The 72,089-nt window shown below is 36.4% G+C and overlaps 5 protein-coding genes and 2 long non-coding RNA genes across 13 annotated transcripts in view; 4 read left to right on the top strand and 3 right to left on the bottom strand.

Moving 5' to 3' along the window:
* Positions 1-2,592, bottom strand: part of LOC130467394 (uncharacterized) — a 2,701-nt gene extending 109 nt beyond the window's left edge. Inside the window, exons 1-3 of the long non-coding RNA XR_008927358.1 lie at positions 2,047-2,592; positions 1,738-1,954; positions 1,013-1,077 (exon numbers count right to left, since the gene is read on the bottom strand). This is a non-coding gene — a long non-coding RNA (uncharacterized lncRNA). The remainder of the gene's footprint in view (positions 1-1,012; positions 1,078-1,737; positions 1,955-2,046) is intronic.
* Positions 2,593-6,756: 4,164 nt separating this feature from the next.
* Positions 6,757-10,355, bottom strand: LOC130467389 (uncharacterized). 2 transcript variants are annotated; one of them, XR_008927357.1, is made up of 4 exons: positions 10,165-10,355; positions 9,856-10,072; positions 9,131-9,195; positions 6,757-7,005 (listed from the first exon to the last, which is right to left on the bottom strand). It is a non-coding gene; the product is annotated as an uncharacterized lncRNA (long non-coding RNA). The 2 variants fall into 2 exon arrangements; XR_008927356.1 differs by lacking the exon at positions 6,757-7,005 and adding an exon at positions 7,852-8,112.
* A 4,689-nt stretch (positions 10,356-15,044) lies between these two features.
* LOC110778605 (uncharacterized) lies at positions 15,045-16,101 on the bottom strand. The gene is made up of 2 exons (XM_021983146.2): positions 15,622-16,101; positions 15,045-15,542 (listed from the first exon to the last, which is right to left on the bottom strand). The coding sequence occupies exons 1-2, from the start codon at positions 16,099-16,101 to the stop codon at positions 15,045-15,047; spliced, it is 978 nt and encodes a 325-aa protein (XP_021838838.2).
* Positions 16,102-17,785: 1,684 nt separating this feature from the next.
* LOC110778602 (ubiquitin-like) lies at positions 17,786-19,404 on the top strand. Its single transcript, XM_021983145.2, has 4 exons — positions 17,786-18,043; positions 18,666-18,752; positions 18,878-19,001; positions 19,119-19,404. Exons 1-4 carry the CDS (start codon positions 17,941-17,943, stop codon positions 19,231-19,233), a joined length of 429 nt encoding a protein of 142 aa, XP_021838837.1. The 5' UTR covers positions 17,786-17,940; the 3' UTR covers positions 19,234-19,404.
* A 5,809-nt stretch (positions 19,405-25,213) lies between these two features.
* On the top strand, positions 25,214-27,063 carry LOC130465504 (replication protein A 70 kDa DNA-binding subunit B-like). Its single transcript, XM_056834287.1, has 8 exons — positions 25,214-25,312; positions 25,442-25,709; positions 25,801-25,897; positions 25,978-26,102; positions 26,210-26,294; positions 26,389-26,521; positions 26,669-26,829; positions 26,928-27,063. Exons 1-8 carry the CDS (start codon positions 25,214-25,216, stop codon positions 27,061-27,063), a joined length of 1,104 nt encoding a protein of 367 aa, XP_056690265.1.
* A 20,120-nt stretch (positions 27,064-47,183) lies between these two features.
* Positions 47,184-52,594, top strand: LOC110778608 (F-box/FBD/LRR-repeat protein At5g56420). Of its 6 annotated transcripts, none has more exons than XR_008927353.1 (5): positions 47,184-47,388; positions 47,788-48,799; positions 48,875-49,030; positions 51,125-51,422; positions 52,118-52,256. XR_008927353.1 is itself a non-coding variant. In XM_021983148.2 (4 exons), the coding sequence occupies exons 1-4, from the start codon at positions 47,375-47,377 to the stop codon at positions 52,418-52,420; spliced, it is 1,485 nt and encodes a 494-aa protein (XP_021838840.2). In that variant the 5' UTR covers positions 47,184-47,374; the 3' UTR covers positions 52,421-52,594. The 6 variants fall into 6 exon arrangements, 2 of the variants coding, with proteins under 2 accessions (XP_021838840.2, XP_056691859.1); XR_008927354.1 differs by lacking the exon at positions 52,118-52,256 and adding an exon at positions 51,673-51,898; XR_008927352.1 differs by lacking the exon at positions 52,118-52,256 and adding an exon at positions 51,512-51,898.
* Positions 52,595-53,506: 912 nt separating this feature from the next.
* On the top strand, positions 53,507-58,772 carry LOC130467372 (uncharacterized). Its single transcript, XM_056835875.1, has 5 exons — positions 53,507-53,764; positions 54,170-54,286; positions 55,821-55,918; positions 57,544-57,960; positions 58,035-58,772. The coding sequence occupies exons 4-5, from the start codon at positions 57,607-57,609 to the stop codon at positions 58,692-58,694; spliced, it is 1,014 nt and encodes a 337-aa protein (XP_056691853.1). The 5' UTR covers positions 53,507-53,764; positions 54,170-54,286; positions 55,821-55,918; positions 57,544-57,606; the 3' UTR covers positions 58,695-58,772.
* The last annotated feature ends 13,317 nt before the right edge of the window (positions 58,773-72,089 follow it).

The raw sequence follows: 72,089 nt of genomic DNA, 5'->3' as shown, positions 1-72,089 counted from the left end.
ACCAAAGATGGGTCATCACAGGATCAATAAGGCATAGCCATGATCAACACACACAAACAAGCACGTAATCAGCAAAGCTGAGTACTACATACTAAAACAACAACAATCCTAGCATGATACTATCAAACCAACAACCCTAACATGATACTAATAAGTATAAGTAAGGACAGACAAAACATAATAAATTGACGATTATACTTGACTAGACTAAGCTAGGCTTAATAACCATAATATTATTTTAGTTGAAATAGACAATGGACCGAGTTGACCATCCAGAAGTCTTCACTAAGGAAGACGAGGTACGGGCGCGACTCCGTAACCTCAGTGACCTGCGATATCGAGGAACGTTTAAATAAAAATAGGACACGGTGATCAATCCGGTCCGAATTAAAGGCCATGGGCTACCACCATGAACCCCAACTCCTGTTTGTCCGTCACTTCAGACGTGCACAGTCTAAAGCTATTGCTATTCAGTTTCACTTTACATGATTTACAAATTGAGATTCCGTTATGACTCAACCATTACATAAGACAGACAATTCACATTTGTTCACAACTGTTTTTATCTTGGAATTAAGTAAGTGATCATAAAAGCATCAATCAAGACTCATTCCAACTTAACCAACCTTTCCTTTAACCATGAGCAACCCTGTATATGGGCATAAAGTTTCAACTTACTAAACAAGGTCCTCCGCCCTCATAAAGTAGTGAAAAGATAGAAAGGGAACAACAACCAATTGATCCAACCCAATCATATAGAATAATCTAGTGTTCCCAACCAACATGTTTGTATCAAACATCCATACTAACATGTTACAGTTCTTATAGTGCAAAATAAGTTCAATAAGTTTGTCCAACAGTATTAAACATGCACATTCAATATAACCCAGTTCGTCCATAATATCAACATCACCAAGTTCAACAATAGTATCAACATAACCAAGTTCAACAACAAGATTCAACATGGTTTCAACCATTAGCACACATTCCAAGCACACAGGTATGTACGTACCTTGTGTAAACAAACTAATAGGCCACTTTAACACTTTCAAAAGTCGCCTAACGAGAATTCTCCACCTAAAAACAACCAATATAGATTCATATCAACTCACATTGAATTTTCTGCAACATTAGGGTGCTTCAAACCCTTCCTAAGCATAATTAGAACATTCCCCAATGACAACACTTAGCTACTAAACCTCCTAGCATAGTGATTCCTACACTAATGATCACCAATTATCATAAACTCCAATAAAGCATCCCTTTCTAAAATTCCAGCAATATAAAATAGTTTAAAACTTCACCAAACCATAATTAATATGCTTAAAATCATAAAAACAATAACTTTAATAATTCATAAACATCATACTATGATTTTCTAACTATTAAAGCATTAAAATTCATTCTTTAAATAATTCAAATCCTCATTTGACAAAATTATATAATCTGAAAATTAATAACTTCATTATATAGTACATATAATTTGAAATCTATATTTAAACCATAAAAACTATAAATTTACTTCAAGAAAACATAATTTAAATTGACAAAATATAATTAAAATCCTAACTTAAACATGATTAATAAATCTGAAATAAACTAAATTATAATATCAACATATAATCTGAATTCTAAATACATCATCAAAACTTAATAAGTTAAATCATGAAAATTAACATTAATTAATTTATTAAAAGACAAATAATAATTTAAATAAATTGGAGGGGGAGAAATAACCAAAATTAAGGAGGAGAGAAAGGCTGCTGGCCGGCGGCAATGGCGGTGCGGCAGCAGGTGGCTTGCTGGGTGGTGGTTGCGTGCGCCTACGGTGGTAACCCGCGAAAGAAGAAAGGGAGAAGAAGTTGGCGGGGCAAGGCGCGACGGTGAGACAGGACGGCGAACTGGCAACGCGGCTGGGCTTGCGTGGTGGCGAGCACTGGTGGCAGCGGCGGTTCTAACCGGCCGGAGTTGAAAAGAAGAAACAAATAGACATTAGGGGATAAGAAGAAAGAACGAGAGAGAGTAAGAGAGGGAGAAGGAGAGTACCGGACGGAGGGATCGGCGGTGCGACAACGCGGCGGCGGTCCGGCGAGTGTACGGTGGCTGCGGCTGGGGCAGAGAGTACCAAGGTTTGAGGGTTTTCTGGTTTACGTGAAAGAATAGGAGGGAAGGAGGGTTTGACTTCTCTTGTTTTTGCTTTTACGTGAATTGAAGGAGAGTAGAGGTATGGGTAATTTTGTTTGGGTTTCTTTATTGGGCTTTGCAAACTTGGGCTAGGATTGGAATTGATGTTGTTTGAATCCAAAAATAGTTAGGATTGTTTATCCAAATTCAATCGGACGCGTTTTCATAATTCGAATTCTTTTCAACGTAAAATTCTAAAATTACTTTTAATTTTCTAATTCGTTGAAATATTTAAAACGTAAATAAAATAAATAAAATAAATATACGTTAATTATATATTTATTACTAAAATTCATAAATTCTATTTAAATATAAATAATATATGTTAAAATATATTTAATAAAATTTATAAATTTACGGGGGATTACAATCTACCCCTCTTAAAAGAAGTTTCGTCCCGAAACTTGACACGAAAGTTCCCACATTTTCCCAAAAGATTTTAACTTTCTTACTGGAGAGGTACTTGTGCCCCTCATGTGCACATTTTGCCAACTTAAAAGTTGCTTGTGTTACTCATGAACACGTTTTTCTTATGCGGAGAATCTATTTACTTTGAACCAACATGTATAATTTGCTAAAATAAGCATAAAAATGCATGAAAACACCATAAAATTAGGTAAAAAGCGCGAATTTATATCGCATTCTACCCCTCTTAAAGAAAACGAGTTACGCCCTCGTAACTCCTCTCACGGAATAACTTTGGGTATTTCTTTCTCAATGAATTATGTCCTCAATACAATATTTTCACTCAAATATTTTCACTCAAATACAATATTATGTCCTCAATACAATATTTTCACTCAAATCATTCTAGCAATGGACTTCTACACTTTTCCCTCACAATGCCTCAACATGTGACATCGTAATGCTCGCATGGTAACTATTGGTGCAAGGAATTCAATCACTCTAGTTGGTCTTCCCAATTACCCTTAAAGTCAATTAACACAAAATTTCAACATATATTTCATAGTAATCTCAGTCTGTCTATCGGTTGCAGGGTGGAAAGAAATACTCATTTCAATGTTGTCCCCAAGCTTCAACTGGACCTTATTGCCAAAATTTCAGACTTTTGTGCTCGGTAAGGATCTTACATGTTGCCCTATAAAGGTAATGTCTCCGAATATTCGCATATAACACAATAACAGCTAGCTTTAGTTCATGAGTAGGTTAATTAGCCTCGTAAGGTTTCAACTGACGTGACAACGAGTGCGGGGGTCAAATGCTCTTTTACAATCTGGAAAGTTTTCACAAATTTCTCCCTTCACTCAAGCATTGATTCCTTTTTCATCAGATTGGTCATTGGTCTTGCTATCTTCGAAAATTTCTCGGAAACCTCCTATAATAGTCAAATAGGCCTAGGAAACTTCAAACATTAGACACGTTCTTTGGAGTAGGTCACTCACTCACAGCTTGAACCTTAGCAGGATCTACAGACACTCCTTCTGCTCCACTTTCCTTTTCTACTGAACCTCATTACGCCTTTCCTGGATGTATAACTCTTGAGCTTAACTCTTAGCACTTTCACCAATTCATACATTCCTCTTTTCAAGACAACAATTGATTTCAAACGATCCTGGACCACTCAAATCTTCTCTTAAATTTATTCCCTTACGTAACGTAGTTTTCAATCAATTTAATCTTTCACTTTTCCGTCGGTGTCACTTATACACACATAACTTCAAGATTTGTATACTTCATTTAATAAAACTAGATTCTTTCTAAGCGTCTCCAAATAATCATCAAGATTTCATTATGCTCTTTTTGCATTCTTTGAATAAATCAGGATACCATCAGTGATATAATAACGAACTTAATTCGGAATTCGTGGGAAATCTCATTCATCAATTTCATATTTATGGCAGGTGCATTGGTTAACCCAAAAGACATTACTTTAAACCCATAATGACAATAACGAGTCCTAATGAGGTCTAGGCCCCTATCATCTATCCTCAATTGGTGGTACTTCAACACAAATCAGACTTTGAGAACACACTCGCCCAATTCAATTGATCAAATATGTCATCTATCCTAGGCAAAGGATACTCGTTCTTGATGGTGTTTAGCTCCCTAAAATCGATGCATGATTCCATACTCTTATCTTTCTCCTTAACAAACAACTCTTGCAATTGTGTCTTAATTCGCTCATTTCAGGAGGTGCCATGCTATAAGGTGCCTTGGATATAGGTGTCGTTTCAGGATCTAAGTCTATAGTGAACTCAAAAGCTCTAATAGGTAACATACTTGTAATTTCACTCGAAAACACATCAATGAATCCACTCACAATGGCAACATCCTCGATTGTCACTAACTTCTTTAATCACCTCTGACACACTACAGAAAATAGTTCGTACTCCCTATTCATCGATTTCCTCACTTGCATTACGGAAATAAGTAAAGGTTCTTGGACTTTTCAAAACATCCAAATGAGGTCAATTTCCCAATAAGGTTCCTTAAACTTACTTTCTGAACTTCACAATCTACCTTAGCCTTGTACACACTTAGCTAGTCCATCCCCGAAATTACATCTAGGTCCCTCAGACTAAACTTTATCAAATCAGAAGGAAAAACACAATCTTTTGTCTTCAAAGACAAGTTCTTAAACAACTTGGTACACTTTATAGTTACACCAGTAGGTAGACTAACAGGTAAATCAATCGCCTCAAAATCTACTAACTTCAACTTTTAACAATAGAGGACGAAATAAAAGAGCAAGTTGCCCCTGAATCGAACAATGTTTTAACTGGCACGGAGTTAATAGAAAAGTACCATAAACTACATCTGCAAAACGTTCAGCTTCACTTCTACTCATAACGAATAGTTTATCCGGAGCCTTATTATGGTTGTTATTCTCATTAGCAGACTTATGGAAGTTCTCTTAGTTGTTCTACGCCCCTAAAGGCTTCGACCCTAATTTCCTGACTGATTAAATCCCTTCTTCACCTGGTTACCACTCCCATTACCATTTTCATTCATATTTCTCTTGAAATTTCCTTGGTTTTCCCCAGCATTAAACTCTTTTCTTTTCTCCCCAACAACAATATTTTTCTTGTCCATTCTAGACTGCAACCCATAAATATGAGCAACTCCCCCATACACAAAATCCAAAGATGTAGAGGTTTCCCCACCTAATCCTAAGGTGGTCATGCTATAAATCTGCAATAGTATTCATCGATGATCATGCTCCTCATACTAATGTTTATGAATTCCTAAACTTTCTGCTTTCTCATATAAGGTAGGGTAAACCTTTCCCTTAAGGCAGTAACAATTGAATCCTAATTGAATTTCTCAGCAGCGCTAATTCTAACCCTATTTCTCTCCACTGTAAATCGGCTTCATCTTTCAAATACATGACAACTTGACCCACTCTCATATTCTTAAGATAATTCAAATCCCCAAACAATTTCTCAAACTCTCCAACCCGGTTTTCTAAAAAGGTAGGGTCAGCTTTTCCGCCAAGAGGCGAATAGCAACAACTAAGTCATTATTGTTGGCCATTCTAGAACGCGACCTGCAATTAGTATATTCTACTTTAGGTTTGAAACATCACCTATACGTTATCCCATACAATTTAATACTTGAATTGACCATAAGGTTCGCCTCAACCAACAATGTTCACATTAATACACATCATTTATGAAGGCACGACAATCGTTTATGAAGGTGCAACGATCGTCTACAAGATGCAATAATCATTGAAAAATAATCATCCTCAATAATTCACGAAAGACATTCACACACTGCATATAAGGCATAACATTTTGAGTCATATTGGTCATGAGGGTCTAGGTTGGCCCCCACTTCCTTTATGTACTCAAATCATTTAATATTATTGTGGCAATTAAATTGATCCACAATTCACACTAAGTATGCAACCAATGGAAAATTAATCCATGACGTGTTACCTAAAGGTTGGGGTATTATGGAATCCTCATAATAGAATAAAGAACAATTCCTTGAAAACTTTAACTTTTATTGCTAACTCCATAAATATTTATTACATCCTTCAAAATAATAAAGAACATTTCAAACTTCACTAAACTTTAACCTTAAACTGTTGTAGCTTTGCTACTTATTCTTTAAAACATAAAAGAGCTAATTAACTATTTATGACTTCAAAATATTTGTGGCCTCTTGCCTATCCATTGCTCCTGAAACTTGCGGAGTGACATTTAGATCTCAAGATCATCGAACTCTTCTTCAGGGTCTTCATCGGGGTCTTCCTCAGGGTTCGCATCTTCTCCCATGTCTTCATCTTGATTATGCTCACTTGCAATCTCCTGTTCACTTTCGAGCTCTGCATCTGAGTCACTAGAAATTTCGATGGTTGGCTCATGGGCCACTAGGTTAGGATTCTCTGCCTCAACACCTACATTCTCATTCTCCACAGCTACATCATTTTCCTCTAGGTCATTATTTACACCTATTCCCATAGGTTCTTCTGTAACTGAATCCCCAACATGACTCCCTACGATTTTACCGTCTCTAAACCCACTTTCTGCCGCTTCAATAATGGTGGTCAGGATTTCTGAATCATATTTCCATCTACCATCCCAAGCCCCATACTTAGTCAAGTTTGGAGTTCCATTATCAGAATGCATGTCTTTAAACTTTTCCTTGAGTTCTAGATATGGAAATTTGTTAGGTAAGCAATTAATGATAGTGGCTGCTATGATATCCTTTCTCATTAAGATAGGTTGCCCTTGAACTTTAGCATAATATTCACATCCAAACATGATTTTCTTCACGTAAATATCAGGGGTTTCTATATCAAGTTTCTCGAAGGATCCTATGTTGGTATACTTGGAAAGAAACATTTTATTCCTGAAATAAACAATTCAAGGTCTCACTAACGATTTTCCAGCCAAAACATAAACAAGGTTCAATGATCAATAAGTTTGGTGGAATCAAACAATTTCTATGCACATTTACATGCAACACTTAAACATTTAACAAATGCACATAGCAATTAACTTCTTATGCTAGCAATTAACTACTAATGCACATATAATTCTATCCTATATGCCCTTCTTATACTACCCATCTCTCATAAACTAAAGCATTGAAATAATTTAAATAACAAAGTAAAAGGACGATAATATAAGAAAATTATAACATAGAATAATAACATAAATAAAAATATATAATAAATAAAGTAGAATAAATTAAGAAAATGCGTAGAGAATAAATTCGAAAATAAAGTTAAAAAAAAAATTGAAAAGATTTATATTTTGCTAATTAACGAATTCTAACTCTTGAAACAACTAAAAAAAAAAATTGAACTCCTTTTTAAGAAAAATGTATTCATATTATTTTTATTTATTTGTTTGAATAATAACTAATAAGAAAAATAAAAATGTCGAAAGTATCACTTTAATTTGGAAAAATAATTTGATTTCGAACGTAAATAAGGAATATCGTATACTTCAAACAAGGTAAAAGGAAATCGGCCCCCCAAAAAAAAATACCAATTTTTTTATCACTATAATGCGTAGAATCTCGATTTTTAAGGAATTTATTTTAAATAACTAGATAGTTAGGCGCCTAAACTTTATTAAAGTAAAACCTTAGCTTCTAGATACCACTTTGTAACACCCCGACAATTCTCTCTTTTCTAAAATAACCTTTTAATATAAAACGTAGAGAATTATCAAGGCATTATCGCCCGTGTGAAAACGTATCGGCTTATTCAGAATTTTGCAGCGGAAAACATAAAACTAACTTTTAGGTTCATAAATAATCTATTACATATTAGGTCCAAACCCATTTAACTGAATTAAGGAAATACGAATAGTACGACAAATTTCAAATCCAAGTTAACAAATTAAATCACTTAATTAAACGAATAGAACTACAAGCTCTCTAATCCCGATCCCAATGATGCATCATCTTCAAACCTGTAGATGGTCAACGCTTATTGATCCTTAAAGACTGCTCACCAAAGATGGGTCATCACAGGATCAATAAGGCATAGCCATGATCAACACACACAAACAAGCACGTAATCAGCAAAGCTGAGTACTACATACTAAAACAACAACAATCCTAGCATGATACTATCAAACCAACAACCCTAACATGATACTAATAAGTATAAGTAAGGACAGACAAAACATAATAAATTGACGATTATACTTGACTAGACTAAGCTAGGCTTAATAACCATAATATTATTTTAGTTGAAATAGACAATGGACCGAGTTGACCATCCAGAAGTCTTCACTAAGGAAGACGAGGTACGGGCGCGACTCCGTAACCTCAGTGACCTGCGATATCGAGGAACGTTTAAATAAAAATAGGACACGGTGATCAATCCGGTCCGAATTAAAGGCCATGGGCTACCACCATGAACCCCAACTCCTGTTTGTCCGTCACTTCAGACGTGCACAGTCTAAAGCTATTGCTATTCAGTTTCACTTTACATGATTTACAAATTGAGATTCCGTTATGACTCAACCATTACATAAGACAGACAATTCACATTTGTTCACAACTGTTTTTATCTTGGAATTAAGTAAGTGATCATAAAAGCATCAATCAAGACTCATTCCAACTTAACCAACCTTTCCTTTAACCATGAGCAACCCTGTATATGGGCATAAAGTTTCAACTTACTAAACAAGGTCCTCCGCCCTCATAAAGTAGTGAAAAGATAGAAAGGGAACAACAACCAATTGATCCAACCCAATCATATAGAATAATCTAGTGTTCCCAACCAACATGTTTGTATCAAACATCCATACTAACATGTTACAGTTCTTATAGTGCAAAATAAGTTCAATAAGTTTGTCCAACAGTATTAAACATGCACATTCAATATAACCCAGTTCGTCCATAATATCAACATCACCAAGTTCAACAATAGTATCAACATAACCAAGTTCAACAACAAGATTCAACATGGTTTCAACCATTAGCACACATTCCAAGCACACAGGTATGTACGTACCTTGTGTAAACAAACTAATAGGCCACTTTAACACTTTCAAAAGTCGCCTAACGAGAATTCTCCACCTAAAAACAACCAATATAGATTCATATCAACTCACATTGAATTTTCTGCAACATTAGGGTGCTTCAAACCCTTCCTAAGCATAATTAGAACATTCCCCAATGACAACACTTAGCTACTAAACCTCCTAGCATAGTGATTCCTACACTAATGATCACCAATTATCATAAACTCCAATAAAGCATCCCTTTCTAAAATTCCAGCAATATAAAATAGTTTAAAACTTCACCAAACCATAATTAATATGCTTAAAATCATAAAAACAATAACTTTAATAATTCATAAACATCATACTATGATTTTCTAACTATTAAAGCATTAAAATTCATTCTTTAAATAATTCAAATCCTCATTTGACAAAATTATATAATCTGAAAATTAATAACTTCATTATATAGTACATATAATTTGAAATCTATATTTAAACCATAAAAACTATAAATTTACTTCAAGAAAACATAATTTAAATTGACAAAATATAATTAAAATCCTAACTTAAACATGATTAATAAATCTGAAATAAACTAAATTATAATATCAACATATAATCTGAATTCTAAATACATCATCAAAACTTAATAAGTTAAATCATGAAAATTAACATTAATTAATTTATTAAAAGACAAATAATAATTTAAATAAATTGGAGGGGGAGAAATAACCAAAATTAAGGAGGAGAGAAAGGCTGCTGGCCGGCGGCAATGGCGGTGCGGCAGCAGGTGGCTTGCTGGGTGGTGGTTGCGTGCGCCTACGGTGGTAACCCGCGAAAGAAGAAAGGGAGAAGAAGTTGGCGGGGCAAGGCGCGACGGTGAGACAGGACGGCGAACTGGCAACGCGGCTGGGCTTGCGTGGTGGCGAGCACTGGTGGCAGCGGCGGTTCTAACCGGCCGGAGTTGAAAAGAAGAAACAAATAGACATTAGGGGATAAGAAGAAAGAACGAGAGAGAGTAAGAGAGGGAGAAGGAGAGTACCGGACGGAGGGATCGGCGGTGCGACAACGCGGCGGCGGTCCGGCGAGTGTACGGTGGCTGCGGCTGGGGCAGAGAGTACCAAGGTTTGAGGGTTTTCTGGTTTACGTGAAAGAATAGGAGGGAAGGAGGGTTTGACTTCTCTTGTTTTTGCTTTTACGTGAATTGAAGGAGAGTAGAGGTATGGGTAATTTTGTTTGGGTTTCTTTATTGGGCTTTGCAAACTTGGGCTAGGATTGGAATTGATGTTGTTTGAATCCAAAAATAGTTAGGATTGTTTGTCCAAATTCAATCGGACGCGTTTTCATAATTCGAATTCTTTTCAACGTAAAATTCTAAAATTACTTTTAATTTTCTAATTCGTTGAAATATTTAAAACGTAAATAAAATAAATAAAATAAATATACGTTAATTATATATTTATTACTAAAATTCATAAATTCTATTTAAATATAAATAATATATGTTAAAATATATTTAATAAAATTTATAAATTTACGGGGGATTACAATTGATTTCCGATTGTTATGGATTCAAGTCTAGGTCATAAAAATTTAAAATTTATCATAAATTTACAATTTTTATGGTGGTTTTTAATCATAGGTTTCTAATTAAATTACAATTAGTTATGAAAATCAAATTAATTCTAAATTATTCTAATTTTCAACAAATTAATCATAATTACAAATTAGATTGCATAATTAACAAGGCTAAGCATTCAAACTTGTTAAACATATACTGTAGGTCAATCAAAATTCAAGATTTATCAACAAGAATCGCAAATATTTAATTTAACATCTTAAATTTACGAAATTTTGCATTCGAAAAACTAAAACCTTCGAAAAGTCATAGTTAGGCTTCGAATTTGAGAATTCTGGGTTCGGCAGAAAAATACTATTTTTGTCAAAATTTTAGAATGCCTTTTACATGCGGAATTGACACAAAAATCACTCGATTTGGATGAGTAACGAAGAAACTGCCGAAAAACTGCGTACGTATAATTAAATAAACGCAATTTGCAATTAATTAACAATTACGAAAATTAATCACCCCTTTTAATTCTTGCAAATTTGTAATATTTAACCATGTTCATGCAAATTAGATTATGAAAATAATAAGGGGCTCGTGATACCACTGTTAGGTTATGATACATATGATATTACATAAATCATGCGGAAACAACCATTAACCCAGGATTACATATTATTTACACATAATCATATAGCATAATTTAGATGCATACTCTTTGTTGCGTGCCCTCCCTAGCTGCGCCCGAACCGAACAAGAACAAGTCTTTAGGACTCCAAGTGTCGTCCCTCCGTAGATAGTCCACAGCACGTCCGGATCCGCCTTAAGATTGACCAACTAGAATCGCCCTTAAGGTACTAGAATTTTCGGCACTTTTGAGCAAGATGTGTGATTGAATTTTTCTCTCAAAACTTACTTTGAATACTTTGAAACTTGTTATAAATTGTGAACCCAGGCCACATATTTATAGGGGTATGGAAAGGGAATCGGAATCCTATTCAGATACAAATTAATTAAACCTAGAATCCTACAAGAACTCTAATTAATTAATTTATCTAATAGAATTAGGAATTTAATCATTAACCGAACTCTGCATGTTTTAGGAATCGTGCATGAACACAAACACTTACGCACACACACACGGCAGCCACGATGGGCCGCCCATGCGCGTGCGTGCGAGCAGCAGCCCACGCAGCGAGGCCTACGCGAGCTACAAGCCCACGTAGCTCCTGCGCGCGCTGCGCGCGCTGTGCGCGCTGCCACGGCCTGCTGGGCCTGGCCTTGCGCTGGGCCTGGCGTGGCCTTGGCTGTTCGTGTGGCGCGCTTGGCTTGCTGGGCGATGGCCTGGCTTCGTGCTGGGCCCTCGTCCGGCAGGCCTCGTCCGATGCTTATTCGTACGATACGCTTCCGATTAAATTTCCGATTCCGGAATTCATTTCCGATACGAACAATATTTAATATTTCCGATTCCGGAATTAATTTCCGTTTCGAACAAATATTTAATATTTCCGTTTCCGGAATTATTTTCCGATTCCGATAATATTTTCGATTCTGACAATATTTCCGTTTCCGGCAATATTTCCGATTCTGGCAATATTTCCATTTCCGATAATATTTTCCGATACGTACCGTGTTTCCGTTTCCGGCAACATCTACGACTTGGATAATATTTATATTTCCGATACGATCCATATTTCCGTTTCCGGCAATATCATCGTTTCCGGAGTATTCATTTCTTGCCTGTGACGATCTCAGCTCCCATTGAAACCAAGATCCGTCGATTCCGAATATTCATAGATGGAGTATTTAATGCCATTAAATACTTGATCCGTTTACGTACTATTTGTGTGACCCTACGGGTTCAGTCAAGAGTAAGCTGTGGATTAATATCATTAATTCCACTTGAACTGAAGCGGCCTCTAGCTAGGCATTCAGCTCACTTGATCTCACTGAATTATTAACTTGTTAATTAATACTGAACCGCATTTATTAGACTTAACATAGAATGCATACTTGGACCAAGGGCATTATTTCCTTCATCACATTGAGCAGCAGAAATTCTTTTAGCACAGATGGGAACACCTAAGTACTTAAAAGGGAGCTAACTCTTAGTAAAACCAGAAACATTGACAATTCTGTTGATTTCATTCTCAGCCATACCACAGCAGTAGATAGCTGATTTCTGCTTGTTGGCTAACAAACCAGAAGAGTTGGAGAACAGCTTAAAAGCTTGAAGCAGAAGATACACAGAGGGGAACTCACCTTTACTACACAGGATTAGATCATCAGCAAAGCATAGATGAGTGAGCTTAAGTTCTTTGCATCTAGGATGAAACTGAAAGTGAGACAACTCACTCATTTTGTAGAGAATTCTGGACAGATACTCCATGCAGATCACAAACAGAAGGGGAGACATGGGATCACCTTGTCTTAAACCCCTTTTTGACTTGAAAAAGCCATGTATTGTGCCATTAAACATCAGAGAGAACTTAGGGGTGGTCACACACTCCATCACAAGAGCCACAAAAGCTCCAGGAAAACCCAGCTGTACCAACATTTCTTGCAGGAAATCCCAATCAACTGTGTCATATGCTTTTTGAAGATCAATCTTCATCATACAACTTGGTTTAGCACTCTTCCTACCATACTGTTTTACCAAATCCTGAACCACTATGATATTATGCACTATGTATCTGCCATGTACAAACCCCCCCTTGATTTTCAATGATCAAATCTGGTAATACTTGCCTCAATCTTCCACAAATCACCTTAGTAATGCATTTATACAGAGTATTGCAACAGGATATAGGTCTGAATTCACTCACATTCTTTGGACACTTAGTCTTAGGAATGAGAGTGATGACTGTATGATTTAACTCCTTAAGCAATCTGCCTTGTTGGAGAACATCCAGAACACCATTGATAACATCATCACCAACAATGTTCCAAGCATCTTTATAGAAGTAAGATCCATACCCATCAGGCCCTGGTGCTTTCCTACCAGGAATAGAGAACAAAGCTTTCTTCACCTCATCAGCTGTATATGGAGCATTTAGAATATCTCTATGAGCATCTGTAATCAAGGGACCAGCTTGGACAATATGACTAAGAACAGGTCTTCTATCAGTGTGAGTATTACCCAACAAAGTTATGTAATAATCCAAGAAAGCTTGAGAGATATCAGCAGGATTATCTCTCCAAATCCCATCCATGCCATGAATGCTGTAAACTTGGTTATGATTGTTCCTAGCTTTGATACTCTGATGGAAAAGGGAAGTATTTTCATTACCATCCTTAATCCATGAAGCCTTTGCCTTCTGTTTCAAAAACTCTAAATAAGCTTGATGTCTATTTTTGTAATTCTGCACTGCACTGAGTTCTGCATCAGCAAGATTCTGATCAGCAGGATCACGATGCATTGATGTCTGAGCTGCAATCATGTCATGGTATGCTTGAAGATCAGCAGCTTGAACATCAGAGAATCCCTTTCTATTCAACTCTTTGAGAACCAACTTCACCTTCTTCAGTTTGTGAACAACACCAAACATCTTGCTCCCTTGAACTATACCACTCCATTGTTCTTGGATAAGGGTCAGAAAATGAGGAGCAGATTTCCACATTGTAAAATACTTAAAAGGATTTTTCCCCCTGTATCCCTAGGATAAACAGTCAATAATCCAGGGGAATGATCAAAACAACCCTCATTCATAAAACACACTTCAGCTGAGCTATAAACACCTAACCACTTAGGATTAGCCATTATTCTATCAATTTTAGAAAAAACTCTAGCTGCACCATGTTGTTTATTATTCCAAGTGTAGAAATTACCCACACTCTTAATATCTTCCATGCTACAGAAATGCATACAATCACAAATATCCATTATTTCAGAATTCCTAACAGGGGAGCCAACTCTCTCTTCAGTACTCATAACATAATTGAAATCTCCACACAATATCCAGGCATCCTGTGTGTTTAAAGCTTTCAAATCTTTCCACAACACTTCTCTATTAGAGCTATCATTGAAAGCATAAATGAAAGTACAGAAAAAAAAACTCGGCATACCACTCACTGGTTGAATGAAGCAATGCATAAACTGACTAGAAGCTGCTTGGATACTCACAGAAAAGCTTCCTGGATTCCAAGCCAAAATAATTCTGCCACCATTATGATAACTTGCATTACTAGAGAAACACCAATTTGGGAAAACTCTTTGGTAAAGCTTCCCTAAGTTAGGAAGCTTAACCTTATGCTCTAGGAGACCAACTAACCCCACATGATATTTATGAAGAAAATGCTTCACAGTATCCTGCTTCTGAGCTAGGTTGATACCCCTAACATTCCATGATAATATCCTATCCATAAGATTTGGAAGAGTTCCCTCTTCCTGTGCTACCCTCCTCAATGTCATCTTCCCTATCCAACTCAGCAGTACTGCAAGCACCGTGACCACCGTCATCATTCAGCATTTGAAAAGAATTATCAACTGGTGTTGGAACCAAGTTGGTAGGTCTAACCCTGATTAGCCTGAGACTTCTTTGAAACCCCTCCTGATCCACCTCTGGTGCCACCACTTCTGTGTGATTCTGAACTTGTTGTTTTTTCTGCACCCATATTCTCTTAGTTTTCCCCTTCCTACACTCAATGGTTGAATGTCCAACTAGTTTGCAGTTATCACAAACAGTTGGTCTCCACTCATAGGTGATAGGTACTTGAACCAGCTCACCATGCTCATTCATAAATGAAACTTTATCAGGAAGATTTTGTGTGATTGGCATATCAACCAACACCCTAGCATACTGAAGTTTATCCCTACTCACAGTGGTTGCATCCCTCTTAATTGGTTTGCCTAACTGACTCACAATTTTGAAAAGAGATTTTTCACCCCAATACTTAAAATATATTCAGACTCAACTGAATCCAAATGGGGACAGATTTGATCTCTTCCTTCTCCGTATCCATATCAACACTCCAGGGTTTCACTATCATAGGTTTGCTGTCAAAGAAAAAATGGCCAGAAGTGACTTTGTCTCTCATGTCCATAGTCAGAAATCTCACTAAGTAGATTCCCTTTTTCACCAACACCACCTTATCAACATTAAATTTCTTCCAGATTCTCCTAATAAACCCTTCCATAACATGTATTGGGGGATTAGCACCAATAATATAGCAGATAATGGAAGAATTCCAAAAATCCACCTCATCCTGTATATCATCAAGATCAATCTGTACAGGGCTAGAAACAGGATGCATTTCAATATGATCGGGTGGCCTAAATTTATCATCAACACTATCAGCATGTTCAGTCATTACTTCATCAAATTGTTGCAATATTGGAATGGAAATCGTACCAATATCAACATTAGATGGAGTATTATTCACCTTGTTAGCTGATCTGTGAACAGATTGCATCCACTCATTGAAGGAGTGCCTGATTTCAGAACGAGCTTGCAAATGTTGCAATCCATATTTGGGGGTGAGAATCTCATTTTCAATCGTCAAATCCAGCGCTTCGACCCCTAAAACCTCCTCAATCGATCGAGTCTAAAGAGCCTGAGAATCAGATGAAGGTCCTCTTGGTTTCTGCTTTGCATTGCCATGCTTACTACCTTGCATTTTGCCCCCAGACTTCCTTGCCATGGCAGCAGTGCACAATGGAGATCATGCACCGAAGGGAAACTTGGGGGAGAAGGCAAGGTTTTCTCTCGCTTCTCTCTAGAGTTTCTCTCTCTTGTTCCAATTTTTCTAGGAAGTATTTGTTTCAGATGGGAATCAACTTGAAAGTTTTAATTGAATTACTTACAATTGCCACAATAACGCTACACATGCTTGATCCAACATATATCCACCTTATATGAGCCTAGCTTGAATGATCACTGCGGTAGTGGTTATTACTTTATATTTCATTATTTTTTGAGCTATAAATGTTAGGTTTTAATGGTACCCCTTTTCTTTTCTGTTTGCGTTACTCTTCCAATGGGAATTAGTCGGCACAAACATATGAGTAGTGTTGCCAACGTGATTACATTTGTTTTAACGTTTATGATATATAATCGACATGGAACTACTATACGTTAACACAACGAACCATAATTTATTAATAAATTACTTTTTTTGGTTTAATTGGGGATCATTTATGAAAGATACTTTCGTGTTATTTACTACTAATACATAATTTATTAATTTTTAATACTACGATTAACTAATATATTTCCACGTCATCAAATATATAAATAATACTTCGTATATTTTAGATTTTTAAAATAAAAATAGATAAATAAGTACCGATAAAAGATAATAATTTAAAAAGATAACTAAGTACGAAGTAAAAGATAATAAGAGAAAAAGATACAATTTCCTTTTAAAAATTAAGATAGAACTACTAATAGTGAGTTTTTTCAAAAGCAAAATACCATAGGTCGGGAGTGGATAATATGGTCAAAGAAGAAAATAGATAGAATTACATACGCATAGTAGTGATCATTCTATACAATTACATAGATATGCATATTCGTAATACAATTTATGTGATAATTCTATACTTATTCTTCATTCTATACAATCACATGCATATGCATATTCGTAATAGAATTTATGCATATTTGTAATGATATAAAACGCTCCATGCCTAGATAATTATCAAATATGCAATAGAGTTTTATTTACCTTAAACCTTGATGGACTAAACAGAATATGAGGTGAAAAAAATAAGGAACACATTAATAAATAAAAAATAAAATTGGGGAATTAAAAAAAATAAGAGTGAAAAAAAAAGATAAGCTTCGACATAATATATCCAAAGAGATAAATTGTTATGGTTAGTCTTAGAATTTAATTAGGCTAAATTAGAATCCCTAAGTATTACTCCGTTATGTTATGTTATGTTATGTTCCTAAGCCTTTGAAATTGTTTAAAAGATAAATAAAAATCAGTAAAAAATAATAAAAGATAAATGTTGAAAATTTAATGAAAGTGTGCGATTGCACGGATGATAAGTAGTAGTTAAACAAATTCGGGAGTGTTATCACAATATTAATTACGGTAGTATATCTTTATTTCAATATTTAAAATAGGATGGCGGTTAATATAATTCCATAAAAGAGAAGCCTTGGGGCGAGGTTTTCGGTGGGTTCCAAACACCATAACCCTAAAACTCTTACAGTCTTACCTATAAATACATAATCACAAATCACAATACAATTTTCCTTACATCGTTATCGTTATCGTTATCGTTATCGTTGAAGAGAGAAGATGCAGATATTCGTGAAAACTCTTACCGGCAAAACTGTCACTCTCGAGGTTGAAAGTAGCGACACCATCAACAATGTTAAGGCCAAGATTCAAGACAAGGAAGGTAAATTTAAGGCACAATATATATGATTTAATTTGTTCTTTACATCTTGTTTTTTAAAGGCACAATATATATAATGATTTCTTCCTTACATCAAGTAATAAGTATCGTAGTAATTAATTGACAATTATTAGATTTTAATAATATACTCCAACAATCTGCAAGTTCTAGAAGGCTAGAACTTCACCGATCATCTATGGCTAATACTTCCATTCTTTTATATCTTTTTATTGTATTAAATTAACAACATTAACATTCAAAAAATAAAGTACGTAAGTAGTATTTGTTTTTAATTTTTTACGTTATAATCTAAAATATTTAGTCATTAAATATCTATCCAATATGGATGATGTGGATTTACAAAAATATTTTCACGATCGTAAGATTTAAACTACTACAAATTTTTTTGTAAGCATCGTAAAACTATCTCTTGACAAAAGTCTATGATGTTTAAACTTGAACACATGCCGTACACTCACTTTATTATGTACTAGTATAAAAAACCTAATAAATATTACTCCTTGTTAACAATTTTTCATTGATTTTATCTTGTAATTAAACCTAACGTAGTTTCAATTTTATTGTAATTAAAGATACTAATTTAAAGTTGTATTGGTTTTTGAAGGTATTCCACCGGACCAGCAACGACTGATCTTTGCCGGAAAGCAATTGGAGGATGACCGTACTGTTGCTGATTACAACATCCAGAAAGGTTAGTTTGTTTCTATGCTAGTTATTAAATTTTGTGTAAGGTTAGTTTGTTTTGGTTGTTAGTAATGGATTGATTTTTGGTTTGTAACTTTGTACTGTTGGCTGTTGCTGGCATATCATGTGTAGAATCAAGTATTCATCTGGTGTTGAGGCTCAGGGGAGGTGGAGGAGGATCTGGAAAACAACCTTACGCACCCTATATGGCGGATTTGGCTCGTAAAACTAATCAAAACAAGCTCATTTGCCGCAAGTAAGATTATTTTTTTAAAGATGGATGTTTAGAGGAGAGAATTGAATTGAATTGTATACTTTTTAATTATATCTGTAGTGCTTACATTGTGATCGATGTGAATTATGTGATTGGCAGGTGCTATGCTCGCCTACCTTTGAGGGCTACAAATTGCCGCAAGAAGAAATGTGGACACTCCAATCAGTTAAGGCGCAAGGCTGTTGTTTTTACTAATGGTGGTGGCAGGGGATAGAAGCAGAAGCTAGCGTGCGTACAACTATATAATATCTATCTCCTCATTTCATATCATTTTCTTTATTTTGCAAAGGATTTATTGTCATTTGTCAACTCCATGACTCTGAATACCGAATAGTTACTCACATTATTATTCCCATTTTATAATATTCCATCATTTTCTACCCTATTTTATTTGCGAAATCACTCCTTGTTTTCATCTTCTCGATCTCCACACATATACACGATCCTAAATTCTTAATAGTTTCTTGTCTTTGCTAATTTACCAAGATGTTGTTTGCTACCTCTACCTTAATTGTAGATCATGTTTACCAATAACTCAGGTTGGTTTTTGGCAATATAATTTTGATCTATAATAATAGTCCAAGGTTAAATTTATAGTGATTTCCTTTAATGGTCTGTCACCTGAGTAGGAAATAGGCCGGGATTGAAACTGTCCGAAATCTGAATATCTTTCAGCAAGTTAGAGATCAAATTAAATGCTTGTCCGAAGCTCCAACCATTTCTTCGTGTAGTCTAATAACTAGGATGTACAAGTTACAGATCAAAGGGTTGGTAAGAAATGGTCTGATGGACTTCTCCAGTTGAACAACATCTGAGAGAAGACACATACCATCTTCACCTGCTGCACGTGAAATGCACTTTGAAAGGACATAGAAGCCAAGAAGATTTCCGTATAAAGGTAGAAACGCATCCTTGTGATTTCCTACACCTGTACACCACCGATCCAATCAGCTCCTTCGATCTTCCTTATATGTTCGCAAGCAAGCGTCAACTGACTGAAGAAGTGACCTCTCCATGACCCCAAAAAAGTGAACAGCAAATTTGACAAATAAGCAACTTCTCTTGATGATAATTGTCGATTTCCTTGTCAAAAACCCGTCGAACAAGATCACCATTATAGCTCGCAGCATCTGATATCCATCTCAAAAGATAATCAATGTACCTATCCCAGTGGCCAAAGTTCAATCACTCTTTCCACCTGAGAAGGAACCACAACTGTAAGAGAACGTCCCGGTAACTGTTGAGGGAAACATTTTTGTACCTCCAATGCAAGCTACTTTCTGATGAAAACATCCTCATCTTCTAGCAACTTGATGCATGTGAACCAGATATCCAATATAAGATAGCCCAACATGTTAGCAGAATTCAGTAACTCAAACTCCTGTTGACAGTTTTCAGAAGGAATGCTGCCATTGGTGACAAGGGAACTGATAAATTCAGCTTGTTCCAACAATCCAGATGCCACCAGTGATTGTGATTCTGCAGCAGCCTTGCGCAAATTTACTTGCTGAGATGCATCACTGTACTGCTTGATAAGGCAGACAAAATGTTTGATCCATCCGCATAAATTAAATGGGAGCATCTGTCAGATTTTCCATTGTGGACATTGGGAAGAATGCTCCTAAGAGAACTCACAAACCGCTTTACACACAATCCAAAGCAACATATAAGTGTTTCCAGAGTTTTTGTATGTCTCACAGACTCATGTATGATGTATGGAAACCAATTTATTCCAAAAGTGCACAACTGAGTCAAAATCCATCTCTCCAATACATACATTGTCTCCTGGATATTTATTACTTGATCTTTGAAACTGCAACAGGTTCCAAGCAAAGATAATCCTCAGAATATAGTAGCGACATTTATGATTAGTTTCCAAGGACAAGAGACTAATCAAAGTTGTTTGTAGATTAGCCTTTGCCCAGTGAGCTATTGCCGCAACCTCACTGCTATTTTGATCATCACCCACCTCTTTTGCAGTAGTCTTAACAAACTGGAGAAGCCACTTTAATGTTGCCAGACGTACTTCTTCATATGAAGCATCTGACATATAACAGGTTAGTTTTCCCTCAACACCAAAACCATTAACAGCAGATTTTGCCGTCAGTGTATTAACAGGAGAAGACTGTTTCGGCATTGAGATTCCTTCAACAGCATGTTCTTCATATAGATAAACAGAGTGAAAATAAGATATTGCAGCTTGTTTGCGAAGTTCTACAGCAGTTGGATCATGGAATGATAGCTCAGTTTCTTCAGTCAAGCACTCTTAAGGAAAATTTTGAAAGAAAGCTACAAATGACATCATAAATTTTGCTTGCCTGGCGTGTTCCAGCAATACTGAGCATATGATCAAGTACCTTCAAGAAAGATGAATTGAGAATGGGACATGGACACAATGTGGGACTTCCAATCCATGAACAGTTATTAAGTTTCTTGATTAAGTCATTGAGAAGCATATATTTCAGTGAAAAGTCGGCAAGGTTTCTACAATTGGAATCTAAAAGGGCACTTAACTGTAAGAGTATCCCATGAATGGCGTTAAACTGAGCAGAAGAGTGTGTGTGACAGCTTTGTGTATTATCTGTTTGATTGACAGAATCTGGCAACCCAGAGGCAATATCAAGCAAGACCATATGCAATTTCTCATTAGAAACCAGACCTGTCAGTGCTCTTGATGCAAGGACACGAATACGCAAATTTCTTTGTGTTGAGCACCTTTGTATAAATGGCATGAATAGGAAAGGATCTAAGCAGTCTCCTGCTTCACTTGCAATGGGTGAAGGCTTAAGCCTTGATAACAGGATCAACACAGGGCATAAACTTGGGTGCACATTACTAGCCATGTTAGAATTTGATTGTCCACCTTGCAAAACCTTAGTGGCGATTTTCAGTTCATTAAATACAAATGCAATGACGGATACCTGAAAGAAAGAAAGAAGCAGCAGTCAGGAAAACACAGATGGACAAACCAACCCAGAGATCCAAAAGGACATCAAATACTACTATACAAACTTGCATACAAATCTGGTAAAGAAACTAAATTTACCTGTGAAAAAATTCCAGACTAGTAAGAGCACGCCTTGCTGAATCTCGTATATGTACATTAAGAAACCCTACCGGAAACGGAAACATGGTTCATATCGGAAATAGAAAATATTGCCGGAATCAGAAATATTGTCGGAATCGGAAATATTGCCGGAAACGGAAATATTACCGGAATCGGAAATATTATCGGAATCGAAAAATATTGTCGGAATCGGAAATATTAACGGAAACGTAAATATTGTTTGAATCGGAAATTAATTCTGGAATCGGAAAACGAATTGGAAGCGCGACGTGCGAATGCTCGACGAACGAGCTTGCGAGACGCAAGGCCCAGCGCCAAGCAATCCCGCGTGGAGCAAGCACGCTTGGGCCGAGCAAGAGGAGCAGCGCCTACCTCATGGCCGCGTGTTGTGGGTTGTCGCCAAGCATAGCGCAGCAACGTGGGCTTAGGCCACACGCTGCAAGGCCTTGGCCGGCCGGTTGCTTGCATGCTAAGAAAGTTTGTGTGCCAAGCTACTTGCGCGACAAGTAGTTTGGGCCACAAGTTATAGTTTTCCTAAATCCACTAAAATTAGACATTAAGGGTAAATCTGAAATACTTAGTATTTGATTGTCCCTAGAATTCTAATATTATTAATAAACTAGAGTCCTAATAGATTTAGTTAATTGATTCCTAGTAGGATTGTAATTCCTTATTTCCACCCTATAAATATGTGGTTCATGATCACAATTTATGAAGCTATTCCAACACATTAAATTCAAGGGAGAATTTAATACTTGCCTATCACCGTTGTGAGTTTCCCGAGTGCACATAAAACCTTAGAGAATATTCTAGTTGGTTAAATCTAAGGCGGATCCGAACGTACTGTGGACTATCTACGGAGGGGCGACATTTGGAGTCTTGTACTTGTTCTTGTTCGGTTCGGGAGCAGCTAGGGGAGGCACGCATCACATAGTTTGTATACTAAATTATGCTAATTGACTATGTGGCAATTAATTTGGATTCCTGGCTTTATGGTTTTTCCGCATGAATTATATTGTTTATATTATTCATAACCTAACAGTTTGTGTAGTAAATTCCCCATAGGTCATTTGTTACTTGGTGGGCCTTGGACCATGTAGGTGGCTGATTAGCATTTTGAGGGGTAAATTGCTTGGGTGTTGCTGTTGAAGCCATTTGGGCTTTTGGGCTGTTGGTCCAATTGAGAGCCAATTGGGAACCCAAACAAAGTGTATTTTGGATTCGTGTTAAATTTGATCTATTTACTTCGGGTAAGAGTCATATCCTGATCGTCTAAATCTCGGATTCGGGTCAAGTATGGGTCGGTGAGTCTCGGGTACGGATCAAGTTCGGATAAGACGTATATCGGATTCTTGTCCATTACAGATTGGGTTTGAGGTTCAAATTTAGATAGAGTTAAGTTTGTAATCTTGTGTACCATTAATCGAGTGATACTCGAGTTTGCGATAAAGTCAGATCACTTTACTATTCTATTACTTCATGCCAAATTAAATAAAGCTTTTTTAGACTTTTATTACTTTGTCTCCAAATTACTTAAATTAAATAGAACATAGAATAAATATTCATATCCAGTTGGATGTATATATATAGTTAATAGTTCAATCCAGCTAACTCGTGTTAGATTAATTAGAGTAACTGAATAAGATTCAGGTTAAATCATGTAATTTTTTTTTAACTAGGGTTATTTTTGGATAACGGAATTAATCTGGTTGGATTGGCAACAACAATTTGGTTGAATTCGGATTCGAATAGACCCGGTTCGGGTTAGATCGAGTATCGAGTTTTATCGGGTCGGGTTGAATGCGATTGTTATTGGGTAAAACCCGTTTTCGGATTGCTATCGGATTGGATACGGATTTGGTTCGATTAAAAGTTATATGAAGTACAAATCGGGTTATAGGTTTTCTCGGTTGCTAATGGTTCAGGTACAAATCTTCAATTTACGGGTTAAATCTCTATTATATAAGCCAAGAGGGGATGGTTATTTTCGTAACAATACTTTTGGTGTCCCCAAGCAAAAGACTAAACTACCCCCATTCTATCTTACAATTTAGTTGAATTATAAATTTGATAATTTAGTGACTGCAGTAACAAATTAGGAAACCCATATGGGCCATAATGGTGGAAGATAAATATATGACAGTTAAGGAAAGTCATACACAATCAAATCATGGTCAATCATAATTGTGATTCCATTGATTGGCAAGAAAATTGATTTGTCTTATTAGCTTCGATCTGTATATATTTTGTGATCTTTATTCTTAGCCTTATTTGTATAGATTGTAATCAATCTATATTCTATACTAAAAGAGAGGAACTCAATGTGGTGATGACAAATGTCACCACATGATTGGTCCTTTCTATTAATATTAAAAATAAAGCTAAAAAAAATAAGCATAAAATATTTATGATGGCATAAGTTTCCAGGAAAACGGCTGTCAACTTATAAAGTATAAGACCCGTAAAAGGGCTACAAAATATATTTATGTTAAAAATAAAGCATCAAATATTTCAAAACACAATAATATCTCCTGATCTAATGTTAAGTTTCTAGGAAAACATCTGGCAAAAATGTTAAAAAAAATATTAAAGCAACAAATATTTTGTAACAAAATAATGGAGTATCACGCATCAAATAACATAATATTATTTTACATATTTGTTTAGGCCTGAGAATAATAACCGTATTAAAAGGGAGGTTAATATTCACATGCCTATTATTCTATATTTTAGGCTATAATAATGGAAACAACCAAGAACATAATATTAATCTTACTATATTTCAATGATTACACTAATTCCAACCGAAATTTTAAAATATCTATGAAATCTTCATCAGCGTATATTTATGTCAGCATCAAATATTTTGGAGATGAAACTTATACGGCATCTTTGCTTTTTTTCAATTCACCTTCTGCAATATATAAGGTATGAAATATCAGAGGTTTATTATAACAATATATTCCATAATATATTAATCGACAAAAATACGACATTATGGCCCTATATAAATGAATTACAGCTTCGGGTTAAATTATCAGTTTCTACGTAAAACGTAACTATTATCTATTATTCTAAATATCATGGCATTCACTATGATAAAAGATATCACTCCCTTAAAAGAATCATGGAGATTGAAGGTGAGGATTGTGAGGTTTTGGAACAACCGGATTTCAAAGACCATACTGTAATCGGCACTCGTGAATTAATATTGGTGGATGAGAAGGTAACTTCGTAATTCTGAAATTTAAATTTGTTTGTTTTTCTTATTGTTGTCGATTTTTTTATTTGTTTGCGTAAATTATTATTGTTGAAATTTTCAATAATAGCTAATCATTTACTATATTACATACAGGGCTCCAAAATACAAGCAACCATAAACAAACATCTATTTGACAACTATAAGAATCTTGTGAAAGAGGGCGCGACTCGTATTATCTCTAATTTTTTGGTCAAAAAAACAGGCGGTCAACATAGGGCTACTAGCCATGACTACAAAATCGTTTTCATCTACAAAACGAATGTCAAGGAGTGTGACAATGTACAACTTCCACTGTATGGATTTGACTTTGTGCCCTTTGACAAGATGCTTAAAAAGGAGGTCAATGATGTTTTTTTAGTAGGTATAATACAGAGTATTTTTTGAATTTAGTATATTAACTTAGCACTTCAATTTTATATGTTAACAATGTATTCTTTTTTATCCAATGATAGATGTTATCGGAGAATGCACTGCAATGAGCGATAAAATTGACACTTCAACCAATGGAACACCAAATTACAAAGTGATGTTCGAGTTAGAAGATTTAAAGTATGGATTGTTTGTGTCTTATTAATTCTGAGAATAGATGTGTATTTTAATTATATTCTAATTTTGTTGTGTTTTTATAGAAAATATACAATAAGTGGTACTGTATGGGGGAAATATGCTGAACAAATGACAGAGTACAAGAAAAAGGGTATCCAAGGACGTCCTATTATTATACTACAATTCGTTAAGATAAAGAGATGGAGAGGTAATACTATACATGTTTGTTCACATCTTGACAATTTATTACATGGTGTATGATAAAATTCAATTCGTATTATATTAATAATTATTGTTGATTATACCATGTACTAGATCAAGTTTCACTTTGTAATTCACTGTTTGCGACCAAGATATTCATCAATGAGGACATCTCAGAAGTGAATGATTATAAGGAAAGGTAATATCTCAATCCGTGTATTTATGGTTCATTATTGACATATGAATGATTTGTGTGGCAGAAATTTTATTTATACCAATATTTTGTTTTATAGCATCACCGATGGGGATGATTCTCGCTCGATGGGTATCACTCATTTGTCAAGCCAAAATTCGCATTCCATAGAAGATGAGTTTATGAAATTGGCTGACGGTAAGCAATTAGATGAGATACCTGATACTAATAAGGTATTGTGTATATATGACATTTAATAATTGATTGTACTTTATTGTTTATCACTAGCTCACACAACTGTGGATTTTAATAGTTGATATATGTTGAAAGTGAAAGATATAATGGATTTTCTAATAACTTTGATATAAATTATATTATAGGAATGCTTTTGTGCCACTGTTGCTACAATTGTGGGTTTTGAAAAGGATACCAACTGGTATTATAACTCGTGCAAAAGTTGTAACAAAAAGGTTGACTATGAAGGTGGTGGGAGATATTGGTGCATAAAATGTGATTCACATGTCAAATCTGCGCCACCAAGGTACATTTTGCCATATCTATATAACTAGAATATTGTAGGATCATTTAATAAACCTAAGAATATTCACCATATTACTTTATATATATAAAAAATGCTAGGTACAAGGTGACTGTATCAGTTGAGGATGACAATGGATCAGCCAGTTTTGTCATGTTTGATCGGGAGGTTTTTCAGGCTATACAGATATCGGCAATGGACTTGAAAGATAAGTTATTGAGAGTATACAACTATTGAAATTTAATAATATTACTGGTAAAAGTATTATGAATTTTTTTTATTTTCTTTTGTATCATCATACATTGTCTATTTATATCAATTATATTTATGATTATAGTGTTAGGTTATGATACATATGACAATTCATAAATCATGCGGAAAAACCATAAACCCAGGAAAACATATTATTTACACATAATCATTTAGCATAGATTAGATGCATACTCTTTGTTGCGTGCCTTCCCTAGCTGCGCCCGAACCGAACAAGAACAAGTCTTTAGGACTCCAAGTGTCGTCCCTCCGTAGATAGTCCACAGCACGTCCGGATCCGCCTTAAGATTGACCAACTAGAATCGCCCTTAAGGTACTATTATTTTCGGCACTTTATAGGCAAATGTGTGACTGAATTTTTCTCTCAAAAACTCACTTTGAATACTTTGAAACTTGTGTTATAAATTGTGAGCCCTAGCCTCATATTTATAGCGGTATGGAAAGGGAATCGAAATCCTATTCAGATACAAATTAATTAAACCTAGAATCCTACAAGAACTCTAATTTAATTAATTTATCAAATAGAATTAGGAATTTAATCATTAACCGAACTCTGCATGTTTTAGGAAACGTGCACGAACACAAACACTTGCACACACACGCACGGCAGCCACGATGGGCCCCATGCGTGCGCGCGAGCAGCAGCCCACTCAGCGCCCGCGCGCGCTGCGCGCTGCGCGTGCTGTGCGCGCTGTGCGCTGCGCGTGCTGTGCGCGCTGTGCGCGCTGCGCGCAGCCTGCTGGGCCTGGCCTTGCGCTGGGCCTGGCGTGGCTGTTTGTGCGGCGCGCTTGGCTTGCTGGGCGATGGCCTGGCTTCGTGCTGGGCCTCGTCCGGCAGGCCTCGTCCGATGCTTATTCGTACGATGCGCTTCCGATTAAATTTTCCGATTCCGGAATTCATTTCCGATACGAACAATATTTAATATTTCCGATTCCGGAATTAATTTCCGTTTCGAACAAATATTTAATATTTCCGTTTCCGGAATTATTTTCCGATTCCGGTAATATTTCCGATTCTGACAATATTTCCGTTTCCGGCAATATTTCCGATTCTGGCAATATTTCCATTTCCGATAATATTTTCCGACACGTACCATGTTTCCGTTTCCGGCAACATCTACGACTTGGATAATATTTATATTTCCGATACGATCCATATTTCCGTTTCCGGCAATATCATCGTTTCCGGAGTATTCATTCCTTGCCTGTGACGATCTTAGCTCCCACTGAAACCAAGATCCGTCGGTTCCGAATATTCATAGATGGAGTATTTAATGCTATTAAATACTTGATCCGTTTACGTACTATTTGTGTGACCCTACGGGTTCAGTCAAGAGTAAGCTGTGGATTAATATCATTAATTCCACTTGAACTGAAGCGGCCTCTAGCTAGGCATTCAGCTCACTTGATCTCACTGAATTATTAACTTGTTAATTAATACTGAACCGCATTTATTAGACTTAACATAGAATGCATACTTGGACCAAGGGCATTATTTCCTTCATATAGGATGGTAAGGGTGATTCGTTTCCAGAGGAACTAGAGATGCTTTTGGAGAGAATGTTTTTATTTAGAATTCAAATCTCTAGATACAATCTTGATCAAGACTGGGATAAGTTCACTGTAGTAAGGCTAAATGATGATGAAGACTTGATAAAAAAAAGTTCTTGGATGTGAATGAGTACAAAAACAGAAACAAAATCCAGAAAAGATAGCAAAGTTACATTTAATTCATATTAAGTAAAAAACAGAAACAATCTCCAGAAAAGATAATGAGTTAACTGACCGTGTGGATGAGTCACAATGCACGAGTGATCCTTGATTGGTGCAACAGCATGTATGATCCAAAATCAAATCAGATTGATATGCAGCAGAGGTTATCCCATCTTTGATAACCTGTCTTAGCCAACTTGCTGGACAATCTCTGTTTTTTGCAATTGCGCTCTCTGCAGCAGTTGTTCATAGCGGGAGCACCGCTCTGGATTTTCCGACTACAAATTTTATAAAAGTTGAACCCCATAAGGTAAGCTCCAGATTTCAATTCATTACCCTTCTTTCAAATGTGGAACAATTGAAGAACTTACATCTTGGATATATGTGGTGGATAATCCAATCAGTTCTAGATAAACCACACGAAGCCAATTCAAAGTTCAGTCCAGTATCTCTGCAAGGTGCGGGGTGACTGGAAACAAGAAGTTAAGAGTTAGAAAGGAACACCAGCTGCCTACACCGACAAAATAGTATAGAAAGTACACCAAATTTAGATCATCTGTGCGTGCCTCAATATTTTAAAAGTAGAAATATATTGAAAAGATATTGTATAATTTTCAAGTTTTGTACAGAGAATCATATTTTTGGTATAATAAAACTGGTGTGTCCATGAAGGAAATAATGCCCTTGGTCCAAGTATGCATTCTATGTTAAGTCTAATAAATGCGGTTCAGTATTAATTAACAAGTTAATAATTCAGTGAGATCAAGTGAGCTGAATGCCTAGCTAGAGGCCGCTTCAGTTCAAGTGGAATTAATGATATTAATCCACAGCTTACTCTTGACTGAACCCGTAGGGTCACACAAATAGTACGTAAACGGATCAAGTATTTAATAGCATTAAATACTCCATCTATGAATATTCGGAACCGACGGATCTTGGTTTCAGTGGGAGCTAAGATCGTCACAGGCAAGGAATGAATACTCCGGAAACGATGATATTGCCGGAAACGGAAATATGGATCGTATCGGAAATATAAATATTATCCAAGTCGTAGATGTTGCCGGAAACGGAAACATGGTACGTGTCGGAAAATATTATCGGAAATGGAAATATTGCCAGAATCGGAAATATTGCCGGAAACGGAAATATTGTCAGAATCGGAAATATTACCGGAATCGGAAAATAATTCCGGAAACGGAAATATTAAATATTTGTTCGAAACGGAAATTAATTCCGGAATCGGAAATATTAAATATTGTTCGTATCGGAAATGAATTCCGGAATCGGAAAATTTAATCGGAAGCGCATCGTACGAATAAGCATCGGACGAGGCCTGCCGGACGAGGCCCCGCACGAAGCCAGGCCATCGCCCAGCAAGCCAAGCGCGCCGCACAAACAGCCACGCCAGGCCCAGCGCAAGGCCAGGCCCAGCAGGCTGCGCGCAGCGCGCAGCGCGCACAGCACGCGCAGCGCGCAGCGCGCGCGGGCGCTGAGTGGGCTGCTGCTCGCGCGCACGCATGGGGCCCATCGTGGCTGCCGTGCGTGTGTGTGCAAGTGTTTGTGTTCGTGCACGTTTCCTAAAACATGCAGAGTTCGGTTAATGATTAAATTCCTAATTCTATTTGATAAATTAATTAAATTAGAGTTCTTGTAGGATTCTAGGTTTAATTAATTTGTATCTGAATAGGATTTCGATTCCCTTTCCATACCGCTATAAATATGAGGCTAGGGCTCACAATTTATAACACAAGTTTCAAAGTATTCAAAGTGAGTTTTTGAGAGAAAAATTCAGCCACACATCTTGCTCAAAAGTGCCGAAAATTCTAGTACCTTAAAGGCGATTCTAGTTGGTCAATCTTAAGGCGGATCCGGACGTGCTGTGGACTATCTACGGAGGGACGACACTTGGAGTCCTAAAGACTTGTTCTTGTTCGGTTCGGGCGCAGCTAGGGAAGGCACGCAACAAAGAGTATGCATCTAATCTATGCTAAATGATTATGTGTAAATAATATGTTTTCCTGGGTTTATGGTTTTTCCGCATGATTTATGAATTGTCATATGTATCATAACCTAACAGTGGTATCTCGAGCCCCTTATTATTTTCATAATCTAAATTGCATGAACATGGTTAAATATTACAAATTTGCAAGAATTAAAAGGGGTGATTAATTTTCGTAATTGTTAATTAATTGCAAATTGCGTTTATTTAATTATACGTACGCAGTTTTTCGGCAGTTTCTTCGTTACTCATCCGAATTGAGTGATTTTTGTGTCAATTCCGCATGTAAAAGGCATTCTAAAATTTTGACAAAAATAAGATTTTTCTGCCGAACCCAGAATTCTCAAATTCGAAGCCTAACTATGACTTTTCGAAGGTTTTAGTTTTTCGAATGCAAAATTTCGTAAATTTAAGATGTTAAATTAAATATTTGCGATTCTTGTTGATAAATCTTGAATTTTTGATTGACCTACTGCATATGTTTAACAAGTTTGAATGCCTAGTCTTGTTAATTATGCAATCTAATTTGTAATTATGATTAATTTGTTGAAAATTAGAATAATTTAGAATTAATTTGATTTTCATAATTAATTGTAATTTAATTAGAAACCTATGATTAAAAACCACCATAAAAATTGTAAATTTATGATAAATTTTAAATTTTTATGACCTACACTTGAATCCATAACAATCGGAAATCAATTGGATAATAAATTTTCGATTTTTTCGCCCTAAAATTATGAAATTAATATTATTTATTAATTTGTCATTAATTTTAAATATAAATTTTAAAATTTTATGCGATTCGTTCATAAAACTTGCACGCACGAAGCAATGGACGCTTCGTGTTACCCTTAAGGGGTGTTGTATAATGCGGGCATGCGACGACGAGCAAGGGAGCTCGTCGCCCGTGCGGCACGAATGCAATGAGCAAGGGCGTAGTGCACGAGCACAAGGCAGCAGCCCTGCCTTGTGTCGTGTGCCACGAGCAATGGACGAATGGGCATGGGCGAAGGGCGAGCCAAGGCAGTCGCGTGTGGGCAGCAAGCGAGCTGCGCCACAACGCGCGCTGCCTCGCACAAGAGCGCGCAGCCTCGCGCACAGCGAGCGCAAGCTCGCGTGCCACGAGCGCTGCGCCTAGCATTGCTCGCGCGCACAGCGAGCGATGTCGCCCGCCCAGCGAGCGATGTCGCGCGCCCAGCGAGCGATGGCTCGCGCGCCCAGCGAGCGATGGCTCGCGCGCCCAGCGAGCGATGGCTCGCGCGCCCAGCGAGCGATGTCGCGCGCCCAGCGAGCGATGGCTCGCGCGCCCAGCGAGCGATGTCGCGCGCCCAGCGAGCGATGTCGCGCGCCCAGCGAGCGATGTCGCGCGCGCACTGCGAGCGATAGCCCGCGTGCGATGAGCGCTGGCGCGCGCAGCGAGCACCAATGCGTGCGGAGGCTTGCGATAGGGATGCAGCAGCTATGCGACGAGCGCATGGGCTGCGCGCACATGGCCAGCAATGGCTGTGTGCGAGCGGCCCATGGGCGTGCAATGCGTAGGGTGTTTGCGTTACGATTAGATCGTTTTGAACGTTTAATTTGAAAATTTCAGTTCACGTAATTTTAATTAATTTTAAAATTAATAATTTAAATTATTTTCTTGGATTTTAATTTTGAATATTGTAATTATGATAAATGTTATTTATTCTAATTATTTTACTAAAATTAAAATCATGAATTAATTTAAATACGACTGAAATTAAATTAAACTTTTTGGATTCAATTATAAATTTATATGAGCTTTAAATTTTAATTAAATTTGTATGTTTCCGGTTAGACTAGAAATACATTTTTATGTTTAAAATTGGTAAAGCATATGAATTTATTGGTTTAAGTGGGAGCGCTTTTTAGTCATAAACTCTTGATTAGGTCTACAAATCCTTAAGGTTAAAACAACTTGATTAGAATTAATAAGGACTGAATAATTGGTAGATTATTGGTGCCCTTGATTAATTGCTGCAAATGTTTACGTGATGCATAATGTGTTTTACTAACCAGCTATGTGGGCCATTCATGATAATGAATGGGTGAATGGTATATATTGTATATGTACTGTTTTGCAGGTTATGAAGTGACTAGTATGGCCAAATAGGATAGAAAATATGGTCTGCGTACCATTAATTTGAATGTAATTGGTCTAAAGTACCAAAGTTATTTTTCAATTCAAATATGGTCTGCGAACCATCAAATAGTTGTAATTAGTTATAGCTTATCCTATTTGAAGAAAATGGTGCCTCCCACGGAGATTTTCAAGACGGACTTTGAAGTCAAAGCTTCAAGATGAAGTCGGGCCATACTAGATCACAAATATCTTATGCATGTTTTAAGTTATTTATTGCTTTTAAATATGTCTTAAAATGCATGAGATCAAAAGCTTGATTATGTTGCATGATTAAGGATTTTAGTTCACTTAAAATCTAACCAACATAGTAAGAGCCTTAAGTTCCAAACTTAAAAATTGAGTTAAAAGGTGCCATGCCAAAATATACACTTGCTTGGATATCCTTTACATCAATCTAGTAATAGTTTTCGCTCAGCGAGGTGTTACTTATTGGTCCTAAAGGGGCAAGGTACACAAATAATTGTGAGTACATGTTAGTTTTGGTGAAACTCAACGATATAAGTAAGGAGTCCTTTTATGTCGTGGCAACATCGATAGGTTTACCTAATAAGTTCTTAGACGTACCTATCAACCAAGAGTAGTTTTTAGACTATTAGCAAAAGGCTTTTGCTTACCTAAAATGTTTTAGAATTGAGTCGACAAACTGTGCTTAATTCTTCAATGGTTTTAGGATCTTGGAATCATTTTATTCACACCTGCCGGAACAATAAAATCGAATAAAATGCTAATAACTTGTTTGAATTGCATGGTTGCTTTAATTTCAAGTTATTATTCATGATAAATGTTTAGACTTTGCATGCTTCAATGTATGTTTTAATTATTGTTTATAATTAAATATCTTGCACTGCAATAAATCCTTTTAGAAAGGTAACAGTAAATTTCCTCGATTGGTAGTGAATCCAAGAACGATTCACGGAAAAGAGAGAAAGTGAGCAATTTAAAATGTACGTTTCTTATATCGACTTTTATGGTTGTTTTCGAATATCAAATTCGAATGGCAAACCAATTGGTGCTTGTGAATTCAAAATACACTGTAGTTTTGAGATCATAAAGCATTGAGCTTAAACGCTCAGCTTTACCAATGGTTAACAACCTAATATCTTTGTCCATTTAATTCTCGAATGAGTCTAGTCCCTAGACATTCGAATAGATCGATGCTTAGAGAACTTTAGAAGCTTCTGGTAAGATCATCTAGTTGAAACTTAATATTCAACATAAATTAAATGTTAAGAACCTTGTTGGGTTGACATTGGACATGTCTAACAAGTATAAAAGTCAACACTAAAGAATTCAATTCTTAAGACTATAAGAAAGGGTACAAGAAATAGGAAACAAGGAACAAATGAAAGGAATTTACGATTCCGTTTCTACCTATAAATTTATGTTTAAAGAGAAGTGACCTAGCAATCAAACTTCCTTGGTATCATATACCGCTTGAGGTTCTTACTTCGGTAAAAACTCAAACAATGGAAGCTAGGATACACTAATGACCTACAAGTGAGAAATGAAGCATGGCAATGCTACATTAGTTGTAGGGTCATCTAGTTTGTTTTAAGTCCTTTCAAAGGCTGGAACTAAATGGCTATTTTGTTCCATAATCAGCATACCTAAATTTCTGCTTCAAACACAGAAAGACTCACATTCAAGAAAAACAAAAGCAATGTTTGTTTGTTTATTTGAATGAAATGGTCAATTACAGGTTGAGTCAATATGCTTGATTAAAACAAACAACTCTTTAAAGAACTTTACTAGGTTCAAATCAACTTCTTGATTTGAGTTCCACTAATCTTTGGCATTGTTGCTTAGACCATATCAACAAGTTAACATTCAAAAGCTCTATTTTGATGGACTTTTGAAAGTTGGTTGATTTCTAGATCAACTTAAGACAAGCTAGTCTTACTTGTTGAAAGTAACAAAGAATATGAACTATTGTTAGAACGCCTAGACGATAGAGTTCAAAGCTAAAGAAAGGTTTTATGACTTTATTATTTCACATGGATTTGAGTGAATATAGGTTTATTTACTCAAATGTGATATAAGTTGAATCTGTTTGGCTAGTTCAAAGATTCAAAAGTATAAAATCCACTTGGCAAGAAATCATAAAGATCTAGGTTAGATCATGTTGATGATTACTTGAGACCAAATATGATCATCAATGATTGTGTGTTGTAATTTCACAATCTAGGTCCATAAGATATGTCATAATCAAAGTCAATTAGTACTTGATTCGATCAATGACGGATCATAAAGACTTTTCCTATAATTTCTAAAACAAAATGCTCAACTACCACCAAACTAAACCAATTTCGTCAAAGCTATTGAAAAGTAATTTCAGAATATCTTTTCATAATATATCTAAAGAGTTCCTAGACTCAGTGGGAGCTTAGTGTTTGTTATTCAACAAACTAAGGCCCAGGTATAGATATATGTTTCATTGTGATTTATTCAAATGAGACACAAGGGTATTGTTTCTACCACAAATTTTTGAGAACATAATGTTTGTTTGCTCGAAATAATGTCCTTTTGGAGATTCGTTTCCAAAATGACAAGTGGGAGAAAATAGACCTCGAAAGTTTTCGAGGCGAACAACAAACATAAAACGGACATTCCGGAGGCTTTTCGAAGTGCTTCAGAAAATCCGAACTTATTCTTTAAGACTTTAGAAGTGGCTTTAAAGAATAGACATCTCTTAGAAGACTTTACAAGTGCTTCAAGGAGAACAGAATATTCAAAGGACTTTAAGGGGCTATTGATATTCTAATGTTTGATGTTCTATACCCAAGTAGGCATAGAATTCAAGTCACTGAAACTATGAGATTCTTCTATTAGATAGTAAAGAAACATAGAGATCAGGTCAATGAAACTATGAGATTCTTCTATTAAATAGTGAAGAAACCTACAACTTGCAGTCAAACTATTATCATGTAGATTAATGAGTTTGTGACTTGTAAGAAAGCTATGACGAAACCTAGATTCCCTAAAATGGTTAGAGGCCATATATAGACTCAAATGTTTTAAATGGTTAGAGGCCATAAACCATACTCAATGTTTTGATGACAAAATTGAAATTTTGTTGATTTGCAAGAATAGTTTCACACCTATTGGTTGCAAGTTTGTTTTAAGGATAAAAACCATCAAACAAGAATTGTGTTCACACACAAAGCTAGATTAGTTGCTAAAGGTTACAAGCAAATTCATGGCATGGATTGTGTTGAAACCTCATGCATAATCGTAATGCTCAAGTCTATAATTCAAGCAATGATTGCATATTGGTACATATAGCAATTGGATGACAAAACGTATTCCTCAATCAAATGTTGGAATAAACTATGTACATGGTATGTCATAGGATTTGTGGATCCAAATAAATGCTTGAAAAAGAAAGCTAGCTTATGAAATCTAAAGTACAGATTTAAGCAAGCAATTGGGAATTAGAAATGTATTTTAGTGAAGCTAATAAGTATTTTAGTTTCATAAAATGTACATGATTCTTATAGATATATAAGAAGTTTAGTGGGAGTACATAAAAACTTATTTGGTCCTATGTGTATCACACACATATCTCTCTATTGTGAAATAACATTCAAATGCTAAATACTTAGATTTGAGATTATTCATCAATGACGGACCAAGGCGAAACTTAGTACATACTGGGTATTAAGATCTATTCACAAAGATCTTATGATATTGTTTTGGATTAAGTAAATGGCATTTACTAAATCAAACACGAAAGTCTCCATTGGAGATATTCGACCCATGTGAATAAATCTAAGTAAAGGATGTTTGAACTATGTATAAGCATTTACTAAGTTAAACATCAAAGGATCTAAATAAGATTCTTAACCTATATTATATGTCAAAGAATTTAGCTGGATTTAGTATCTACTGAAACTAGATAAGCTAAAGTTACATGAATAGAATTCAATTGGGAATTATTCTCCAAAAGAATTTATCATGTATGATATAATATGAGGATCGCCAAAAACGTATAGTATGACTTTAGGCATGACGAACATATACCAGTCTCTATTGATCTAAGTGAAGATCAACTAGATTGAGATCAAGAATACTTATGGTACTTGAAAAGGTACATAGGAATAGTTCTTGATTCAAGGAAATAAAGATATGCTAAATATTGATGCTACACGCATAAACACTGGCAAAGGATCAAGCAAGACCCTTTGGAGTTAACCATTGATAAGGACGAGCTATAGAGCATCGTGTTTTGAAATGGCAACATGGGTTGGAGACCATGAGTTGTTGCGTGGGAAATTAAAATATTAATTTCTATGTTCTAAGATACAGCTGGAAAGTCTTCCACATATCTGTGAACTGCTTGGATAAGTAAATCCAAACAAAGCATCACTAGCAACCTAAACAGTTGAAGTAAAAGTAATTATTGCCTAAGAAGCAATAAAACAGGGTTGTTTAAAGTTCTTCACTGAACTTTGGTAGATCACCTGTCTGCTGGCTCGATGGTTCTTCATTGAAAAATGCGTAGAACCACTCTTGAAGCAAGAAAAACGTCTGCTAACTTGATGGTTCTTCATTGCAAAATGAGTAATACCACCATCGAAGTAAGAAAGACTAGATCACATAATAAACAAACTCGAAAAGATCTTATCATCATATCTCGAAGAACATTCGATGAAAAGGATATTAAGATTGGCAAAGCATGATAACTAAACCTATGCAACAAGTGAGAAGCAACACTCACGTTGTAGCACTGGAAATCAAGCATAGCTTTGAATTCCATGAATTGTTTTAGAAGATGGGTTTGAGGCCCATGGTTATAAAACATTGGGGTTGAACATTTATCATATATGAAATGTATTTTCATATTCCATTTAATCTTGGTTTAGTATTAAATGATGAGTCCCTTCAAATTTGACGATATATTCAAGATAGACTGTCAGGACCAGTCCTGTGACTAAGAAATGTCTATCAAGTGAACTTGAATGTCAAAGGTTGAAAATGGTCCCTAGTCGGAGTTTTCTATAAAATTGGACGCATAGAAAACGTTAGACGATTAGAATGCAAGATGACTAGTAGTTCTGTTTCTTGAACTATGTGGACATGGCAATGTCATAATCATTTGCATAGATACTTACTTTGGGAAGACTAGTATCGGACAAGACCTATGAAACTTTACTGTAAGAGATGAAAATCTGTCATAAGTAAATTTCATTAAATTATTAGACACTAAATCCTCAATACCTGAGTGATTTGAGATTACTTGTTTGAGAACTGGTTGCTTTGACGTTGACCAACCGTCGCACCGTAAAAGGAGGCTATAAAGGCAACGCTCAGGTAATCACCTATCAAACGAAGTCTAATCTCAAGATCGCAAGATTGGGATTGTCCTCCCATAAATCGGGATGAGATGCTTAAAAGTTGTACAAGGCCACTCGGAGAGCTAGAAACTGTGAAATGCATGGCCGTGCTCGGATGAATCATAGGCTATGATTATCTGTTTATTTGATCAGTTGAACTCTGAAACCGAGGAACACCTCTGGACATAATAAGGATGACAACTCTTACCTTATGTTCAAGAGCAAGCATCGAGCGACAAAGGAATTAGGAAATGCACACTTGTCCCTAAGGACAAGTGGGAGACTGAAGGAAATAATGCCCTTGGTCCAAGTATGCATTCTATGTTAAGTCTAATAAATGCGGTTCAGTATTAATTAACAAGTTAATAATTCAGTGAGATCAAGTGAGCTGAATGCCTAGCTAGAGGCCGCTTCAGTTCAAGTGGAATTAATGATATTAATCCACAGCTTACTCTTGACTGAACCCATAGGGTCACACAAATAGTACGTAAACGGATCAAGTATTTAATAGCATTAAATACTCCATCTATGAATATTCGGAACCGACGGATCTTGGTTTCAGTGGGAGCTAAGATCGTCACAGGCAAGGAATGAATACTCCGGAAACGATGATATTGCCGGAAACGGAAATATGGATCGTATCGGAAATATAAATATTATCCAAGTCGTAGATGTTGCCGGAAACGGAAACATGGTACGTGTCGGAAAATATTATCGGAAATGGAAATATTGCCAGAATCGGAAATATTGCCGGAAACGGAAATATTGTCAGAATCGGAAATATTACCGGAATCGGAAAATAATTCCGGAAACGGAAATATTAAATATTTGTTCGAAACGGAAATTAATTCCGGAATCGGAAATATTAAATATTGTTCGTATCGGAAATGAATTCCGGAATCGGAAAATTTAATCGGAAGCGCATCGTACGAATAAGCATCGGACGAGGCCTGCCGGACGAGGCCCAGCACGAAGCCAGGCCATCGCCCAGCAAGCCAAGCGCGCCGCACAAACAGCCACGCCAGGCCCAGCGCAAGGCCAGGCCCAGCAGGCTGCGCGCAGCGCGCAGCGCGCACAGCGCACAGCGCGCACAGCACGCGCAGCGCGCAGCGCGCGCGGGCGCTGAGTGGGCTGCTGCTCGCGCGCACGCATGGGGCCCATCGTGGCTGCCGTGCGTGTGTGTGCAAGTGTTTGTGTTCGTGCACGTTTCCTAAAACATGCAGAGTTCGGTTAATGATTAAATTCCTAATTCTATTTGATAAATTAATTAAATTAGAGTTCTTGTAGGATTCTAGGTTTAATTAATTTGTATCTGAATAGGATTTCGATTCCCTTTCCATACCGCTATAAATATGAGGCTAGGGCTCACAATTTATAACACAAGTTTCAAAGTATTCAAAGTGAGTTTTTGAGAGAAAAATTCAGCCACACATCTTGCTCAAAAGTGCCGAAAATTCTAGTACCTTAAAGGCGATTCTAGTTGGTCAATCTTAAGGCGGATCCGGACGTGCTGTGGACTATCTACGGAGGGACGACACTTGGAGTCCTAAAGACTTGTTCTTGTTCGGTTCGGGCGCAGCTAGGGAAGGCACGCAACAAAGAGTATGCATCTAATCTATGCTAAATGATTATGTGTAAATAATATGTTTTCCTGGGTTTATAGTTTTTCCGCATGATTTATGAATTGTCATATGTATCATAACCTAACAGTCCATTACTTTCCTAATGAATGAGTTCTCAAATGTACAGAGAATCCATAAATCTTATACTCTGTAAAACGTTTAAGTACTCAGAATCAGATTTATGAGTACTAAAGCGGAGTATCAAGTTAAAAAGCCCATAATCTTTCATGTTACAAAAATCAAAATAAGATGTCACTGTACACTTACGAGGGGACCATCCGTTGATTGGTCAGCCAGTAGAAGCATATCCAAGGATTAAAATAATACATCTAGCAGGGGAACGTATAAGTTATCTATCACAATATATTAGAAAATTTGTCGCACTCAAAAATCTGTCACAAATCGTATATATATATATATATATATATATATATATATATATATATATATATATATATATATATATATATATATATATATATATATATATATATATATATATATATATATATATATATATATATATATATAATTGTGGCAGATATTGGTTCTATATATACCAACAAATATTTTCAGCAAAGATCTCCTATCTGACAATAGGATGAAGAATCAATATCAATTTTTCTGTTTATTACACTCAAAGATTCAGAGAATCCAGAAAGATACAATTAAACGTTTAAGTGCTTCCAGAATCCAGAAAGATTCAATTAACAGGGAACATATAAGTTATATATGTATCACAATATATTAGCATACGTATCGAACTCAAAACCTGTCAGAAATCAGACATATATAGAATTGTAGTACGTAGTATATTAGCATATATCTTATAGTATATAGATATGCAAATATCTTCTGAATTATTTATAGTACCATGTCTTTATGTATACTTAAAATATGATTAAATTGCTTTTTATTATACTTTCAAAATTCTTTAATGGATGCTAACATTGAATTATACATATCTGATGTATGGTTATCTAATAGAAAATCTGACTAGGGTTAGGGAATTTTGATTGTATATTTCTATATCTTTACAATAAAAGTCCAGGACAAATTCATTTTTTTATACATAACATCAATCTTAGGTACATTACATGATATGCTTTTATTTCGGATAGAAAAATATGTTGAATTGTGTTTTTAACATGTTATAGCTTGGTCTGTATTATATGGATTAAAAATTTCTACACATTGATTACATAATTCATCTATGGATCCAAATTTTCCATCATTCGCGAGGCTAAGGAGGAAGGAGATTATGGCAAGGAAGCGCCAAAGAAGAGAAATTGATAATGCCGGTAGTACCATAACCTCTCCTATACATTAACTATTTATCTATTTATTGCAACGACGCATTATACAAACTTGACAATTATTGATCCTGCGTTATAGAGCGACCACTACCACCAAGGCAACAAATAGGAAAATCACTCAATACCGGTCAGAGAAATCCACTGAGCGACATTTCAAATGGTCAGATATATTACTTTTTGTTCGTTAATTTTATAAAGTTCAACGCATTTTAATCATTACAATATAATCTGGCTGTAATCTGGCATGGTCAGAAAGAACTATGAATTAAAAGACATGTTGAAACTCTTAGCTAAGCTTTATCAATGATATTGTATCATGAAGCAAATTCGATTCACAACCAAGTTCAAGGGAAGGATGCTTACAGTCAATGTGAAAGTGAACAAAGAAAGAAAAGGGTTGCCACTAAGTCTATTGCAAAAAGCACTCCAAGTGGTAAGTAATCAGGAACACAATCAGATTTATGTATTATAATATACAAACCTAAACTGGAAGTATTTGGTTTTGAGAGTTCAATATACTATAATGTAGGAGCTGATAACTACGTTTCCACCAAATAAAATATTCAAGGAGATCAAGGTATGTTATTACTAAAACAAATGAGGATAATATTGAGTACACTAATTGATTTATATATTCTGTACTAATATACATGGATATGAGTAAACTATTAAGGGACACACAAAAATCTCATGAAGTCTACTGCAAAAAGAACTCCATCCAGTGCTACTACTTCAAAGACTGGTAAGTAATCAGATTCTTTTAGGGTTTTATGCCTAAAATACTATTTATATTTGAATTTGATCGCACACATGATAATATGATATGTTATAGGTGCCAAGTCTGCCAACAGTTCCGTTTCTACCAATGGAATTATAACGAATATGATTACACAAGGAGTTCAAGGTATATAATATCATATGAAAATTTGAGAATACTTAAGATTAATTAACATGTTTCAAATGCATATTAAGTTGCAGACTAACATAATTTTTAATGTTTACACAGAGTATTGGGACCTTGGAGATCCGACATATATTTGTAAGTTTTGTGGTGCGATGCACTGGTATGAGGAAAGATTGGAAAAGAACAAAAAAGGTGAACCAAAAGATCCGAAGTTTTCTAAGTGTTGTTTACAAGGAAAAGTGCTACTACTTATACTAAAAGAGCCACCACTGCCACTTTGTGGTCTTTTGAAGAATGAGGACCCTAAAAGTAGGACATTTCTAGATAATATAAGATCTTATAATGGTATGTTCGCATTTACGTCAATGGGTGGCAAGATAGATTCAACAGTCAATCAAGGGAGAGGGCCTTACACCTTTAGATTACATGGTCAAAATTATTTTATAATATATTATTTTTTATATATAAAAAAAAGTATATATAGATAAAATAAAATTTGTTTTACCAAAGAAAATATATTATATGAAAATCTAACTTATAAAAAGTATGGTCAGATAACAAAAATACTATTTTAATTATTATGACACAAGTCTTATTTGTATACTACTATTTTTGTATTAGTCTGTATATATATAAAAAAAAGTATATATAGATAAAATAAAATATGTTTTACCAAAGAAAATATATTATATGAAAATCTAACTTATAAAAAGTATGGTCAGATAACAAAAATACTATTTTAATTATTAAGACACAAGTCTTATTTGTATACTACTATTTTTGTATTAGTCTGTATATATTTTTGTATCAAATACAAATAGTACATAGATTAAGACCTGATGATACTATATAGAATTTTTATATAGAATTTGTATGTTTTTTTTTCGATAAACCTTTGTAAACTATCTATATGCTATTTTTGTCTTAATTTGTATACTTTAAACTTTGTGCAGACTTGGAGTTATCAGATGACCAACTAAAGAATTACACTCTATTTGAAATCGAAAATTTTTTGCGAAGTAATGGCAATACACTTAGATATTTTCCGATGATACCGTTTCCAGATGATATGCTCATGTCAGAGGGGAGAAACAAGTTGATCCAAGATGAATTGCAATATGATAAAGCAGCATTACATCAAGAGCATGAAAAACCTTTTTCAAGTCTTACGGATGAACAAAAAGAAGTTTACAACAAAATTATGGGTGCGGTGGAAAGAGGTGAAGGGGGTGTCTTCTTCATATATGGATATGGCGGCACAGGAAAAACTTTTATTTGGAGAACTCTTTGTGCTGCTATAAGGTCTAAAGGAGAAATTGTGCTACCTGTTGCTTCAAGCGGAATTGCATCACTTCTCCTTCCGAGAGGAAGAACGGCCCATTCTAGGTTTAAAATTCCTTTGAGTGTAACAGAAGACTCAACATGTAATATAAAACCGGGAAGTGATTTGGCTGAGCTTTTAATGAAAACAAGTCTTATCATTTGGGATGAAGCTCCTATGATTAATAAGTTCTGCTTTGAAGCTAGAAGATTAAGGGATGTTCTAAGACCCTCAGATCAACCCTTTGGGGGTAAGGTAATCGTCTTTGGAGGAGATTTCCGACAAATCCTTCCGGTTATTCCGAAGGGAAGTAGACAAGACATTGTTTTTTCTACAATAAACTCATCTTATCTGTGGAACTTTTGTGAGGTCTTAAAGTTCACAAGAAATATGAGGCTACAAGTTGGACGATCAGATTCAAACAATAATGAAATAAGAGAATTTTCTGAGTGGATATTGAAAATTGGAGATGGTAAGGTCGGAGAGCCAAATGATGGTGAAGGTACTGTAGAAATTCATGATGACAACCTGATAACAGAAGCAACCAATCCGGTGGAAGCTATTGTAAATAGTACTTATCCATCTATTCTTCAGAATTTATGGGATCCAAAGTACTTTCAGGAAAGAGCAATTCTTGCTCCGACTCATGATAATGTAGAGGCTATAAATGATTACTTGCTATCCTTAATGCCAAGAGAAGAGAAAGAGTACCTAAGTTCTGACACCATTGATCAGGCAGACACAATATGGAAATGGAAGACATGTATCCAGTTGAGTTCCTTAATTCTATTAGATGTTCTGGCTTACCTAATTATCGGATAAGATTGAAAGTTGGTGTTCCTGTTATACTTCTCAGAAATATCAATCAGTCGTCTAGCTTATGCAATGGTACCAGGTTAGTAATAACTCAGCTAGGAAAATATATTGTTGAAGCTCAAATCATTTCAGGTAGTAACATTGGACATAAAGTATTCATTCCAAGAATGGTCTTGAGTCCATCGGATACCGGCAACAATTTGCCGATCAAGTTTCAACGAAGGCAATTTCCGTTGGTAGTTTGTTTCGCTATGACAATGAATAAAAGCCAAGGACAATCGCTTTCACATGTCGGTTTGTATCTACCTCGGCCCGTTTTTAGTCATGGACAACTTTATGTTGCAATCTCGCGAGTTACAAGAAAGAAAGGTTTGAAGGTCCTAATATGTGACAATGACAATCAGGTTTATAATACTACAAATAATGTAGTATACAAAGAAATCTTTCAGAATTTACCATGACAAGGTACTATTTCATTCATAATTATATTTATGGTTGATTCATTCTTTGCTAAATATATTGATATGATTTAATATCATAAATATTTATATTTATTTTCTTATGTGCAGTGCATTACTCAGTGGATTTTCAATTATTGAGGCACAACATTGGAGTGCTCTGCTTTTCTTTTTTGGTTTTTTTTTTTTTTTCTGTTCTGAAAGTAGTTCAAATATTATTGGTTGTTAAAGACCATGAAGTTTTTATTTTTGACAATTACTTTTTACGATAAATAACAAACTGATATAAAGATACATTATGATTTGTGTCTTATAATTATTCAGCTGTACTTTATTCGTTACCTTATTTACTAAAAATTGCCTATTATTTTTTAGGATGTATACAAACTGATACACATAAATATGTACTACGGAGTACATAAAATTGAACACATACACTTGGGTATTTCAAAAATAATCAAAATTTGCGGTATTTTAAAAAATAAAACCATTATCATAATTAGAAATATGGGTATTTCAAAAAAGTAAAATACATGGAATATGCAGTTAGTTGGACCGTTTAAACCCAAAATTCACATAAAATTACACAAAATTCACGTCATTGAATTTTAATGTGGCAATCCATCATGCAAATAAATAATTGTTTGGAAATTGGTTAAAAAAACATGACTGAAACAATTTACAACAAAATTCAGAAAAATTGGCAAATAAAACATTAGAATTATAAAAACAAAGATTACTGAAGATTATGAATAATATACCAGAAAAGCAGTTTGGATGCATGCAGAAATGGAAGCGTTAATTCTTGCATCTCCACCCGAAGATTGTTCTGATTGCGTCACCTCTCGCTCTTTCCAAAGCCGTCATTTATTCAAAATTCAAAGAATCATCTGCACCGAAAAGATGAAGAGGAGATGAACATTTTTGATTTTTTTTATTAATTGGGAATGGAAGAAGTGGGGAGCAACAGGAAAATGAAATGCAAATCTTGGAAATTGAGATAAACAACAATTTCAATCAACAATTAACATATTGAAACTAAAGACCTAATTCATATTCAATAATTGATTTGATCAAGAATTACTTAACTGGTCTTCAGTCAAATTGGGCTTGAACTGTTTTGTGTGAAGCCTGGAACATCGATCGTCATGTATGCGTGCATAGATCTAAACATGAAAGACGACGCAGCTATTTCCACCATTGTTGTTGATCTGAGCTACTTTCTCTCTCCTATTTTGGCATTGATTTGGGTATAAGTTGTACATCTGTTGTTTTATGAAGCGGGGATGATATTGATATTGAAATTAAAATGATGGAATCATGGAAAAAATGGGAGTTGAAGATGGTGAGTTGATTGTGGAAATGGCTGGGCGGAGTGAACAAAGTTGTCGTTGACTCGGTGGTAAACAAAGTATCACTTTCCCTTCTTTGTTTTCTATTTTTTTTAAAATAATGATAATGACATTGATAATACGGTAAGTTACTAAGTTATAGGAGTACTACTTGGTAATAATAACAATGACTAATTGGTAAAACATAGGTTCACTTTTTTTTGTTTTTAATTTTTTTGTAATATTCAATACATTTCCACTTTTTTTTAATATTCAATATATTTCCATATTTTTAAATATTCAATATATTTTCACTTTTATTTATTTGATTGTATTCCACTTTTTATTTTAACATTATGAAATATTCTACTACGTATATATTATATGAAGGTGATCCAATATGATAAAGAATAATATATGTGTTGTACGAAGTATCATTTTGTGTCTAAAAAACATGTAGCTTCTTTATTATTAGATTTCATTTTACTTACCGTATAAGATTTGTGTTATGTATTAAGTTTATGATTGTAAATTTTATATCCCGACGAGTTTGTTAATAAATCCTAATTGTTCAAGAGTAGTGCAAGTTTAATAATAAGATTTCGTAAGTCGTGCATCGCACGGGTATCATACTAGTTAGTAGCTAAAAATTACGCTCATGTATCAAAATTTAAATGCCTCTCCTTTCAATGAAATACTTAAGCTTCTCTAAATGGTAGCAAGAGCTATTGATCTCTATTTTTTTTCCTTCTTCTATCTCTTGCCATCATGAATCAATCTGTTTATCGAGCATATTTAAATGATATCTATTAACTTTGTTTGAGTCACGTGATCAAATTAATTAAAGCTTCTCTATTTTATATGTTTAAGATTTTGATTTTTTGTCATATAAAGACATGAGTTACACAGTTACACTATTTAGATTGCAAGATTGACGTATTGTATGCCCCACTGTTTTAAAATATGAACTTTACGAATGATTTTTTAATGTCTAATATTCATTGTGGTTAGTTGTAATAACACAATGTTAAGTTTTTATATAATTTCGCACGCATCGTGTATACAAGACTAGTACTTAAATGGGTTGGGTCAACGAGTAGTCGAGTAGGTTAAGATTAACCGATTACACCCCTTTCTTCTTCCACCCTCGATCGGGTTTCTTCGATACCCAGGAAAGTCATATCCTCTTATTTATTCTCACACATGTACTTCGTATTAGTTTAGAATCCAGTAAATTTTGTAGTACAAGTAAGTTATTTTCATCAAATCTATTTCTCGGTCTTGAGCTGCAGATCGGAGAAGATGGATGCATCCAGGTGATTTGGTTTGATTTCCTCTATCATCATCTAATCTGTTTATGTCTGCGTATTTCTAATTCATTGAATTTAATTGTAATTTGCTGGGCAATCTCTTATGTATAAAGGTGAAAGCTTTAATCGTTTTATTAGATTCATCCTATTATCCTAAACTCCTTAAAGTTAAGATTTTTATTTATGAGTATGAAGAATGAAGCAACCTTGTCAGCTATTCAATTGAATTGTAAATTAATATAAACTCTTTGGATTATTCTTCAGGTGTCAGGCTTCTGTGTGTTAATAATTATTACCTTTGTCATAGCTTCTCATAGCCTAAAGTAAAATACCACCGCAAAATCAATTAATATGAACTCGTTGAAAGCATAATGATGCAGATTATTTTGTGATTGAATGTTTCAGGTGTCAAACTTCTGTGTTGGAATTGTGTGATGTGTTGACGCCCTTGAAACCCAAATCAGTCGAATGTAGTACTAGTGACAAAGGTATTAAGGTTGTAAAAGATAGGATCAGCAGTTTACCGGATTATTTATTGGCCGACATTCTTTCATTTCTTCCTTTTAAGGATGCCGTTGTTACTAGTGTATTGTCAAAGCGTTGGAAGGGTGTTTTCACTTTGGTAACATGCCTTCACTTTGACGACTCGCCTATTTCTCATTGTTTGCACCGTCCACATCGTATTCATTCGTTCCCTATTTTCAAGATATTTGTGGATAACTTATTGAAACAATGTTGCTCCACCTATTTAACCACTTATAGACTTCATTTTGGCAAGGGAAAATTCAACCGTTTCGAATGTGGCGAAAGTTGTTTTCCCAATATGAGTCGTTCTCATCTTAAATCCTGGATATCTTTTCCTATATGCCATGGAGTCAGGGAACTTGAAATTTTTGCTCGCGTGAGGAGTCCCACTGTCCTGCCCTCCGCCCTTTACCGTTGTAAAACATTGGAGGTGTTGAAGCTTGATATTAATCTTAATCTTGGAGTTCCTTTATCTACTTGTTTCCCAAACATGAAAGAGTTCCATCTTACTTTTCTCGACTTCCCAAAAGATAACTCTGTGACTAGGCTAATTTCAAGGTGCCCATCTCTTGAATACCTGGCTCTGACTGCTGTGAATTGGAAACTTGTGAATCCCGTTAATATTTGTTCGCCTTCTCTTCGTAGATTGGCTATAAATATTACTGATAATTGGTTCAAAAAACCAAGGAGCAAGGTTGTACTTAATGTTCCTAATTTGGAGTATCTAAACTATGTGGATGTTTGGTCATTGAGCTATTCCATTGGAGATATGAATTCTCTAGTTGAAGCTGAGGTTAATATTGCAGCTAGGGGTAGTTTTGAGACTGTACTTAACCTTATTAGCTCGTTGTCTAATGTCCGGCGTTTGCATCTAATGGCAATGTGCGTACAGGTTTGTTTTCCTGATCCCTTCCATCCGTTTATTTTATAAAATCAATGACATTGACTGATTGGGTATTTGATGTAGGTTTTAAATCAATGTGAGATACTGAAGCATAAGTTGCCCGTCTTTCGTAATCTGAATCATTTGCAGCTTGGCTGTTGGAACTATTTCAAATGGAATAAAATATTGATGGAGCTGCTAACTTGTGCACCTTTTCTAGAAACACTTACTTTTACAGAGGTTAGTTGGATTTATTGATTTTTTTGGAAGTTGGTAAACCACACTTCTTCCTTTTTTGTCAGTTGATACATTTTGACTTGGACACTATTGATATACAGGTGAAATCTTGTTAGATTTATCTCAATGCATATTTTCAAAATATCAAACTTTTTGTAACTTAAGAAATTCATATACTTTCTAGTGTATTCATTTACTTTGATAAGAAAAATAATAATAATTATAGTTATGCATTTACAAACACTTAAAAAATAAAACGTTTTAACATAGGTATAAGTATTGCTTGATCATGGAGGCCTTTAACAATACTGAAATGTTGACAAATACATATACAAGTCATATTATTACGCGGGTTACTAGTGATTTTTTTGGTTAGTTGGGTAGATTCAATAAGGGGAGTGCACTTAGTTTTAAAAAGCGCGCCTTAGCCGTCACACACCTATGGAAGGCGTGCGTTTTATGCGCCTTTTCCATGCTTAAGGCGGCAACGCCTTACGGTATAAGTCTCCAATTGCTGACAAGTAATAAAAAAACGGTTTGTTTATGAAATACCCTCGAGTTTTCAATAAATGCTTCAAATACCTTTCGACTTTTCAAAATTCACCAAATATCCTTTGAGTTTTCAAAATATATCAAATACCCTTATTTATAAACTTAATTCATCTTGTATTTATAAACTTAACTAGGTTAGGTCCCGTGCACAGATGTTAATAAATAAATTTTTTTGGCAAGCAAGTAATCAATATATTGAAGCACTTCAAAAGGTGTTGCAAGGAGGGACCAGAACAAAAAGCTAAGAACACTTAGCCTAAGCTAAACAAAGGATACAGTAACAGGAACCATTCCCTATCAAAGGTGTTGACTTTCTTCCCTATAAGATTAACTATCCTGATCTTAACATCCTGTTTGATGCTAGCCACCACCTTCTACACAGATGGAACCTACAAAAGCTATACAACCTCATTTCTATCTCTCCAAACATTATAAACCAATGCAGCATTAGCAGCGTAACTCACTGCCTTCCTGAATTGGCCCTTGCTATGTCTCCTAGTCCACTGCATCAAAGAAGCTACATTGGACCTGTAGTTGTTGATACCAAGCCAACTGAAGATGGTTGTTTTACACTGATTGCTGAACTCATACCCAAAGAAAAGGTGGGAAACTGTTTAACTGGTAGAGTCACAATGATCATCGGTACCTACCCCAAACTGGTGAAGTCAACCTCTGGTTTCGAGACAAACAAGGAAAGCTAACCACGTAATGAATCTGTGTCGGGGAATAGAAAGTTTGTTCCACACAAACTATTGCCAGGGCAACTTGCCTCCCTGATTGCTGATATTGCCATACATTTGCTTAATAGAGTAGTTAGGAGCATCCATCCACTGATTACCATTCAGGTGAGGAGAACAGTGATGCATCACCTTACAAATGTACTTCATAATCCAATTAACTAGCAGCATGAGGGGCTATGAACTGGTTCCAATTTTTAGACTTCACATACACAACATGCACCTATTTAACCCATAAGTTATCCTATTTTTGAGCAATGGCCCAAGCTTGTTTACTTATAGCTGCTTGATTCCACATAACCAGATTTCTGAAACCTAGGCCACCACTACTCTTTGGAAGGCAAAGCTTTTCCCATGAAACTGAACCTGGTCTATTTTCATCATATGTTCCAAACCACAAGAAATGCTCTGCAAATAACATTGATTCTCTTACGAATTGCCTCGGGAAACAAGAAGATTTGAGCCCAATAATGGTCATGAGCACTGAGTTGACAAGCTGAGCTCTACCAGCATGTTTTGAACTCCAGATTTTTATTTCTAGCCACCATTTTGTCAATCAAAGCATCACAATCACCTGCTTTTAATTTCCAGTGACTGACTGAGACCCTAGATATTTGAAAGGTAAACTCCCCTGGGTGAAACCAGAAACAGTGATGAGTTCTTGTTACTGTTGTCCCTAATACCACAACATTAGATGGAAGACTTGTGACTTGTGAGGGACTGAGGGTTAACACTTAGACTTGTTGTGTCAGAAAAAAATTGGAATCCTGTAAGCATGAGCTTGACAACCTCTGTGGATCCCGTACAGAACATCAAGGGATCATCAACAAAGCATAGATGGTTTAACTGCAAGCTTCTGCATCTGGAATGAAACTGGAATTGAGGATGATCCCCAACTGTGAACATTGCCCTTGAAAACTATTCCATGCGTAAGGTGAACAAGAGAGGAGAATGATCTATGTAGTAGGCACTCCATTGATGAGTATGGAGTACTGTGTTGTTGTGAGACAGGTCATGACTAACTGAAAGAAATGAGGAGGGAAGCCCAGGGCTACCGTGACTTCTTCAATAAAGTTCCACTCTACAATGTCATATGCCCTCCTAAGGTATAATTTCATAATGTAGTTGGGTTGAGATTGGACTTTCCTGTATATTTTAATAATGTCTATACACATTAATACATTATGCGTAATAGATCTCAGTCACAAATGCCCCTTGATTGCGAGAAATGATGTCAGGCAGAACTGAATTCACCTATTAGATAACATAGCAGTATCTGGAATGATGGGTGTTTGGAGGGATTAGCTCAAGTAGGTGCTGTAATAATCTGAAGCAAAGGTTTGTGATTCGTGGCAGTTTAATGGGAGATGGGAACCAGAGGTCGCTGAGGCCAAAGCTATTTTCTATGATCTCAAGCTAGCTGCAGATTGCAGAATATGGGTTTTGAGATGTAATAATGGAGAGAGTGATTGCCCCAATTCTAAAGCAGTTTTCTTTTGGAATCATTTTTGTGATTCTTCTTTTGAGTTATGTGTCTTGGAATTTTGTCTGCAGGAGGGATAATAAAGTAGCCCCTTGATTCCATGTGTTTGCTCACTGTGTTCCATGTAGTGTGTTGTTTGGTGATTTTTCATTGTAAATCTTTGTACTTAGAAAAATAACATTGATGGTTCTTTTAATGAAAGTTAAGCCTATACAAGTTTCTTGTAATGCAACTAGCTTGCCAGTAAGATAACAACTTGTTACCATGATTTATGATTGCTGTTAAATCTGACTTTATTACTTACTGTCATCTTTTCAGGGAATCACAAATAACACCAATAAATCATATTTGAAATATTTGGAAGTTGCAGAGCTTGAATGTCAGTCATGGAGCAAAACTGAAACAAGCCCATTTTGTTTGGGGTTTCATCTTAAACGAGTCACAATAAACAAATACCATTGTTCGGAATGGGAACTGGAAATAGTTAAATATATTTTAAGAAACGCTTTAGTTCTGGAGGAGTTGCTTGTAGTTTGTGGAACTTCGGAGGGAATATTTCTTCATACCACTTTGCACAAGCTTCCGAGAGGTTCAATGACTTGTTCAATAATGGTCACGTGACACGGATGATTGGATCAAATCCGAAATTCCAATGTAACTTATCTGAATTTTTTGTTTTGATTGGACAAAGCCCAGATCTAAACCAAACTACATGCCCAAATTTATGGGTTTCTATTATGCATCCGAAATCTATTGTCCATTTGATTTTGAAATCCTAACACTTACAAAGCTTTGAACTTGGTTTACTATTCACTAGGATGCTCGGACTCGGGTACGGGTCCAAGGATCGGACTCGAAATTTTTTAAAATCAAGGACTCGGGGACACGTTTTAGAAGTGTCCAAAATTCAGATACGGACTCGGTGAACACGACAACCATTAAAAAATATTAATTTTATTTATTTAAATATTTATAATGACCTAATAATAAATATTAACAAAAAGTATTTTTGTGATTAAAATAAAATTTTAAAAAAGTAAATGTTTTGAAAATTGAAAACTTGAAACTATAAATTAAAAATCACGTGATATCATTCCCAAGATAAAAGTGGGTCAAAAGAATATCAAAAGTTAATAAAAATAAAAATAAAGAAATAAAATACTGACATGTTGTCCCACTTGAGTACTTATTTAATTATCCCCCAATATTTTACTTTTTCACGTTATTTAATTTACTTTCAGTTGCTGACAGTTGTCCCCCACCTTCCTCCTTCCCCACACCTGCTTACTTTCAAAAAAAAGAAAAAAGCATTGACTTTCATGGAGTTCATTTCCATGGAGGTCGTTGCATTCTGCAACATGCAAGAACATCAAACCAGCCGGCAAATATTCCTAGTGACTCGCCTTTCTCAGGCGACCAGAAGCCCCAAGTTCTCGGCCTCCATATCCCTAATTCGAGGCCTCTATTTTCAGATCTGGTTTTCAAAACCCTAAAAGACGAGTCCATTTTCCCCAAGGTGAGTCCGGTCCGGATTCCGTGTCCGCACCCGTGTCGTGTCGTGTCGACACCGGTACGGCGGGGTGGTGGGACGAGTCCGAGCATAATAGACTATTCACCCAATAGTGGAATACCTACCCTATCCCTATTTCATGCCTTTTTTTAGTCTTATTCTTAATAATAGTGCACAAACCATATTACCATGGTTATTTTGTTACGCTTGTTTCTTTCTCCTTTTCTTTCCTCCTTCCTTTTCTTTCTTCGATAGAATGCTGGGAAGTGAGAACCTATCTTTTCTTCTCTCTCCTCCCGTCTTTCCTCTGCCATTTATCATCTTCTTCCTCCTTTCTCCTGATTTTTCGATTTCTCCTCCCTCTTTCTACATCGTATCTTTTTCTCTCTCCTCCGAGCAGCTTCTCGTCTGCTACTTCCGACGATTGTTGTAGCAACTGCTATCCTTTTTCCCGGGTTTGTTTTATTCAATTTCTCTGTCTATTTTCTTGATTTTGATTTCTTTGATTTCATGGTACTCTTTATGAATTTATATGAATTAGGGTTGATTGTATGAATTTGTTAATTAATTAAGTTAATTTGTTAATTTTATGATGAGATCGAACTTGTTTGAATTAGGGATGATTGTATGAATTTGTTAATTAATTATGTTAATTTTATGATGAGATCGAACTTGCATGAATTAGGGCTGATTGTATGAATTTGTAACCCTAAACTGAATTAAGCTGTGAAGACTAATTGCACTTGCTTAATTTAAGCTGCTTGTCCAACTAGCAGTTCATAGTTCATACTCTTACATTATTTGATTGTACGAACATCTTCAAGCTTATAATTGACATGTGAATTTTCTTTTCTTGCCAGCTTGTCTTGGTTTACATGTCCAAGGTGGATGGAAAATTCAATTTTAGTCCAGTCGCTGTCAACTTCTTGACTGAGATTATGAAGGTTATCTTTGCAATTGTTATGCTTTTGATTCAGGTAAACTTGTTAATCTTTTTAGTTATGAATTATGTCAATTTTTCTTTTTGGCTTAAGTTTGTTGTCAAGCTCTGAACAGTTCTCTTCACCCTGCATGGTTTGTCTTTCCCCCACCTTTTTTATTTACTAAAATCACATGGGGGAGTAGACAAAAAAAGTTTTGGTCTCTGTCACTTCATATATGCTAAAGATGACATCTCAAGTTGTCTTGATTATTTCACTTGTTGGTTGTCCTTAATGTGCTTTCTTCTGTAGATGTCACCTTGAATCATGATTCTGATAACATATCACCTTGAATCATGATTCTGATAACATATCACTAGCTTACAGAATCAGCTCTGTCCTAGCTTCAATTGGCATGGAGTATGGGCACAAGTCTATGACTCTATAGTCTATACATGTTAACCTCTCTGGAACCCCACAAACAATTACATCCTAGGTATTGTTGTATTTAGCGGCCTGAGCATAGCGTTGTAAGATGACTTCTGTTGGATAGATCTCATATTATCTAGAGATGTGACTGTAGACTAGAAATAGGATAATACTTGTTGGATTAAGAGTTTCCTATGTTACTCCGACATGGCGCCAGGCGGTGGGTGTCGGTGTCGACACGACCCGACCCGCGACACGACACTCGACACGTGTCCGGGGAGGTGTCCCCGGTGTCGGAAAAGAATCCAAAAATCAGGTGTCAAACTCTTTCTCTTTGTTGTAGATCTGAATTTCACCGAAAAAATAATGGGCTTTTAATCTCTTTGTTGTAGAGAATCGGCCGGAAAAAATGGCTGAAATAAGGGTTCAGGAGAGGAAGAAGAAAGAAAATAGAAAGAAGGGTTGAGGAGAGAGAAAGAAAGAAAGACAGAGAGTTGCAAATATCCTGTTGGCATTCAATTGTCTGCTCATCTTTTCCTCCCTCTGAAAATTAGCTTCTGATGGCGGACAGGTCTTTTATTTTGCTCGTCACTGGTGGCTGAAATACTGATATCAATGGTTGTATTGGGTTTCCATGTGTGCCTACTGTTTTTACTTTTTGGTTCCTGTACTCTTTTGAGTGTAGATCTAGTCCAAGAGATGGGGTTAGACACTTAAGGCTTGCTTTTAGTGTTTTAGCTGGAATAGGTTATACTCCGTATCGTACTTCAGTTAAATTATTGCCAAAGTTCATATATCAGTACACCAAAGCAAGCAGAATTTTGAAAACAGTCTATTATAGGAAACATGTGTTGATCTGCATAAACTATGTGGCTATGTTGTTAGAACAAAAAAATGCTCGGAACATTTTATCAATAACACCGACTTGTTTTGGGATTACATTATTAACTTTGTCTTTCATCAAATTTATGATTCTTCAAGACAGATTATGGAGTGAAAACTTGCATTCCTAAAAAACTGAATTCCTAGCTTCCCACGGGTAGTAAATTGGTTGAAGTCGTGGGAGGGGATCAAATCCCGTATACATCACACCTCTCATTGTTGCTTCCTTAACTCCAAAAAAATTATTTTGGTTGATTTTCTGAAATTTGTGAGATTATAGGAATGCTGAGCCTGTTGAAAGCCTGAAGAATGCACACACATTGTTTCTTGAGAGGATGCCAGTTGTACATAATGAGGCATGCGTGTTCTATTCATCAGGTAAAACCATCCTAATTATTGACTCATATTGCTTTTGCTTTGATGTGGCTTCCATGAACACTTTTGTACTATTTATTACATATTCCTATTTTGATAGATTGGATCCTGAGGTCTGGGTCTGTTTAGAAAAAGAACAAAGAATTTTCTTTGTTAACATCAATGTCATGGCTTTCTGGTTGTTCCATGCTCGAGCTTTTTAAGTTTGTTGTACCTTAATTAGTGTTCGTTTCTTCATCAATAGCTATGTCAATTGGACTCTAGAACTCATAGTAGACATAAATATTTGTCCAAGTGCAAACTCGGGTTTTTTGGGCCTAATTTTCAATGTTTTTTGGCTCAGAGAAAGTGTTGATAATGTATGGTCTCTTGGTATAATAGTGCGAGTCACATATATCAATACACTACTACAAAATGCATGTTTTGAGGACGCTTGTGGCTCGACGCTTGAAGTAGAGCGTAGAGTGTTAGCCACGGAATTGCAGTTCCGTGTTTTCTCGACGCCGTTTTACGTTGCAGAATTTCCCGTCTTGTTTTGGCGTCGACAAACTAATGACCTGCCATCTGTTTCTCACGTGTTCTTTACTAGCAGTCTGCGTATTCAATGTTTGGTGGAAAAAAAACCCAACTTAACTTTTTTTTCTATCAACCGTCTTCTCTCAACCCTAAACCCCATTACTCTCTCGCTTTCTCTGCCGACATAGATCTAGATTACACTCAAGCTCAAATTGCTCTCTCAATTTGAAGCTATATGACACATTGTAAACGAAATCTAAAGACTTTGAGGTACTAATTTGTCCCCCACGTTTTGAATTTCGATCTCTGGGTATGTTTTGTTCTTGATCTTTTTTTCTAGTCCTTGAAGTTTGTCGGCAATGCAATCATTTCATGTTTGCACTCACCGACTCATCAGCTTTCAACCCTAATTTCTCATTTATCGCACTCACCAGATTTTAGGTCTTGTGCAAGGTAATTTGGGGATTACTTTGGTCAATGATTACTTTTGTTGTTTGATTTTTGTTCCTCCATATTATGAGTTTGGATTTGTGTAATCTGGGGTTTGCTTTTTTGCCTTGCTGAATTAGCGGCTCAACGAATCAGGATAGTCAGATTTCGGGACGGAGGGAGTATTTGGTTTCTAATCTTCTATAAGAGCTTTGACAATTTTGTCATGATTTAATTTTCCTAACCGATAACTACCCCTCTTCTTCTTGGACCCTAGATCGGAAAGGTATTCATGATTTCCTCATCCTCTTATAAATTCTCACACATGTACTTGGTGTCAGTTTAGGATCCAGTAAATAGTACTCTGTTATAATAACAGTAAGTTATTTTTATCAAATCTATTCCTCAGTCTTGAGCTGCAAATCGGAGAAGCATCCAGGTGATTATCTTTTGTTTGATTTCCTTTATCATATCTAGTCTGTTTATGTCTGCTCTTTCTAATTCATTGAATTTTATTGAAATGGTAATTGTAATTGTAATTTGCTGGATAATCTCTTATGTTTATGTATAAAGGTGAAAGCTTTAATCGTTTTTATTAGATTTCCTTAAAGTTAAGATTTTTTAAAAATTGAATTGTGAATTAATATGAAGTGTTTAGGTAATTCTGTGATTGAATATTTCAGGTGTGCTGTAATAATTATTACCTTTTGATAAGCCTGAAGTTGACAATCAAAGAAGCCTAGAAAATGGCGAAATCCTGTGGGGATGAGGAAAGAGTGATTATCTTGTCTAAAATGTTGGACGAGTTTGATTATTTGCAATCGGAGATATGTTTGGATGAGAAAAATAGTGATAGATTTGAAAGTCGTATGTCAGAGGAGGACAAATTAGCGGCGGTAGGGAATGGTCTCCCTTTTACTGCAACATTTAGAGATAAAGAGTATGAATTCAAATATACAAGACGTAAGGGGTATGCTATTGTTGAATTTGACTTGGCTAGAATGGTCCAACACCATCCAGTAACCATTGGCAAACGCTTTCTTATGATTTCGATGCCCAACTCTTGCTACCAATTCTTCGTAATTCCGGAGAATATCACGGTCGGTAAATATATTTTGTATTTTGCAAATTTATCAAGTTTTTATTTCTTAAATAAATAAATGTATGTTTACAGGGGTCTGTTGTTGTTGCTGATTCCGGAAAACCAATCTTCCGAGTTGGACTCATACCAAATAATGTGAAGATGGTGTTTATTGGAAAGAAAACGATAGATGATGATGATGATGATGATGATGCCTATGTTGTTGAAAAGGGAACAACGGGTAATGGTAATGGTAATGGTAATGGTAATGGTAATGGTAATGGTAATGGTAATGGTAATGGTAATGGCAATGGCAATGGCAATGGTAATGGTATTTATTTTGGAGAAAAGTGTTATGATGAGGAATGTGGTGTTGATCTTGTTAGATATTCTGCCCAACGTGATTTTAGTTGTGTGAGATTCGATGCGTGCAAAGTTGTTCTTGTTCCTAAACTATGTTCCATCTCTAAAGTTGAAGTTGAGATGTTAAAGAGTTATCTGGATAGCAATCGTTCGGTGATTATAATTTCGCAGTCAGGGATATGGGAAGCAGCTCTGCGTACTCTTGCTTACCAGCTTGTTGGTGATTTAGTCAGTGTGGTTGCTGTAAAAACTGATTTCAGACCATGTCTAACCGACATCCCTTTAACCACAAGTGCTTTGGTCAGTGAAGATGGTCTCAAGTCTGGTCGGACAGGTTTTGTCTTCAGTGCCATATTATCCCAAACGTCACTTATTCTAAACAACAAATGATTCTTCACAAAACTATGGATGTTTTTGTTTTTTGTTGAAATAATATTCTAAGCAATGCTATGAATATATTTCTCTCGAGTATAATCTAGTGGAGATTTATAAGTATATGAACAAAAATAATGTTGACCAGTAACTAACGTATTGAACTCTGGTCAAAGTTTTGTAGCAGATGTGTCACGTGGAAAGAAACTAAACATTGCTACTACAACTTAGCCAAAAGTGGTTCGCGTGAGTAATCTGCGCATAACCTGCAAAAATAATCACTTGAATTACACCAACTATAGGGAGGTAATTGCCATTTTTTAACTTGCAAATTCACTTCCTTATCGAAGTAAGTATGTTACATCTGAATCACAATGAGAAAGAGCATGGCAAGGGAATGTTGTCTTTCACCTTTTTACCTTTTACGTCCAGCTAATTCTAATCGGAGAGAATGTTTAATAATTGTTTCCAGTGCAAGATGGTTCCCACTGCAGACTACTGAAAAATGCGTATGTTAGCGCAACATAATACTATTACTATTATTTACGGAGTATAATTTATAAGGAGAGTAAAAACATAGTAAAGTACCATCTGTCCATAATCTATGAATGATTGATAGGCCAAAAGGCTGAAGAGTACAGGATAGAGTGTAACAAACAAACTTACATTTTCACGATCCAAAATCTGACGCATCAAAAAGTTATAACTGGAACGGATTCATCTCTCAAGAAAATCTACCATTAATAGAGTAAGTTATACAATTATTGCACAACATAATGACAACCATGAAATTAAATTACAGCTTGATGAAAAGTATTACTGACGGTAACAAGTGAAAACTCTCATTTTCTGCCAATGTCGATGTTTTAGGTTTGAACTGAAGGAATATGTCTTTTAATCAAGATGGCAATTACTAAATATAGATTAGGATTAATAATGGATATTAATAATCCGGTTATTTAGGTGGTCATAATGTTTTGCTAGAAACCAATTATGATATGTGGGCTAATTATAATTGGGCTACTACTAATATAACCGGGTCCTATAAGGTCACACACAATAGAGTATTGGATAGGATCAATATGACTCAAGGCCCATGATGGTCTTTGGTGTTGGATAGGTTTTTGGAGTAGTTAAGGTTTACTAGGATTACTAGGTTTTCTAGTTCTACTAGGATTGGTTATCAAGCTATTATAAACGTTATAAATAGACATGATGACCATATGATTAAACACAAGTTGAATAAATCATCAACCTTATTCAATACTCCAAATCCGTTCCTTCCTTGTGAAAGTGAGAGAGAGATTTCCATCTTCTCCATCCGTTCTAGCAAACGACACAAGGAGATCTTTATCCGTGCTCGTGTGGACTAAGTAGAGGAATCACGCTTGGGGTTCTGTCTCCGAATTGGTCCTTGTTCATATACTCGGGAATCACGCATCAAAGCTATATTTAACTCCTATATTATGATTCATATTAATGTATGCTTGTGATCCTGTTAGATGTGAGAAAAGTGTTTTCTGCAATTCCGCTATTAGCATCTAATCCTACAGTGGTATCAGTTAGCCCCTTGCATACGTTAATTTTGATCATGATTAAAGTTTTAATTTTTGATGCATATTCTTGATTATTTTGATTCAATTACGACGGAATTTGATATATGGATTAATATGCATAGTTAAAATATTAATTTTAATTATTTTGGTTTCATAAAATAATGATTTTATACCTATGTATGCTCGTATAAACCAACTGTCATACCCGAAACTTGAGCTTCACAGCAAAATTTTGATTTATGATTAAATTTATGCAACTAATTATGATTAATTGTATAAATTTATAAGATATTGAAAATATTCGATTTTCATGTAAATATAAATCTGAAAATTATCAAAAATAATTCGAAATTTATACTTAAATAATTTGATTATTTAGCCTATTAATTTCGATTTCGTACCTAATTTATTCCCAAAACATTGATTAATTGTGCACAAAATCGTTTTATGCCCAATTTTTTTATGAACCCTATTTTATGAAAATTACACGACCACATTCGACACAAATTTAACCCAAAATTCAACCAATTGTTGATTTAATTCCCACACAAAACTTACGCAATTGTTGCACAATTTGAGTGGGAGAAATAGGGAAAATTCGCACCTTTAATCCAAGGCTGGGTGGCGCAACCACCGCAAGATGGGCCACGGTGGAGGTGGATCGGTGTGCGGCGGGTTGGTGTAAGGGAGGGCGTGGGCTCGTTAGCTGGTCGGGAAGGTCGCGCTTGACGGCAAAAGGTAGTTACACCGGTGCCGCAAGGGTTGTGGTGGCTGGTGTTGCTTCCGAACCTGCTCGATAATTCTGCTGGGTTTTATTTTAGAAGTCCCGCATGATTGATTGATTGGGTTCTCTATGGGTTTTTCAATTGCAAGAACAGTAACAAAGTCCAATACATATCGAATAGTGATTACATGAATCAATTTGGGGCTTTTGTTTTGGTGTATTACAAGCAGTATCCAACAAAGGGTTTTGGATCCTCTAGATTTCTAAAATAAATCTACAAGGTAGAGTTTGAACATATAACCATTGAATGAAAAATCAATGGTTCATATATTATCTTTCCAAAATTCCTCCTATTTTTTCTCATCAATATGAGCCATTGATTTTAAAATGTATGGTTTAGATACAACTCTACCTTGTAGAGTTTTATTAAAACTCTAGAGGATCCGGACTCCCAACAAAGCATATTAATAAATCAACCAAATCCCAGACTTGATTTTCAGACAAGGAGTCTATTTCAGATTGCATGGCCTCTAACCATTTAGTGGAGCTTGGGCTCGTCATAGCTTTCTTGTAAGTCATTGGTTAATCACTATCCAATATGAGAACGTCTAAGTTTTCAGTCAAGAGGACGCATGTCCATCTGTCCGGCTGAAAAATAGTTCTATTTGACCTACGAGGGGCAACAACATTTTGAGGAACTACTTGAAGGAAATAATGCCCTTGGTCCAAGTATGCATTCTATGTTAAGTCTAATAAATGCGGTTCAGTATTAATTAACAAGTTAATAATTCAGTGAGATCAAGTGAGCTGAATGCCTAGCTAGAGGCCGCTTCAGTTCAAGTGGAATTAATGATATTAATCCACAACTTACTCTTGACTGAACCCGTAGGGTCACACAAATAGTACGTAAACGGATCAAGTATTTAATGGCATTAAATACTCCATCTATGAATATTCGGAACCGACGGATCTTGGTTTCAGTGGGAGCTAAGATCGTCACAGGCAAGAAATGAATACTCCGGAAACGATGATATTGCCGGAAACGGAAATATGGATCGTATCGGAAATATAAATATTATCCAAGTCGTAGATGTTGCCGGAAACGGAAACATGGTACGTATCGGAAAATATTATCGGAAATGGAAATATTGCCAGAATCGGAAATATTGCCGGAAACGGAAATATTGTCAGAATCGGAAATATTACCGGAATCGGAAAATAATTCCGGAAACGGAAATATTAAATATTTGTTCGAAATGGAAATTAATTCCGGAATCGGAAATATTAAATATTGTTCGTATCGGAAATGAATTCCGGAATCGGAAAATTTAATCGGAAGCGCATCGTACGAATAAGCATCGGACGAGGCCTGCCGGACGAGGCCCAGCACGAAGCCAGGCCATCGCCCAGCAAGCCAAGCGCGCCGCACAAACAGCCACGCCAGGCCCAGCGCAAGGCCAGGCCCAGCAGGCTGCGCAGCGCGCACAACGCGCACAGCACGCGCAGCGCGCAGCGCGCGCGGGCGCTGCGTGGGCTGCTGCTCGCGCGCACGCATGGGGCCCATCGTGGCAGCCGTGCGTGTGTGTGCAAGTGTTTGTGTTCGTGCACGTTTCCTAAAACATGCAGAGTTCGGTTAATGATTAAATTCCTAATTCTATTTGATAAATTAATTAAATTAGAGTTCTTGTAGGATTCTAGGTTTAATTAATTTGTATCTGAATAGGATTTCGATTCCCTTTCCATACCCCTATAAATATGAGGCTAGGGCTCACAATTTATAACAAGTTTCAAAGTATTCAAAAGTGAGTTTTTTGAGAGAAAATTAAAACACACATCTTGCTCATAAAGTGCCGAAATTTTCTAGTACCTTAAGGGCGATTCTAGTTGGTCAATCTTAAGGCGGATCCGGACGTGCTGTGGACTATCTACGGAGGGACGACACTTGGAGTCCTAAAGACTTGTTCTTGTTCGGTTCGGGCGCAGCTAGGGAGGGCACGCAACAAAGAGTATGCATCTAAATTATGCTATATGATTATGTGTAAATAATATGTTGTCCTGGGTTAATGGTTGTTTCCGCATGATCTATGTAATGTCATATGTATCATAACCTAACAGTGGTATCACGAGCCCCTTATTATTTTCATAATCTAAATTGCATGAACATGGTTAAATATTACAAATTTGCAAGAATTAAAAGGGGTGATTAATTTTCGTAATTGTTAATTAATTGCAAATTGCGTTTATTTAATTATACGTACGCAGTTTTTCGGCAGTTTCTTCGTTACTCATCCGAATTGAGTGATTTTTGTGTCAATTCCGCATGTAAAAGGCATTCTAAAATTTTGACAAAAACAATATTTTTCTGCCGAACCCAGAATTCTCAAATTCGAAGCCTAACTATGACTTTTCGAAGGTTTTAGTTTTTCGAATGCAAAATTTCGTAAATTTAAGATGTTAAATTAAATATTTGCGATTCTTGTTGATAAATCTTGATTTTTTGATTGACCTACTGCATATGTTTAACAAGTTTGAATGCCTAGTCTTGTTAATTATGCAATCTAATTTGTAATTATGATTAATTTGTTGAAAATTAGAATAATTTAGAATTAATTTGATTTTCATAATTAATTGTAATTTAATTAGAAACCTATGATTAAAAACCACCATAAAAATTGTAAATTTATGATAAATTTTAAATTTTTATGACCTAGACTTGAATCCATAACAATCGGAAATCAATTGGATAATAAATTTTCGATTTTTTCGCCCTAAAATTATGAAATTAATATTATTTATTAATTTGTCATTAATTTTAAATATAAATTTTAAATTTTTATGCGATTCGTTCATAAAACTTGCACGCACGAAGCAATGGACGCTTCGTGTTACCCTTAAGGGGTGTTGTATAATGCGGGCATGCGACGACGAGCAAGGGAGCTCGTCGCCCGTGCGGCACGAATGCAATGAGCAAGGGCGTAGTGCACGAGCACAAGGCAGCAGCCCTGCCTTGTGTCGTGTGCCACGAGCAATGGACGAATGGGCATGGGCGAAGGGCGAGCCAAGGCAGTCGCGTGTGGGCAGCAAGCAAGCTGCGCCACAACGCGCGCTGCCTCGCACAAGAGCGCGCAGCTTCGCGCGCAGCGAGCGCAAGCTCGCGTGCCACGAGCGCTGCGCCCAGCATTGCTCGCGCGCACAACGAGCGAGGACTCGCGCGCACAGCCAGCATTGCTCGCGCGCACAGCGAGCGATGTCGCCCGCCCATCGAGCGATGTCGCGCGCCCAGCGAGCGATGGCTCGCGCGCCCAGCGAGCGATGTCGCGCGCCCAGCGAGCGATAGCTCGCGTGCGATGAACGCTGGCGCGCGCAGCGAGCACCAATGCGTGCGGAGGCTTGCGATGGGGATGCAGCAGCTATGCGACGAGCGCATGGGCTGCGCGCACATGGCCAGCAATGGCTGTGTGCGTGCGGCCCATGGGCGTGCAACGCGTAGGGTGTTTGCGTTACGATTAAAGATCGTTTTGAATGTTTAATTTGAAAATTTCAGTTCACGTAATTTTAATTAATTTTAAAATTAATAATTTAAATTATTTTCTTGGATTTTAATTTTGAATATTGTAATTATAATAAATTTTATTTATTCTAATTATTTTACTAAAATTAAAATCATGAATTAATTTAAATACGACTGAAATTAAATTAAATTTTTGGATTCAATTATAAATTGATATGAGCTTTAAATTTTAATTAAATTTGTATGTTTCCGGTTGGACTAGAAATACATTTTTATGTTTAAAATTAGTAAAGCATATAAATTTATTGGTTTAAGTGGGAGCGTTTTTTAGTCATAAACTCTTGATTAGGTCTACAAATCCTTAAGGTTAAAACAACTTGATTAGAATTAATAAGGACTGAATAATTGGTAGATTATTGGTGCCCTTGATTAATTGCTGCAAATGTTTACGTGATGCATAATGTGTTTTACTAACCAGCTATGTGGGCCATTCATGATAATGAATGGGTGAATGGTATATATTGTATATGTACTGTTTTGCAGGTTATGAAGTGACTAGTATGGCCCAAATAGGATAGAAAATATGGTCTGCGTACCATTAATTTGAATGTAATTGGTCTAAAGTACCAAAGTTATTTTTCAATTCAAATATGGTCTGCGTACCATCAAATAGTTGTAATTAGTTATAGCTTATCCTATTTGAAGAAAATGGTGCCTCCCACGGAGATTTTCAAGACGGACTTTGAAGTTAAAGCTTCAAGATGAAGTCGGGCCATACTAGATCACAAATATCTTATGCATGTTTTAAGTTATTTATTGCTTTTAAATATGTCTTAAAATGCATGAGATCAAAAGCTTGATTATGTTGCATGATTAAGGATTTTAGTTCACTTAAAATCTAACCAACATAGTAAGAGCTTTAAGTTCCAAACTTAAAAATTGAGTTAAAAGGTGCCATGCCAAAATATACACTTGCTTGGATATCCTTTACATCAATCTAGTAATAGTTTTCGCTCACCGAGGTGTTACTTATTGGTCCTAAAGGGGCAAGGTACACAAATAATTGTGAGTACATGTTAGTTTTGGTGAAACTCAACGATATAAGTAAGGAGTCCTTTTATGTCGTGGCAAAATCGATAGGTTTACCTAATAAGTTCTTAGACGTACCTATCAACCAAGAATAGTTTCTAGACTATTAGCAAAAGGCTTTTGCTTACCTAAGATGTTCTAGGATTAAGTCGACAAACTGTGCTTAGTTCTTCAATGATTTTAGGATCTTGGAATCATTTTATTCACACCTGCCGGAACACATAATTTGAATAAAATGCTTAATAAACATTGAATTATGCATGTATGCTAGAATTTAAGTTTATTAAGAGAAACTGTGAATGGTTATTTATTTGTTTATTCTTTTCAATTGTAGTTTTTAATATGGCAAACAACAATTCATTCAACATTCGATCAATTCTCGAAAAGGAGAAGTTGAACGGGAAAAACTTCCTTGACTGGCAAAGGAACTTGCAAATAGTTCTTATGCAGGAAGAAAAGGAGTATGTCCTGGATGAGGCGATGCCCGAAGCTGCAGGCGACGGGGTCACTCAGGCAGCCCTCAATCGTTGGATTGATGCCAACAAGGATGTGAAATGTCTAATGCTCGCCACCATGAGTGCGGATCTGCAGAAAACGTTCATCAACTCAGATGCTTTCACAATCATCAATGAGTTGAAGAACATGTTCCAAGATCTGGCTCGAGTCGAAAGATTCGAGACTCATAGGCAAATTCTTGAGACCAAGCTTAAGAAAGGCGAGCCCGTAAGTCCACATGTTCTCAAAATGATTGGACTCATTGAGAATATGAGTCGGCTGGATCAGCAATTTTCTCAGGAAATGGCTATAGACACCATCCTCCATTCTCTTCATAGCGGGTATGATCAGTTCAAACTGAACTACAGTATGAATAGTCTGGACAAAACGCTCACTGAGCTTCACGGTATGCTGAAGACCGCTGAAAAGACGCTCAAAAGTGATAAGCAGGATGTGCTTATGGTGCGTGGGGGCAAGTTCAAGAAATCTGGAAAGAAGAGGAATGCTAAGAAAGGTGGCAACAAGGCCAGCCCAACTAAGCAAACTGGCGCCAAATCTGCAAAGAGGAAGGTCAGTCAACCCACTTCTGAATCCGAATGCTTCTACTGCAAGAAGAAGGGGCATTGGAAGAGAGATTGCTTGAAGCTAAAGGAAGATCAGAAGAACGGAACAGTCGTTCCATCTTTAGGTATTTTCGTTATAGACTGTATACTTGCTAATTCAACTTCTTGGGTATTAGATACAGGTTGTGGCTCACACTTATGTTCCAATCCACAGGGACTAAGAAGAAGTAGAAAGTTAAGCAAGGGTGAAGTCGACCTACGAGTGGGAAATGGAGCACGGATTGCTGCATTAGCCGTAGGAACTTACTATTTGTCGTTGCCCTCCGGGCTAGTTTTGGAACTGGAAGAATGTTTCCATGTTCCAAGTCTTACTAAAAACATCATTTCAGTTTCTTGCTTAGATGCTAAGGGATTTTCCTTTATAATAAAAGACAATAGTTGTTCGTTTTATTTTAAAGAGATGTTTTATGGATCTGCTAGATTAGTCAATGGACTTTATTTATTAGATCACGACAAACAAGTATATAACATAAATACCAAAAAGGCCAAAAAGGATGATTCAGATCTCACCTATCTGTGGCATTGTCGATTAGGCCATATAAACTTGAAACGCTTAGAAAGACTTCAAAGGGAAGGAATTCTAGAACCATTTGACTTAGAGGATTATGGTAAATGCGAATCATGTTTACTTGGCAAAATGACAAAGCAACCTTTCTCTAAAGTTGGAGAAAGAGCAAATGAACTATTGGGTTTAATCCATACAGATGTATGTGGACCAATGAGTACAAATGCTAGAGGAGGTTTCAGCTACTTTATCACTTTCACTGATGACTTCAGTAGGTATGGTTATGTCTACCTAATGAAGCATAAGTCTGAATCCTTTGACAAATTCAAGGAATTTCAGAGTGAAGTAGAGAATCAATTAGGCAAGAAGATTAAGGCACTGCGGTCTGATAGAGGCGGTGAATATCTGAGCTATGAATTTGATGACCATCTGAAAGAATGTGGAATTCTATCAGAATTGACTCCTCCTGGAACACCACAATGGAACGGTGTGTCGGAACGGAGGAACAGAACCTTGCTAGACATGGTCAGGTCAATGATGGGTCAGGCCGAACTTCCATTAGAATTTTGGGGACATGCACTAAATACAGCTGCACTCACTATAAATAGAGCTCCGTCTAAAGCTGTCAAAAAGACTCCATATGAATTATGTTTTGGAAAGCCTCCAAATGTGTCTTTTCTTAAGATTTGGGGATGTGAAGTATACGTCAAACGATTAATTTCAGACAAACTTCATCCAAAATCTGACAAATGTATCCTTGTGGGCTATCCAAAGGAAACAAAGGGGTATTACTTCTACAATACATCTGAGAACAAGGTGTTTGTTGCTCGAGATGGTGTCTTTTTGGAGAAGGATCACATTTCCAAAATGACAAGTGGGAGAAAAGTAGACCTCGAAGAAATTCGAGTCGAACAACAAACTCTAGAGAATGCTCAAGATGACATTCAGGATGAAACTCAGAGATCTTTAGAAGAATCTGGTGAGAATCATGGTCAATCTAGAAATGTTACCCCGCGTAGATCGCAAAGATATAGATCTCAGCCGGAAAGGTACTTAGGTATTTTGACGAACGAGAGCTATGACGTTCTATTACTTGAAAGTGATGAACCTGCGACTTACAAACCAGTTATGACGAGCCCTAGCTCCAAGCAATGGCAAGAAGCCATGCAATCTGAATTAGACTCCATGTCTGAAAACCAAGTATGGGATTTGGTCGATTTGCCAGATGGCTACCAAGCCATTGGAAGCAAATGGGTTTTCAAACTGAAAAAGGACAAGGATGGGAAACTTGAAGTTTTCAAAGCTAGATTGGTCGCAAAGGTTACAGGCAAGTCCACGGTGTGGATTACGATGAAACCTTTTCACCAGTTGCAATGCTAAAGTCTATTCGAATAATGTTAGCAATCGCTGCATATTACGATTACGAAATATGGCAGATGGATGTCAAAACTGCTTTCTTAAACGGCGTTTTAACAGAAACTGTGTTTATGACACAGCCTGAAGGTTTTGAGGATCCAAAGAATGCTAAAAAGGTATGCAAGCTAAAGAAGTCAATCTACGGATTGAAGCAGGCATCCAGGAGCTGGAATATACGTTTTGATGAAGCAGTCAGTGACTTTGGTTTCATCAAGAACGCGGACGAATCTTGTGTATACAAGAAGGTCAGTGGGAGCAAAATTGCTTTCCTAGTATTATATGTCGACGACATATTGCTTATCGGAAATGACATTCCTATGTTGAACTCTGTCAAGATTTGGCTTGGGAAATGTTTTTCGATGAAGGATCTAGGAGAAGCACAGTACATATTGGGCATCAAGATTTACAGAGATAGATCTAAAAAGATGATTGGACTTAGTCAAAGCACTTATATCAATAAGGTGCTTGATAGGTTCAAGATGGCGGACTCCAAGCGAGGCTACCTATCCATGTCTCATGGAATGACTCTAAGCAAGACTCAGTGCCCAAAAACACTTGATGAGCGTAGACGAATGAATGGGATTCCATATGCATCATTGAATGGTTCAATAATGTATGCTATGATATGTACACGCCCGGATGTTGCGTACGCACTCAGTGCTACGAGCAGATACCAGTCAGACCCAGGAGAGGCGCATTGGACTGCTGCCAAGAATATTCTGAAGTACCTGAAAAGGCACAAAGATGACTTCCTGGTCTATGGTGGATATGATGAATTAATTGTTAAAGGCTATACGGACGCAAGTTTCCAAACCGACAAAGATGATTTTAGATCACAGTCTGGGTTTGTCTTCTGCCTCAACGGAGGAGCAGTAAGCTGGAAAAGTGCTAAGCAAAGCACCATTGCGGATTCTACAACTGAAGCGGAGTACATTGCTGCACATGAAGCAGCAAAGGAAGCTATATGGCTAAGGAAGTTCATAGGAGAACTTGGTGTAGTCCCCTCCATTAAAGGACCAATAGCCCTGTATTGTGATAATAACGGAGCTATTGCACAGGGAAAAGAGCCTAGACACCACCAGAGAGTCAAGCATGTACTTCGTAGATTTCACCTTCTACGAGAGTTCGTTGAAAGAAAAGAAGTCGAGATAAGCAAAATTGGAACTGATGACAACATATCAGATCCATTAACTAAACCTCTGCCGCAGGCGAAGCACAACTCGCACACTGCAGCTATGGGAATCAAGCATATTGGAGAATGGCTTTGATGTCTCTGTTTAATGTTTTAAAGTTTTAGAGTTTAAATCTTTGTAAAACATTATTGGTTAATCATTCACAATAAATGAAAAGAATTCATTTTTCCATTTAATTTGTGGTTTATTAAATGACGAGTCCCTTCAATTTGACGATATATTCAAGATAGACTGTCAGGACCAGTCCTGTGACTAAGAAATGTCTATCAAGTGAACTTGAATGTCAAAGGTTGAAAATGGTCCCTAATCGGAGTTTTCTATAAAATTGGACGCATAGAAAACGTTAGACGATTAGAATGCAAGATGACTAGTAGTTCTGTTTCTTGAACTATGTGGACATGGCAATGTCATAATCATTTGCATAGATACTTACTTTGGGAAGACTAGTATCGGACAAGACCTATGAAACTTTACTGTAAGAGATGAAAGTCTGTCATAAGTAAATTTCATTAAATTATTAGACACTAAATCCTCAATACCTGAGTGATTTGAGATTACTTGTTTGAGAACTGGTTGCTTTGACGTTGACCAACCGTCGCACCGTAAAAGGAGGCTATAAAGGCAACGCTCAGGTAATCACCTATCAAACGAAGTCTAATCTCAAGATCGCAAGATTGGGATTGTCCTCCCATAAATCGGGATGAGATGCTTAAAAGTTGTACAAGGCCACTCGGAGAGCTAGAAACTGTGAAATGCATGGCCGTGCTCGGATGAATCATAGGCTATGATTATCTGTTTATTTGACCAGTTGAACTCTGAAACCGAGGAACACCTCTGGACGTAATAAGGATGACAACTCTTACCTTATGTTCAAGAGCAAGCATCGAGCGACAAAGGAATTAGGAAATGCACACTTGTCCCTAAGGACAAGTGGGAGACTGAAGGAAATAATGCCCTTGGTCCAAGTATGCATTCTATGTTAAGTCTAATAAATGCGGTTCAGTATTAATTAACAAGTTAATAATTCAGTGAGATCAAGTGAGCTGAATGCCTAGCTAGAGGCCGCTTCAGTTCAAGTGGAATTAATGATATTAATCCATAGCTTACTCTTGACTGAACCCGTAGGGTCACACAAATAGTACGTAAACGGATCAAGTATTTAATGGCATTAAATACTCCATCTATGAATATTCGGAACCGACGGATCTTGGTTTCAGTGGGAGCTAAGATCGTCACAGGCAAGAAATGAATACTCCGGAAACGATGATATTGCCGGAAACGGAAATATGGATCGTATCGGAAATATAAATATTATCCAAGTCGTAGATGTTGCCGGAAACGGAAATATGGTACGTATCGGAAAATATTATCGGAAATGGAAATATTGCCAGAATCGGAAATATTGCCGGAAACGGAAATATTGTCAGAATCGGAAATATTACCGGAATCGGAAAATAATTCCGGAAACGGAAATATTAAATATTTGTTCGAAACGGAAATTAATTCCGGAATCGGAAATATTAAATATTGTTCGTATCGGAAATGAATTCCGGAATCGGAAAATTTAATCGGAAGCGCATCGTACGAATAAGCATCGGACGAGGCCTGCCGGACGAGGCCCAGCACGAAGCCAGGCCATCGCCCAGCAAGCCAAGCGCGCCGCACAAACAGCCACGCCAGGCCCAGCGCAAGGCCAGGCCCAGCAGGCTGCGCAGCGCGCACAACGCGCACAGCACGCGCAGCGCGCAGCGCGCGCGGGCGCTGCGTGGGCTGCTGCTCGCGCGCACGCATGGGGCCCATCGTGGAAGCCGTGCGTGTGTGTGCAAGTGTTTGTGTTCGTGCACGTTTCCTAAAACATGCAGAGTTCGGTTAATGATTAAATTCCTAATTCTATTTGATAAATTAATTAAATTAGAGTTCTTGTAGGATTCTAGGTTTAATTAATTTGTATCTGAATAGGATTTCGATTCCCTTTCCATACCCCTATAAATATGAGGCTAGGGCTCACAATTTATAACAAGTTTCAAAGTATTCAAAAGTGAGTTTTTTGAGAGAAAATTAAAACACACATCTTGCTCATAAAGTGCCGAAATTTTCTAGTACCTTAAGGGCGATTCTAGTTGGTCAATCTTAAGGCGGATCCGGACGTGCTGTGGACTATCTACGGAGGGACGACACTTGGAGTCCTAAAGACTTGTTCTTGTTCGGTTCGGGCGCAGCTAGGGAGGGCACGCAACAAAGAGTATGCATCTAAATTATGCTATATGATTATGTGTAAATAATATGTTGTCCTGGGTTAAT

The sequence above is a fragment of the Spinacia oleracea genome, chromosome 1 (genome assembly GCF_020520425.1).
Source record: "Spinacia oleracea cultivar Varoflay chromosome 1, BTI_SOV_V1, whole genome shotgun sequence".
NCBI lineage: Eukaryota > Viridiplantae > Streptophyta > Magnoliopsida > Caryophyllales > Amaranthaceae > Spinacia > Spinacia oleracea.
Note: the sequence above shows the minus strand (reverse complement) of the source record. Positions and strands in the feature narration are given on the sequence as shown.

Coding starts and splice junctions, on each gene's coding strand:
- LOC110778605 (XM_021983146.2), bottom strand. CDS start 16,101: ATGCAATCTGTTCACAGATCAGCTAACAAGGTGAATAATACTCCATCT. Junction 15,543..15,621: donor AGAAGGAAGAGATCAAATCT/GTCCCCATTTGG, acceptor ATTGTGAGTCAG/TTAGGCAAACCAATTAAGAG.
- LOC110778602 (XM_021983145.2), top strand. CDS start 17,941: ATGCAGATATTCGTGAAAACTCTTACCGGCAAAACTGTCACTCTCGAG. Junction 18,044..18,665: donor CAAGATTCAAGACAAGGAAG/GTAAATTTAAGG, acceptor TGGTTTTTGAAG/GTATTCCACCGGACCAGCAA. Junction 19,002..19,118: donor AACAAGCTCATTTGCCGCAA/GTAAGATTATTT, acceptor TGTGATTGGCAG/GTGCTATGCTCGCCTACCTT.
- LOC130465504 (XM_056834287.1), top strand. CDS start 25,214: ATGGAGATTGAAGGTGAGGATTGTGAGGTTTTGGAACAACCGGATTTC. Junction 26,522..26,668: donor AGATACCTGATACTAATAAG/GTATTGTGTATA, acceptor ATTATATTATAG/GAATGCTTTTGTGCCACTGT. Junction 26,830..26,927: donor GTCAAATCTGCGCCACCAAG/GTACATTTTGCC, acceptor AAAAAATGCTAG/GTACAAGGTGACTGTATCAG.
- LOC110778608 (XM_021983148.2), top strand. Junction 48,800..48,874: donor TAATGGCAATGTGCGTACAG/GTTTGTTTTCCT, acceptor TATTTGATGTAG/GTTTTAAATCAATGTGAGAT. Junction 49,031..52,117: donor AAACACTTACTTTTACAGAG/GTTAGTTGGATT, acceptor TCATCTTTTCAG/GGAATCACAAATAACACCAA.
- LOC130467372 (XM_056835875.1), top strand. CDS start 57,607: ATGGCGAAATCCTGTGGGGATGAGGAAAGAGTGATTATCTTGTCTAAA. Junction 57,961..58,034: donor TAATTCCGGAGAATATCACG/GTCGGTAAATAT, acceptor GTATGTTTACAG/GGGTCTGTTGTTGTTGCTGA.